Genomic DNA, 68,052 nt, shown 5'->3' on the forward strand with positions numbered 1-68,052 from the left:
TCCACGCTCCCCCAGCCCCATGTTAGAGATTCTTCCCATCGAAATTCCAGACCGTCCTGGGTTGGAAATCTGCCACACTCCATCTCACAGTGGATTCTGCCACTCTCGGATTGATTCAGGGTAATTGTAACAGGGCAGCAGAGTCAAGATAGTAGAGTGAAAAGAACGACTCACCTAAGCTCTTGGCAAAACTCCTTCGGATACCTCTGAAGGCAGAATCTGACCAAATTTTGGAGGTGTGCGATCCAGTGAGAGACAGACTGTGGCGGATTCAGAGCCCAGGACAGACTGGAAGGTCCATGGGAAGGATCGGTTCTGTGAGGGTCAACCCACAGCGCACAGTGCAGTGTATCCAGCACAGTGGAGTGGAGGGGCCCCGGGAAACCTCATAGCAGTAGGCAGAACGGGCTGAGCTGCAACCATGTTTGGGAGGCCATCAAAGCCAAGCCAGTGAGACCTACTCAGTGCCAGATATCAGCAAAGCAGCTCCTGAGACTTTCAGCCCTCAGATCAAACAAGGTGAACCTACTTGAACTCCTGGGAGCCAGGATGGCAGAGTGATCAGTAAGTGCTTTCTCCTCCTACCCTGATGACTGTGAAAGAACCATAAAATATTTCCCCATAAAAATCCTGAGTCAGCAGGAACAGCAAAGGGGGCAAATAGTCTCATGACACCTGAGGCTAGGAATATAGGTAAAGAGAATTTCTCCTACTGTGGCAGAGGCAAACCAGATGGTCAGAGGACCCAGGGCAGAGAAAAGTCGCACTGGGACCCAGCCGAGCCTCAGCACCGTGAGAGGGGCTCCAGAAGGGGTGGGAACTCAGACTAGCATCTAGGAGTGTCTTAGCACTTCAGGAGAAAACGGGAAGACAATAAGGCAGCTGTGATCACCATCCCCTGAGCTTACTTTTGCCTCAGTGCAACTGAGGAGATCTCCTGTGACTAGACCACTCCTCCCCACACTTAAGGAGCTAACCTCAGGGCTGATATGGGATACACAAAGCAAAAATTTGCTCTTAGCTTTTTCACAAGTCAGCTCAACACCACGTTGCGCAGCTTCTAACTGAAAGCATTAGAAGCCACAACACACAATCAATATCATGAACAAGAAAAAGCAGAAGGGCAAAAACCATAGAATCTTTCTATGGGAATAAGGACCAAAACAGAAATATCAAAGAGGTCAGTACTGGGGCTGTACTTCCTTCAGAAATTTCAGAATGGTCTGGAAACAGCTCGCATGCACAAACAACTCTCCTGGAACACCTGAAGAAAGAAATAGAAGAAAAACTTACCAATGATTTTAAAATGATAAAAAAAAGAATTCACTGATGAGAACATCTCCTTGAAAAGGAAAATCGAACAAATGGAAAAGGAATACAAAATTAACTGAAGAAAATAACTCTCTAAAAGGAAAACTTAGTCAAATGGAAAAGGAAGAACAAAACCAAACTGGGAAAATTGGGCAAATGGAAAAGGAAGTACAAAAATTAACTGGAAAAAAACACTTCTTCAAAGGAAAAATTGGGCAGATGGAAAAGGAGATGCCAAAGTAAACCGAAGAAAACAATTCCATAAACATTACAATTGGGCCACTATAAACCAATTAATCAAGGAGACAGCAAGAAGCAGTCAAACAAAATCTAAAGAATGAAAAGATAGAAGAAAATGTAAAATATCTACCCAGAAAAACAACTGACCTGGAAAATAGATCCAGGAGAGACAATTTAAGAATTCTTGGCCTGCCAGTGAGCCATGATGAAAAAAAGAGTCTGGACAGTATCTTCCAAGAAATCATCAAGGAAAACTGCCCAGAAGTGCTAGATCCAGAGGGCAAAATAGTCATCGAAAGAATCCACCGTTCCCCTCCCGAAAGGGATCCCAAACTCAAAACCCCAAGAAATATCGTGGCCATATTCCACAACTATCAAGCGAAGGAGAAAATACTACAGGCAGCCAGAAAGAAACAATTCAAATATGAAGGAGCTACAGTCGGGATCACACAGGACCCTGCAGCTTCTACATTAAAAGATCGAAGGAATTGAAACCCAATATTCCCTGAAGCAAAGAAGCAGGGATTACAACCAAGGATCAACTACCCAGCGCACTTCAGCATAACATTTTAGGCAAAGAGACCACCATTCAACGAAGTGAAGGATTTCCAGACCTTCCTGACAAAAACACCCGAAAGTAATAGACAATGTGATTTTCAAATGCAGGTCTCAAGAGAAGCATAAAAAGGTAAACGGGGGGGGGGGAGAGAAGACTTGTTACTCAATTTGGGCAAACTGCTTACCTCCATATGAGGAAAGATGATATCTGTTAATCTTGAGAATTGTGCATCTATTATGAAATATCAAAGGGATATATGCAGAGGGAACGGGCATAAAGTAAATGATGTCATGTTAAAAATATGATTGCAGTATGCCCAAAGGATTCTAAGAGGAGATGTGAAAAGGAGGAAGCAGAAAATGGTAAATTGCATCACAGGAAGAAGTACAAAAGTATAGTAGAGGGAAAGAGGGGAGGGTGATGAGCATTGTTTGAGAGGTACTCTCATCTGATTTGTTTCAAGCAGGGAACAATAACCTTAATTAGATAATCCTAACTAGTTCCAGAGGCAGTAGGAGGGGAAGGGGGAAGAAAAGGGAGGGAAGATAAAAGGGAGGAAAGAAGCAGTAAGGGTAAAGGAGAGTAAAAGGGAGTGGGGTCAAAAGAAGGAAGGGAAGGCTGCAGGAGGAGGTGGTGAAAAGTCAAGTTTATTCAGATTCTCCTTTTAGAGATATCTGAAGGAATTTCTGGTACAGCATAGGGGAGTACACGCTCTCCCTCTCCCATCTTGCAAAACAGCCCCCTCAGATTCTAATAAAAAGCAGCAATCATCCAAACCACTTGGTACTGGCTAAGACATAGTTGGTTGGGCATAGGTTAGGTACACAAGAGACATTAATCAATGCTTATAGGATCCTATTGTTTGAGAAACCCAAGGATTCCAGCTTCTGGGATACAAACTCACTGTCTGCCAAACCTGCTGGGAAAACTGGAAAATAGCATGGCAGAAACTGGTCATAGACCAATGCCTGACAGCATATGCTCGAAAAAGAAGTCCAAATGGTTCACAATCAAGCTATAAAGGCTGATAATATATAAAAATATCAGGGAGCAAGGAAGAGATTATTTCTCAGTTGAAGGAGAATGGAGACATTTATGACCAAATAAAAGATAGAGAATATTATGAAATGCAAAATGCATAATATTGATTACACTACATTTAGAAAAGTTTGCACAAACATAGCCAATGCACCCAAATTAGGAGGGAAGCAAAAAACTGGGATTTTTATGAATATTGGCTGGAGAAAGGCCTCATTTCTAAAATATATAGAAAACTCATTCAAGTTGAGAAGAATACAAGGCCTTCCCCAACTGATAAACAGTCAAACGATATGAACAGGTAATTTTTAGAGGAAGTAATTAACGTTACGTATGGTGACAGGAAAAATGTCCTAAATCATTCTTGGTTAGAGACATGAGAATCAACACAACACGAAGTTAACTCTCAGTTGATGCACTAAGATGTTAGCAATCAACAGCAGGAACTCATGTATGTTGGACCAGTGTTCTCCAGTACACAAAATGGAAGGAAAAATACATCTGAAAGTAAGCTTGTCTTCTTTTTTAATTAAAAAATGACAACTAGTTTAGCAATTGTATCTGAATAAGATGTAAACCTGTCTTCTCTATTATTTCTTAAATAGAAATTACATTATAACGTTCAATGATAGGTAATTAAAGTGTTCTAGCCAATTTAGTGGTCTCTAGAATTCCTGCAACAACTAACAATTTGAGGGACACTGTTAAATATATAGTGAAATAAACTTTTTTAATAAAGGATTGTACAAACATATTTTCATACATATACACATGGTGCATATTAAAACATGACACAACATATTTTCGAAGTCAAGATTTGTTCACTTTTGTATATTTAATGGAAAAGCAGTAAACATTGTTAAACATAGTTCATTTGATACATAAACATTATTTCTTCCTCTAAGCGTATTTCCGGATGCTGATTCATCTTTGGCATTCTCAAGGATTTTTTAGTCTGTTGTCTACTGGAGAAGTCCGTCAAGGTTTGTAATCAAAGTTTATCAGTAGCTGCTGGGAAAGCAAAGAAGGAAAATCAATTGACCTTATATATATGTACGTCTATATGTGTGTATGTATACACATACCACATATATGTATGTGTGCAATTCTTTACTTTTACTTGGGACAAAGGATTCATTATAGGAAGGAATTCTGTGTGTGAGAAGCATGAAAATTGTCACTGGTCCAACTGAGCCTAAGAGTGTCCTGAGCCCTTTGAAGTGAAGGAAGTTGGTCATGGTGTCATAGGCAGCACGTGTCTTATCATAGGGATGAGTTGAACTCAAGCTCTTGGGGAAGTCATCTACCATACAAGGTGTTTTAAAGTTCAAACACAAGGCTTTCAATGTTTCAAGTGCTATAATAAAGTTCATCTTTTTATTACACTTAAGATATGTGTTGATTTGATTTCAGCCAATTGTTGCTATGATCTTCCTTTTAAATTTTTGCTGTAGAAATCACTATATACATAACAATCAGGATGATGTTCATAAAAACCTCTTTACTTATGCTCATATTGAACTATGCTTCCTACTTAAGAATGCTGATGTTTGCTTTTGAGTTCACCACACAATCAATCATGCCAATAATTTGGTTTGCCTATTTCAAGAAAATAAGAACCACAATAGCAGTTAGCGGCAACTTCTTTGTATCTTTTGGTTAAACTGACAACCAGGGCGTCAATAAAAATTTTGGTTTGATTTTCAGTACTGTTGGTCATGGGAAAAAGAGTGTCAATTGAGGTACTAACAATCATATTGATATTTGTAAACGGTTTTTCAATCCTGGCATTCTTAGTACCGTTTGCCCCCTCTCTCTTCACCCTCATGAAATCATCGTAGAATCACAGGATTAAACAGAATAATAGAATCTCAGGACTGAATATGACTTCAATAGCTTTCTAATCCAGACAGTCCTTGATCCTCTATCATCCTGAGGGCATTCGCCCAATGTGACTCATTTCTCGTTTGAAGATCAGAAGGTGCTACCGAGAACTCAGCACTATTCTTTCTTCTGTTTCATGGGATATGGTGGCCAAAGATTCATTACTTACTGACCAGGCTTCGGCATCTGAGTCTCTCTGTAATTGACCAGGCTTCTCTTCTGGAAACAGACACAAGAGGGCTTGTGCCACCTTTCTAGCTTATTGGAAAGAAGCTGCTAAATCTTGCACTTCACCTGCAAAGAAGAATCCCTGGATGCTTCAACGTGATGAAGAAGAGGGATGTGGAAATGAAACAGCACCTCTGTGGAAGTTTTTCACCATATTTAAAAATCAGGTATAGTATCTAATTATAACATTTTATTTGTGACCAGTTAGGACATACCTTCATTGAATTCCCTAGTTACATTTTCTTCCAACTCCTGTCACATCTGAAGTCAAATGAAAAGACAAGTCAGAACAGTGAGGTAAATGAGGAAAGGGGAAGTCAAGATAATACACAGAACTCAAAAAATCTTATAAATAATGCAGACATCCAAAGAAATGACTAATAAAATTAAGACCTTAGTATATTTGATTTTAGACATTCAACAGAAAAGCTATTGATGTAATAAATTAATATTATTATGAACACAATCATGAATTTCTCACGATTAAATACAAAGAGACATGTGAACATTTTTAGCACAGTAGTCATGTCTCAGGTTGGGAATACAATTTTCGTCTGTGTTAAGCAAATTGTGCCCTCTTTATTTCCATTGGATCAATATAACATTTTTCGTTAAAAAGAAAATCAATTTCATATTCTATGCTTAAAATACTTAATTTCAAACATTAAAATTGTCTTCATTAAGTTTCAGTATAAACAGAAAATGACCCGTAAGTGGTCCTTAACAGAAAAGAAAATTCCTGGAAATGATGAAATACAATACACTATCGCCAAGGAAGGGCAGAGAGTACTAAATGAAAGCCGCTCCTGCATTGTCTGTTACATTCGAATTATTTCTTTATCCAGGCAGACACTGATTTCATTTGAATTTCAAAATACATGCTTTCTCCTTGTGCAGATTTTAGAAACCACGCTAAGATAAATTCTACTTCCATCTTTAACTTGTAAAGAAGGAAGGAAAGATTCTTTCCTCATTCATTACTTCAATTCTTAAAACCACTTCATAGATACAGAAAGAGAAGATGAAATGAGAAATCACTGTTGATAACGATTAAAATGGTATAGTTTCCCTTTCAGGAGACAAATGAAATAGTTTGAATAGTATAGATAGATATGAGGTCAATCTTACAACATACACATACACCATTATTTGGACATTTTGTTTGTATTGAGTGTGACCTGGTGTGGAGTATGCCGACTTCTCATGTACTATAATTTTGTGCCTCCACTCTTAAGGCCACTCTCGTAATTAGTTTTTGCGTTCTGTATTCTGCAAATGTGAAGTTCAAGACGGGTTTGTGGGAATTATTTCGTGTTTACCTAAGTAATGATAATGTTTGTTGCCTACGTAAGGGTCAAGGATGCCCTTCGCGCTGAACGTAAGGTGAATGTAAGGTTAATGGTACATGGGGGAAGAATTCAAGACCTCCCCATCCATTAATGGGCCTCAGACATGTTTTGCTAATTTCTAACGAGGCACAGAGTCACAATAGTCTTGCCCTTCAGCCCTGAAAAGAGTATCTATGCTTTGACGTGAGGGTTTATTTTGGGCCTTAGTATTTGGACTCTTAATAATCACTCTGAAGGCAGGAGTGTCCATACTCTGACTACTTCTTAAAGAGGCCTATTCAATGAATGAGCAAGGAGTCACCCTAAGGGAATACCTGTATAGCCATTGGCCTAAAAGTGCCAAGGTCTCCCATTGCATCTGTGGTCATCTCCAGGCTTCCTGAGGAATATCACTTCACTAGATTCAGATGGCTCTGGGGACGAAGTGATTCTATTGACGTTGCACAGCCCTCCCTCACTCAGAACAAATTCAAGTGTCATCAGTTCTTTGATGGGAAGGTGTTCTTCGGGGATGAAGAACAAACACATGTACGTGTCCATGGAGAAAAATATTTATAGCAGCTCTCTTTGTGGTGGCCCAAAACTGGAAATCAAGGCGATGACCATCAATTGGGGAACAGCTGAATAAACTGTGGTATTTAACTGTAATGGAATGTGAATATACTATAAGAAATGATAAAGAGGAAGACTTTGAGAGACCTGGAAAAACTTGTATGAAATGATGCTGAGTGAAAGGAGCAGAACCATCAGTCCTTTTCACACAGCACCAACCACAGTGTGTGAGAAATGTTTCTAGTAGACGTAGTCCTTCATTGCAATGCAAGGACTTAAAAAATTCAGAATGGTCTCTTAAGGTAAAACGCCTTTCACATGCAGACAAAGAACTACGGAACTGGATCACAGAATGAAGCAGAACATTTTCTTTTGTATTATGTTTTCTTTTGTTTGATGATTTCTCCCATTCGTTTTAATTCTTCTAAGGAACATGAATAAGGTGAAAATGAATTGAGTAGGAATGTATGTGTAGACCCCATATGAAATTGTATGTTTTCTCATGGAGGGCGGGTGCAGATAGGAGGAAGGGGGGGAAGGGACGAGAAAAAAATCTAAGATATATGGAAGTGATTGTAGAACACTGGAAACAAATAAAATAATAATTAAAAAAGAAAAAATGTTATTCCATCTTCTATCTCCAAGATGTTCCAAAGACTTTCTCCCATGCCAGCATATAATCCCGCCTTCCCTGGGTCTTCAGAATACCCAGTATCATTTGAAAGCTCAGTTCAAGTGCGTCCAAGTCCTATTTTCATTCCGAGTTCATTTGCCCACCGTGCAAAACAAATGACCTTGTAGGTAGTGTGTATATGCTTCGTACTTGCTTAGATAAAAGCATAAATGGCTTTTAGTCCTTCTCAAAGGCATCCCTCCTTCCACACAGTGGAGATGGGTTGACAATCATAGTTTAAGTCATTTTATGAATATTAACTCAACCGTTGGTAATTTCAGTGTACGATGACTGAGAAATTGCTCTGTTATTGCAAAAAATCCTTAACACACTTAATGAAGTCACCACAATAAGCGAGAAGACAAAACAAAATTCTAGTGAAACTGAAAGATAGCTTAGAAGGATCGATCATTGTTGGTTTCACTACGTGCTCCAAAGCAACAAGATCCATCTTTCCACATAATTGGCCATCACATACAGCAATGATTACGACAAGTCTTTATAAAAAGACCACCATGAAGATAATTGTTACCTCCATGCCAGTAATGTGTTGAATAGAGCAAAGAAGAGACCTTCTGTGAGAAATAAAGAGGTATTTATTCAAATCATAACTTCTTTTGATGTTTAGTGACTTCAGAACAAAGATGGAAAAAAAGGGGATTCTAGAAGGTATGCTGAAAAACATAACTCAAGTTTGAGAAATGAAAGAGAACAAAGGCTTTTAAGATGATTTAGAATATTTCTCTGTCTGCATGTCTCTTCTGATGATTTTTTTCCAGAAGAATTTGAAGGTAACTACCCAAAGCAAAAGAAAACCACACACAAAGAAGAAATGAAATTGGTTATTATGAGAGAAGAAAAGATTGATTCCTGGAAATGACATCAGAACCAGCTGACTACAATCTGAATATAGACTAGCTGTTGTTTTTTTAATGGCAAAAATAAACTTCTATTCATAAGGCAATTATATGGTGATATAGATGCCCCAGCATCTATGGTGGTCCAAGCCATGAACAGAGAGCAAGTAAGACCATTGAGTAATATTGAGTACACCCATTTTCATGGATATAGTTGCAGAGAACAGAAGGGTGAAACAAATTGTTGATTAAGGAGCTGCAGAAGTAAGAACACATGTATAGATCTTATACCACACGGTTCAATGAAATAAAATGAAGTGAAGGTGAGCTGATTGGCAAAGGGAAGGAGTGATTATAATTCCTATCTATGTACAAGTAAAACAAAGTGGTCAACTATGGCTTAATAAGGAGACTTTCTCATGCAATATTTTCCTAAAAATTGCAAAACTATCTGTTTTCAAAATGAACGTTTTAATTAAAACTTCACGATGAAGACATGTTTATTAACTTTTATTCATGTTTCATTATATCAAAATCACTCAGAAGATTACTAGACACTGACCCAAAATGCTTAATCATTTGATCTTCCCTGAGTGATTAACACATTCAGTACATATATTTTTAAGGCATTTTAGTAGTGTCTTTAAAAAAAATGAAACATTTGCTGTATTGAATGTTGACTGCATTACATTTATCATGTTGGATCTGGGAGGTCCTTAGAATTAGGCACGTTTTATAAAGGGAGAGAAAGATGCCATAGATATGCAATATCTTTTAAGTTTCTAAACTTAGTTGAAGAAAATACGCATACATATAGGATATTTACTAATATACTATTTTACTATTAGTACTTTACTAATACTAATAACTAAATTAGGACGTAATTCTGTATATTATATGTGATGACTTTGCAAAAGATTTCTCTACAGTATTGAATAAAAAAGATGTGTTGATATGGGTATGGTTTTTTTTTTTATATAGATGTTGAAGACGTTCTAAAAAAAGCAGAAGGATCACAGAAAGACTGTGTTTTAAGTGGTAAGATGCCAGTACCATGGGAAAATAATCAGAGGAGATAAAACCCATCTTTAAGAACTGGTTAAAGAGGAAATAGAATTCATTTTATTTATTTTTTTTTATTTTGTAATGTTTAACAATCACTGCCATACAATTGTGATTTTATCCCCCCCACCTACCACCCACTCCCCCCCTCCCTCCCCACGACTGCATACAATTCTGTATAGATTCTACATATACTTTCCTATTGAGTATATTTTCACTATAGTCATGCTATGTAGTCAGACTAAGATAAATGAAAGAAATCGTATAACAAATCAGAACATGATACACAAACACATACACATACACAAACATGATCTGCTACAATATGTGAGTGACTTCCATATTTCTCTCTCTGAGTGTGGCAGGCATTTTGCCTTGAGATCCTCCATTGGGATTTTTTTTTTTTTTTTGGTAAGAAGTTCTTGTGTTATTACACAAATCTAAGTCTACCAGAAAAAACTCTCACATACTGTGGTTGTTGCTGTGCATAAAGTTCTCCTGGTTCTGCTCCTTTCACTCAGCATCAGGTCATATAAGTCCTTCCAGGCCTCTCTGAAGTCTTCTTGTTCATCATTTCTTATGGCACAATAGTACTCCATTACATTCATATACCATAATTTATTCAGCCATTCCCCAATTGATGGACATCCCCTTGACTTCCAGTTTTTGGCAACTACATAGAGTGCAGCTATAAATATTTTTATACATGTGGGACCCTTTCCCATTTTTATGATCTCTTGGGGATATAGTCCTGGTAGCGATATTGCTGGGTCAAAGGGTATGCACATTTTTGTAGCCCTTTGGGCATAGTTCCAAATTGCTCTCCAGAATGGTTGGATGCGCTCGCAGCTCCACCAACAATGAATTAGTGTTCCAACTTTCCCACATCCTCTCCAGCATTTATCATTTTCTTGTTCTGTCATGTTTGCCAGTCTTATAGGTGTGATGTGGTACCTCAGAGTTGTTTTGATTTGCATCTCTCTAATCAATAGTGATTTAGAGCATTTTTTCATATGATTATAGATAGCTTTAATTTCTTCCTCTGAAAATTGCCTGTTCATATCCTTTGACCATTTATCAATTGGGGAATGACTTGTATGATTATACATTTGGATCAGTTCTCTATATATTCTAGAAATGAGGCCTTTATCCCCGAGCTTAGCTGTAAAAATTCTTTCCCAATTTACTACATCCCTCCGGATTTTGGTTGCATTGGGTTTGGTTGTGCAAAAACTTCTGAGTTTACTGTAATCAAAGTTATCCATTTTGCATTTCATAATGCATTCTATCTCTCCTTTAGTAAAGAATTCTTCCCTTCTCCATAGATCTGATAAATACACTATTCCTTGCTTCTCCAGTTTATTCATGGTATCAATCTTTATACCTAAATCATGTACCCATTTGGACTTTATTCTTGTGTACGGTGTCAGGTATGGGTCTATGCCTAATTTCCGCCACACTGTTATCCAGTTTTCCCAGCAATTTTTGTCAAACAATGAGTTCTTATCCCAGAAGCTGGGGTCCTTGGGTTTATCAAACAGAAGGTTGCTATATTCCTTGCCTACTGCATCTTGAGTGCCAAGTCTATTCCACTTGTCTACCTCTCTGTTTCTTAGCCAATACCAAGTGGTTTTGATAATTGCTGCTTTATAGTACAGTTTGAGGTCTGGTAGCGCTAGGCCACCTTCCCAAGCATTTCTTTTCATTAGTCCCTTTGATATTCTGGACCTTTTGTTTTTCCAAATGAATTTTGATATTATTTTGTCCAGCTCTAGGAAGTAATTGTCTGATAGTTTAATTGGTATGGCACTAAATAGGTATGTTAATTTGGGTAGAATTGTCATTTTTATTATATTAGCCCGGCCTACCCATGAGCAACTAATGTTTTTCCATTTACTTAAATCTGACTTTATTTGTGCCAAAAGTGTCTTGTAATTGTGTTCATATAATCCCTGGGTTTGTTTTGGCAGGTAGACTCCTAAGTATTTTATACTGTCTACCCTAACTTTAAATGGGATTTCTCTTTCTATCTCTTGCTGTTGGACTTTGTTGCTAATATATAGGAATGCAGAAGATTTGTGTGGGTTTATTTTGTACCCTGCAACTTTGCCAAAGTTGTTTATTAATTCTAGTAATTTTTTACTTGAATCTCTGGGATTCTCTAGGTAAATCATCATATCATCTGCAAAGAGTGATAACTTAGTTTCTTCTTTGGCTATTTTAATTCCTTGGATATCTTTATCTTGTCTAATTGCTACAGGTAACATTTCTAGTACCATATTAAATAATAGTGGTGATAATGGACAACCTTGTTTCACCCCTGATCTTATTGGGAATGCATCTAGCTTATCCCCATTGCATATAATGCTTGCTGAAGGTTTTAGATAGATACTGCTTATTATTTTATGGAAAGTTCCCTTTATTCCTACATTCTCCAATGTTTTTAGTAGGAATGGATGTTGTATTTTGTCAAAAGCTTTTTCTGCATCTATTGAGATAATCATGTGGTTTTTGTTAGCTTTGTTGTTGATGTGATCGATAATGCTAATAGTTTTCCTAATATTGAACCAGCCCTGTAGTCCTGGTATGAATCCTACCTGATCATAATGTATTAATCTCGTGATAAGATGCTGTATTCGTTTTGCTAGAATCTTATTTAAAATTTTTGCATCTATATTCATTAGGGAAATTGGTCTATAATTTTCTTTCTCTGTTTTGTCTCTTCCTGGTTTGGGTATCAAAACCATATTTGTATCATAGAAAGAATTTGGGAGGACTCCTTCTTCCCCAATTTTCAAGAATAGTGTATGTAGTATTGGAATTAACTGTTCTTTAAATGTTTGATAGAATTCACTGGTGAATCCATCTGGCCCTGGAGATTTTTTCCTAGGGAGTTCATTGATGGCTTGTTCAATTTCTTTTTCTGAGATGGGGTTGTTTAAGTATTCAACTTCCTCTTCTGTTAATCTGGGCAATTTGTATTTTTTAAAATATTCATCCATCTCATTTAGATTATCGAATTTGTGGGCATAAAGTTGGGCAAAGTAGTTTCTAATTATTGTTTTAATTTCCTCCTCATTGGAGGTGAGTTCACCCCTTTCATTTTTAATATTAGTAATTTGGTTTCTTCTTTCTTTTTTTTTAATCAGATTGACCAAAGGTTTATCAATTTTATTAGTTTTTTCATAAAACCAACTATTGGTTTTATTTATTAATTCAATAGTTTTCTTAATTTCAATTTTATTAATCTCTCCTTTGGTTTTCAGTATTTCTAATTTGGTATTTACTTGGGGATTTTCAATTTGTTCTTTTTCTAGCTTTTTCAACTGCAAGCCTAAGTCATTGATCTCCTCTTTCTCTATTTTATTTATGTAAGCATTCAGAGATATAAAACTTCCCCTAATAACTGCTTTTGCAGTATCCCATAAGTTTTGGTATGTTGTCTCACTATTGTCATTCTCTCGAATGAAATTGTTGATTGTTTCTATGATTTCTTCTTTAACCCAACCCTTCTTTAGAATTAGATTATTTAGTTTCCAACTGATTTTTGGTTTCTCTTTCCATGGCCTTTTATTACATGTAATTTTTAATGCATTATGATCCGAAAAGGATGCATTGATTATCTCTACCTTTCTGCACTGGATTGTGAGATTTTTATGTCCTAGTACATGGTCAGTTTTTGTAAATGTTCCATGTACCGCTGAGAAAAAAGTATATTCCTTTCTATTCCCATTTAATTTTCTCCAAAGATCTATCATATCTACCTTATCCAGAGTTTTATTTACCTCCTTAACCTCTTTCTTGTTTATTTTGAGGTTGGATTTATCGAGTTCAGAGAGGGGGAGGTTGAGGTCCCCCACTAGTATAGTTTTGCTATCAATTTCTTCCTTCAACTCCCCCAACCTCTCCTCTAAGAATCTGGATGCTATACCACTTGGAGCATACATGTTTAGTAATGATATTGCTTCATTGTCTATGGTGCCTTTTAGCAGGATATAGTTTCCGTCCTTATCCCTTTTGATTAGATCTATTTCTGCTTTTGCTTTGACTGAGATTAGGATTGCTACTCCTGCCTTTCTTACATGAGCTGAAGCACAATATATTCTGCTCCATCCTTTGACCTTTATCCTATGTGTATCCCCCCGTTTCAAATGTGTTTCTTGTAAGCAGTATATTGATGGATTATGGCTTTTAATCCATTCTGCTATCCGTCTCCGTTTTATGGGAGAGTTCATTCCATTCACATTCACAGTTATGATTACAATCTGTGTATTTCCCTCCAACCTCTTTCCCACCATTTGTGCTTTTAGCTCTCCTGTCTCCCTTCCCCTCCTCAATAGTATTCACTTTTCTCCCCCTCCTCCTGCAGCCTTCCCCTCCTTCTTTTGACCCCCCTCCCTTTTAGTTCCCTTTACTCTTATTGCTTCTTTCCTCCCTTTTAGCCACCCTCCCCTTTCTTCCCCCTTCCCCTCCTACTACCTATAGAGCTAGTTAGGCTTATCTACTTAAGATTATTGTTCCCTCCTTTGAACAAATCAGATGAGAGTACCTCTCAAACAATGCTCATCTCCCTCCCCTCCTTCCCTCTACTATAGTTTTGTACTTCTTCCTGTGATATAATTTGCCATTTTCTGCTTCCCCCTTTCCACACCTCCTATTACATTCCCTTCTCATACTTAAATCATATTTTTGACATGACATCATTTACTTTATGCCCGTTCCCTCTACATATATCCCTTTTATCATAATAGCTGCACAGTTCTCAAGATTAGCAGGTATCATCTTCCCTTATAGGGAGGTAAACAGTTTGCCCTAATTGAGTAGCAAGTTTTTGTTTTTGTTTTTTCCCCTCTGTTTACCTTTTTATGATTCTCTGGAGACCTGCATTTGAAGATCAAATTGTCTATTGAGTTCTGGTGTTTTGGTCAGGAAGCTCTGGAAATCCCTTATTTCGTTGAATGACTTTCTCCTTGCCTGAAATGTTATGCTGAACTTTGCTGGGTAGTTGATCCTTGGTTGAAGTCCCAACTCCTTTGCCTTACGGAATATTGGGTTCCAATTCTTTCGATCTTTTAATGTAGAAGCTGCACGGTCCTGTGTGATCCTGACTGTGTGTCCTTGATATTTGAATTGTTTCTTTCTGGCTGCTTGTAGTATTTTCTCCTTCACTTGATAGCTCTGGAATTTGGCAACTATATTTCTTGGGGTTTTGAGTTTGGGATCCCTTTCTGGAGGGGAACGGTGGATTCTTTCGATGACTATTTTGCCCTCTGAGTCTAGTACTTCTGGACAGTTTTCCTTGATGATTTCCTGGAAGATATTGTCCAGACTCTTTTCTTCATCATGGGTTTCTGGCAGGCCAATAATTCTTAGATTTTCTCTCCTGGATCTATTTTCCAGGTCAGTTGTTTTTCCAATTAAATATTTTACATTTTCTTCTATCTTTTCATTCTTTAGATTTTGTTTGACTGATTCTTGTTGCCTCATTGAGTCATTAGTTTCTACTTGCCCAATTCTAATCTTCATCGTAGTGTTTTCTTCAGTTAGCTTTTCCATCTCCTTTTCCATCTGACCAATTTTTCCCTTTAGGGAGCTATTTTCTCCATTTAATTTTTGTACTTCTTTTTCCAATCGACCAATTTTCCCAGTTAGGTTTTGGGTTTCCTTTTCCATCTGATCAATTTTCCCAATTAGGTTTTGGGTTTCCTTTTCCATTTGATTAGCTCTTCCTTTTAGGGAATTATTCTCTCCAGTTAATTTTTGAACTTCCTTTTCCATTTCTTCAATTTTCTTTTTCAGGGTGATGTTCTCATCAGTGAATTCTTTTTTTATAGTTTTAAAATCATTGGCCAGTTTTTCTTTTATATCCTTCTTCAGACGTTCCAGGTAATCTAGTTGTGCTTGCGAGAAATTCATAGTCCCATCTGAGGTTTCAGATGGAAGTACAGTCTCAGCTCTAACCTCTTTGGTGTTTGTGTTTTGGTCCTTATCCCCATAGAAAGATTCTATGGTTTTTTCACTTTTCGTCTGCTTTTTCCGATTCATCATGTTGGCTGAGTGTTGTAGCTTTTGGTTCTTTCAGTCAGAAGGTACAGATCTTTAAGTTGAGCTGATGTGTGTCTGGGCTAAAAGCAGGCTTTTGTTTTTTGTTTCCCCAATTAACCTTGGGGTTAGCTTGTTAGGTGTGTGGGAGGTGTGGTCTGGTCTCAGGATATCTCCTCAGCTGACTTGAGGCAAAGGCAAGGTCAGGGGATGGTAATCCCAGCTTCCCTATTGTCTTCCCTTTTCCCCTGGAGGGCTGGGGCACGCCTAGAAGCTAATGCGTGTTCCCGCCCCTCCTGGGGCTGGTCTCCCGGCTCTGAGGCTTGCCTGGGTCTCAGTGCGAATTTTCTCTGCCCTGGGTCATCTGTCCCTGAAGATCGCCTCCACCACAGTAGGAAGAATCCCCCTTTGCCACTTTTCCAGCCTCTGGTGTTATGAGACCACCTGCCCCATTCTGCTGTTCCCGCTGATCCAGGATTAATCTGGGGAAGAATTTTATGGTTCCCTCACGGTCATCAGGGGGGAGGAGAGAGCACTTACTGATCACTCTGCCATCCCAGTTCCTGGAAGTTCAAGTAGTGACCCACCGAAGTCCGTCTTCAGGCTGAAGATTTCAAGGGCTGCTGCGCTGATGTCTGGCACTCAGCGGCTCTCACCGGCTCGGCCTGGCTTATCTCCTGCTCCGCTGGTCTCGCCCGCCACTCTCGGGCTCCTCTGGTCCCCTCCGCCCTGCCGCGCCGACCACGCTGCGCTGTGCGCCGGGGTCTTACCCCCGCGGAACAGATCCCTCCCTTGGACCCTCCGGTACAGCCTGGGCTCCGAATCCGTCAAAGTCCGTCACCCACTGGATTTTACACCTCCAAAGTCTGGTCAGACTCTCCCCTCAGAGATATCCAGAGGAGTTTTTCCAGGAGCTTAGGTGAGTCGTTGCTTTCACTCCGCCATCTTGTCTCCCTGTGTGTCTAGAATTCATTTTAAGGAATATGAATGGCACTTCTCACGGGTACATGAAATGTGTTCATTTATATATGGCTACAACTGAGGAAGTAACAGATGGCATAGGAGAGTTGATCCATAAAAACATAAGTACATTTGCATGCATAAAATTTAAGTATCTGGCAATTGTTCTTCCAGTAGAGGTGTTACCTCCGCAAATTTGCATGGAGTGTTTCTCGTGTTAAGAAGAACACCACGGGATTAATCCCATCCACTGTAATCTCCAATTGTAGTGATCTCTCCCTTTTATAAATACGTATATGTATATCATTCCCTCAATAGTTGTTTATGTGTTACCTTATATTAAAAATGAAATTCCTCTATTTTGCATTGGCTTCCTATTGAGGCTGTAAATTCTTCACGGAGAGAGGGCATGTCTTACACAAAGTCTTTGCAACCTACTGAGGACCTACTATAGTGTAATTAGCATAATTAACATGCACTAGTTGATGATGTAAGTTTTGAACAAGGAAGAAACTGTAATCTGACTGAAAGCTGACATACTGAAAACTTGCATGCTCAGGGACATTAGACGAAAAAGGCTGCCAGTTTTCCCTGATCACAAATAAAATGAGGTAATTTGTACTGCCAAAGATGGACTCTAACTTATTGCTTCCTTGCTTTACCTTCGAGGGCTCGGTCCACACCTAGTTTTTTGACTGCAGCCTGAAGCCAAAAGCTTTGGAAGGTTAATATTTCCATCAATGTGCTCCTAAAAGAAGGAGGGAAATGAAGACAATGAGTGATAGGGGAGTTAAATGGAAAACAAAACTTATTTCTTTGCTATACTGATTTCTGAAACTTAGAAAAATTTCTCAAACATAAAAATGCAAAAGAAAAGAAGTTTCCATAAGAATGAGACTGGCCCTCACAATAATTTCTTAGTTAAGACAAGTAAACTGAAATGAACCAGGTTAAGAGAACACTTTTTTAAAATTAGGAAGTGCTTATGAAAATGTGGGAGGCCGTGATTAGTTTAACATAATCGACAATGGTCACTATGTTTTTGGAGCAGAGACAGTAGCATTTATCATGTGTCTAATATGTGCCTAAAATAAAGGCCACAAAGCTAAAAGATTTACAATTATTATCTCATTTGATTCTTACACCAATCCTGGGAAATAGCTGTTGTTATTATCCCCCAAATGAGAAAGATTAAAGGAGTTGTGTCACACAGATAGCATCTGAGGCCACATTTGATTTCAGATCTTTCTAACCCCAGGCTCAACTTTCTATCCATAATTCCTTCAAAGTACCTCTAAGTGGAAAAGAATCTCATCCTCAAAAATTCTGTTTTTGACCACATTGGCTTAAATTTCACTTACTTTATCACGTATGATGGGTACTAGGTTGAAAATATGTTTCGAAGAACATCGCTATTATCCACTTCCATACTTTTTGGTTGGCATAATGATGAATAGCACACATAACTACATACAAATATGAGAAAGCAACCAAGAATGGAGAAATCTATTTGATGGTAATAAAGTGAACACTTTAGGAAAATTTCACTACAATGTTATTCTACGCTTAACTTTGCCTTCATTGTAATAATTTCCAATAATAATAATAGTGACAATACAATAATTATGTCCTGAATATGTATTTTGTCATTGAGGGCTCTGGGAAATTGAAAATGTGTTTAAAAAAATCAGACTAGAAAAACTCAAAATGCTTTAGTCCAAATGTCACCTTGCAACAATTTTAATTTTAGCTTAACTTTCAACTCATGGCAAAGTCCACAAATAAATCTTTAGTTTTCTTCTTCTTCTTCTTCTTCTTCTTCTTCTTCTTCTTCTTCTTCTTCTTCTTCTTCTACTACTACTACTAGTACTACTGCTAATACTCGTACTCCTGCTACTAGAATTACTGCTACCACGACTCTTACAACTACTCCTACTACTTTTACTACTACAATAATAAAATTACTTCTACTGCTAACATGCTGAGAAAAGGAATCCTTTCAAAAATACCAAAGTATAAGTAATCCCTGTCTTCTAGGAACATTTTTCTAGTTGAGTTACAAAGACTTAGAAAAAAGAAATGATAGTTTGATAACAGATGTGAACACCATAATGAATATACAGTTAAATCCTAAATTATGTGATATCTGATAACATGTGGAATTCAGGAGATAAAGAAAGCAAGAGAGGTGAAAAGTCCAAAAAGGAGCATGGCAATACATTCGGTCAAAAGTCTCTTGAGGTTGAAGAGTAGAGTAGGAGTAGTTGTTGTAGTAGTAGTAGAGGTAGTAGTGGTAGTAGTAGTAGCAGCAGCAGCAGCAGCAGTAGTACTAGTAGTAGTGGTAGCATCAGTAGTAGCATTAGTATTAGTAGTAGTAGTTTTCAGAAAATTTATAATGTTGGTGAAAAAAGAGAAACATCATACTGAGCATACTTTTCATTAACCAGGGACAAATTACCGATTGCGTAATTTGATTTTAGTTTTCTTTATTTCCTTCTGTATTTTTTTCTGATTTTCATTATCCATTCGATAAAATTGCTGTGAAACTGCGGTCTGCAATTGATATTTGAGGGAAAGACGAAATTTTGTTGCAGGTATCTGACTTTAGACTGATAGAAATATGTCCAAATAATTTCTGTTAAAGATTTCATAAATCAATATTAGCTTCCAGAATCTGCAATTTTGGACACTGTGCAAGAATAAGTGCCAAAGCAATAAAAAAATGGAGATAAATGAAAAAATTCTAGGGAAGCACAATTAAAAAATAAGATTAATAACACAAAAAACTTAATGCTACATGCATAAACATAATCCTTTTGAACAGAATTTACTGTCCTCAATTTTCCAGAAAAGTGGTGGTTCATGTTAGGAATTTCACTAAAAATATGATACAATCTTTAGTGTTTCAAAAATTAGTTCAGAGCAGTCTGAGTTGCAACTACTCAGACCATTCAGCATGTTTACATTCTTGTAAAACATATAATGGTAATATGCTCTAGTATCTCAAAAGAGATGTCTGATTTGAATTGTGATATTATTCCTAGCATGACATTGTAGAATTTTTCTTAAGTTTTAGCATTTCAAATAATTTATTCCAGTGCAGTATTAAAATGGAACTTTAGGAATATTGTTAGAACAATAAATTTATCAGTATTTCTGCATTAATGATTTCCCCTATCAATATTTATTGTCAAAATTTCATGCAGTACATAATTTCTTTCAGCAAAGTGAGCCATCTAGCCTAAAAGATGATTTTAAAATTTTATTTGTATAATTTTATTTTCATTTTATTTTTATATTTAAGATTATTTTCATTTGTTTATTTAATTACCTGTATTTTATTACACTAATTTATTACATTCATATTAAATAAGAGACTATTGTGTCATTATTTTCTTATCATATGTCATATTATTGATTCTCATGCTCCTTTCTTACATAGCAGAATTTTTACAATAAAGTTAAAAATGTCTGCCTGCCGAAAATTTAAATTCCTTAATTAATTTGATCAAAATTAGTTTAACTTCCATTTCTGAAAGTTAAATGCTTCTCAAATACATTATTTAAAGACCTACCTCTGCTCAGCTTTCTCATTTTCATATTTACATATTTGCTCTTTAAATTGGTTACATTCACTGATTTAACCATTTTTTTCTCTCTTCTATCACAAGAACTTCCTTTTTAGTATCAGCATAAACTCTATTGAAGAGATCAAGAAACTGTACCTGGGCAAGACTCAATAGCTTTTCTTGAAGGATGACTGTCTTTTGGGTGTCTTCAAGCTGTAGCTGAAGTGACATAGTTTCACACTGAATTTGGGCACGTATTTCTTGGATAGAGTCGTTTTTGACAGTATGTATTTTTGCGTATTTTTCCCAAATTATTTACTTATTTTTAATCTTCAACATGCATTTCCACAAGATTGTGAGTTTTAAATTTTCTCCCTATCTCTCCCCTCTCCCACCCCAAAACAGCGTACATTCTCATGACCCCTTCCCCCAGTCTCCCCTCCCTCTGTCACACCCCTTCTTTCCCATATCTCTATATTCTCTCTTTTCCAGTAGGGCAAGATACATTTCTATACCCCATATAAATTTCTACACCCCATTACCTGTATTTCTTATTCCCAGTTATGTGAAAAAACAATTCACAAGAGTCATTTCTGAAACTCCTCAAAACTGATTGCTTGTAATTACTTCCTCCTCCCATTTACCCTCCCTTCTCTCATCTCCCAAACCCTACTTATCCCTTTCCCCCATACTTTCCTGTAGTGTAAGATAAATTTTCATGCCAAACTGAGTTTGCATGTTCTTCGCTCTTTAAATCATACATGATGAGAGCAAGCTTCATTTTTTCCCTCTCACCTCTGCCTTACCATAAGTTTGTTTACATATCATCTCTTCCTATTTAAGTCAATCTCTGCCCTCTCTCCCTCTCTCTCCCCCTCTCTCCATATATACGTATATACTTACATATATATATATATATATATATATATATATATATATATATACATATATATATATATATATATATATATACATATATGTGTGTGTGTGTGTGTGTGTGTGTGTATAACCCCTTCAACTACCAAATACTGAGAAAAGTTTCAAAAGTTACAAATATTATCATTCCATGTAGGAATGTAAATATTTCAGGTTAGTATATAGCTTATGATTTCTCTTCACTGTTTACCTTTTTATGCTTCTCTTGTTTCTTGTGCTTGAAAGTCTGATTTTCCATTCAGCTCTGGTCTTTTCGTCAAGAATGCTTGAAAGTCCTCGATTTCATTGAATGACCCTTTTTTTTCTCTTAAAGTATTATATTTAGTTTCGCATCCTAGGTGATCTTTCGGTTTAGTCCTATTTCCTTTGACATCTGCAATATCATATTGCAAGCACCTTGATCCCGTAATGTAGAAGCTTCCAGATCCCGTGTTGTCCTCATTGTGTTGCTGCAATACTCAAATTGATTCTTTCTGGATGCTTGAAATATTTTCTCTTTGACCTGGGATCTCTGGAATTTGCCTACAATATTCCTAGGTGGTTTTTTTTTCAAATCACTTTCAGGAAGTGATTGGTGGATTCGTTCAGTATTTATTTTGCCCACTGGTTCCACAATATCAGGGCAAGTTTCCTTGATAATTTCATGAAAGGTGATGTCTAGGCTCTATTTTTGATCATGGCTTTCAGGTAGTTCCTTAATTTTTAAGTTGTCTCTCCTGGACCTGTTTTCCAGGTCAGTTGATTTTCCAGTGAGATATTTCACATTATCTTCTTTACTTTTCATTGTTTTGGTGGTGTTTTGTAATTTTTTGGTTTCTCATAAAGTCATTAGCTTCCATCTGCTCCTTTCTGATTTTTCAAAGACTATTTTCTTCAGTGAGATTTGGAACCTCCTTTTCCATTTCACTAATTGTGCTCTTTAAAGCATTCTTCTCCTCATTGGCTTTTTGGGCTGCTTTAGCCATTTGAGGTAGTCTATTTTTAAAGGTGCTAAATTTTTCAGTATTTTTTTGGTTGTCTTTTTGCAAGCTGTTGACTCGTTTTTCATGATATTCTTGCATTACTCTCATAACACTTCCCAATTTTCGTCACCTATCTTAGCTGATTTTGAAAATCATTTTTGACCTCTTATATGGCCTGAGACCACTGCATATGTATTTTAGAGGTTTAGGATGTAGAAGACTTGACTTCCCTTGATGTTATGCATTATTCTTCCTCATCCAAAGAATGGAAGAAATACCCGTTCACAAAGAAAATAGTCTTTTATACTGATGTTTTTTCCCTTGTTTGAACTTTTCCCCAGCCAGTTTCTTGACTTTTGAATCCTTAATCAAGAGAAGGGTATACTCTAGGTACATGTAAGTTCTCAGTGCCTGCGAGGTGGCAAAAACAAGGGGGAGGGATTGATTCCTCTCCTGGCCTCTGATCAGGTCTTGAGCAGTATTCCCTCTACAGAGACTCCACCAACTCCACCACACCAGCTACCACTCCTTCTCACCCCAAGGTCCCCACTCAGGATTGAGATCCACATCAGTTTCTCAATTCACCCAGGGGTTTAGGCCAGGGCTCCAACAATGGAAGATGCAGCTGCCTGGGTCCTGCATTAGACTGTTGCATTCCCTTCTCACCCAAATGAAAGAGCTTTCTCACTGACCTTTGAAGCTGTCTTTGGCATTTGTGAGTTGAGGAATATGGGACATGCAGCTGCTGCTGGTGCTTTCTTGAGGCCTGCTCCAGTCTTGTCCCTGTCACTGTGCCACCTATTCTGTGGTTCACTCTGCACAGCATGACAGACCTTTTCTGTGTACTTGCAGGCTGCTCTGGGCTGGAAATCTCTTTCAATCTGACATTTTGTGGCTTGTGCTGCTCTAGAATTTGTTTAGATTTAATTTTTACACGTATCTAATGGGCTGTGGGAGGAGAGTGCTAGAGGTGCGTGCTTCTACTCCATCATCTTGACCATGCCCCTTTGACAACACATTTGATCGGTTCATTCTTTTCCTGTTCTATTGTGTTTTCAAATTCCTTTGCCTTCTGTTTTTCATGGTGCAATTCTCTCTGTATGATTTCTCAAATGGATGTCTTTTTTCTGAGGGAATCATGTACATGGTACACCACTTTTTCTAACCTACTGGTTCTGTTCACCTTTAGAGAGCTCTTAAGAAAGGAAACCACGGTTTTCTCTTAGGCTAGAAAAGTCATGACTTAGTTTGTGTTGTAAACGAAGCTATTCTTCACGTTGTCCCTGAAAGGAATTTTCAAGAGCTCTCTCTGATGTCCCATTTGGCTCATGAGCATGAACAGCAAAAATCAGAAGGGAACAGTATGATGCAATTTCTTTCTCTAGACTGCTGTCCTTCCCTTTGCATTGTTTAATTTAGAGTTCAGCACTGCATTCCCAGTTGTCAGAACTTTTATTTTTTCCACCCTAGTGGAATATGAATTTTATTAATGCTTCTTTAATCAGTTGTAATTCCTTTTGAAGTTCATCATTCTTTACTTTTAAAACTTCAGTGTCTTCTATATATTGATTTTATTTTTCCTGATCCTTAATCATTTCTGTGTCTACATCCACTTTGAACGTGGCAAATTCATCCTGTATGATTCCATTTTTATCCAAAAGATATTTTTCTTTTTCATTCCTAACAGGAACCTAAACATAATAAACAGAAAATATGTTACTCAAGATCAATTCATGTATTGTGAGTTTTGCTTAGAAATTCAAAATCAACCCCAGGAGGCCAAGAAGGATAGTGTTTTCAGTAAACTGAGGATGTTTCATCTATTTCACATTTCTGTCAGACTCAATTTTCCTAAAGAGCAGGTCTTAAAAGTGCTTCATCAGTCAGAAAATATGGACTGTAATTTTAAGCCCACAAAGCTGTCTGCTTTCGGTATATTTGATTTCTTTTGCTCTATCCATTCTATCCCACACGGATTAGTCACGGTGTTACAATAAAAGTAACAAAACCTAATTATTTATGTGGGCCTTCTAAGGTTTTTCAAAAGTACTTTCAAAACATCATGTCACCTACAACTTGGATGACCCTTATGAGACACATATTTGTAGTCATCCTCCCCATTTTGCTGATGAGAATTTATGAATGAAATATCCCACACCAGAGACAACGTTTTGTAGGCTTGCTTTCCATGAGGAACCTGATGATAGTCACAGTCACTATAAAGTGACATGCCTTTAGCAACCCTTTATTACTGTGATAAGCTGATGGAGATTTCACATTTTCAAACGTTTTATTAAGCTATCGTCCCTGTTTTCGTCAACTGTTAATATCTCTGGAACATTACCAGTCTATGAGAGTCTTGTACAAGTTCACATACTTGAAGGTGGGAAGGAAAGATTGGGATGGAAAGCAAGGCAAATGGACCTGGCAGTACAAATCACACGTTGCTGTTGCATGCAACAAATACTCCATAAAGAGAACAGTTCTGGTCTTTCAAGGAACAGGTGTGCCACCTACACAGAGAGATGGAAAAGGGACACTAACCTGAATGGGAATCGCTGCTATTAGAAGATGTCGAGTTGCTGCTGCTGCTACCCCAGGGTGAGGAGCTGCTGCCACCGCCGTCGCTGCTGCTGCTGTTCTGGCTCAACCTTGTGCCCGCCCCCCGCGTGGCCTTGGACACTTGTGTTTTCACAGTGTGACATTTCCTGGGTCTCTTTCTCAGACACACCATAACGTATTTTTCTACTTCTCTCAGGACTGATGCTTTTGGTGTTTCAAAATCAATTTCTATCTTGTCAGGATTAGAATTCAGTAAAGATGATTCTCCTGACACTATTATGTGGACGACTCACACAAGTTTATCTCTGCGGCGTTTGTTGATAGCCAAGCTTAACTGCCTTTTCTCATCATAGTTCCTAGGCTTAGCATTATCTTCCTCCCCAGATTTATTGCCAACATTTGTTCCTTGAATTGTTTGGCAGGCAATTTTTCAGCTCTTTCTGTAGTTATTTGCTTATTTTTTTCCCTCTGACTTTCATCTTTCTTGATACATTTCTTTGTTTCTTTCTGCTTCTGTCTTTTAGATCTTTCATTCTTTTTCTTCAACTTATGGTAAGGTACTTTAGACAGAACTTGCACGTGTTGATGAATACATTTAAGTTGCTCCTGAAGTTTTGCACTCGCTCATCAGGAGACTCTCCAAAAGAGTTGTCTTCAAAGGAAGCACCACTGCTACTTTCTCTACAGAATGCTTTGGTGACATCCGTTTCTATATAGCACATAGACATTCTTGCAATGGGTTCATCTGTGATCTTGGAAACTGAATCTCAAAAACATCTGAAGTGTTGTTGCCATCACTACCACCTCAAGATCTGGTAGGTTATACTTGGAGCAATTCATAAACATTAACTGAACATCTGCAGCAAATTCACGTGCATCCTTACATTTCTGGTTATACCTTTTTCTTTAGTTGTGCCAAGGTCCATTGGATTTTTGACAACATCATTGTACTTATGGAGTTCTAGAGCAACAGGCTTATGGAAAGGTCAAGTATATGCTACCTTGTCCTTTGAAAACATTTCTTCAAGAATTTCATTACGGTATTTTAATTACTCAGTTAATTTAACATGTTCCCAACTCTATATTTTTGCTGAGAATCTGGTATGATATTCTTCCCTACTTTTTCTATTACAAGTGGTATTTTAGCAGATTTGTGCTCAACCAGGCTTGATGAAGATTCGCTACTTGATGTATCTATCCACGTTATACAGGTTGTAGTATCTGCTTTCCTTTTCACACCCCTTTTAACTTATGTTACAGTTGTGTGTTATAGCGTGGTGGAGCGGCTTTAGCAATGTGCAATGCAGAAAGTAATGTCTCAGGACATACTGGAGATGGAATCACTTGCTGTTTAGCTACCTTTTCTGATGCCCTAGGGAATGGTTTTTCTTTCATAGTGGAAACTCCTAAAGATTGTTGAGTACCTTTTCATTTTCTTTTCCTTTCCACCTGCCACTAGTTGTTCTGAAGGCATTTGAGACAGTTTTTGCAGAAACAGTTTCTCTAAGACTTGTGTCATTAGAACAATGTCATCACCTGGCTTGCAAAACAATTGCAAAACAATATTTTCAAGTCTTCTATACATTCTGAGGCTTCCGCATATTATTTATGTTCCAAGAGCTTTAGGAGGCTGTAATAATCTGGGAGAGTGAGCTTGGCCGCATCCACAGTCTGCTGGAAGGGTAAAGAGAAACTGTGCTGCCATAGAGCCTTCAGGACAACCTTCTGCAATTACTGCAGTTGGTTTGTGAGGAGGCCAGTCTTTCTGGCATTTATGTACTCTGGTGGAAGGGGGTTGGCAATAGCCATCTGTTGGCTTGACAGAGACATTCTGAACAGCTTTTTCCTGATGGAGTGTTGTCTTCCATATATTTGTATCGCCACTCACCCATCGGCGTTACTGCTCACTTGAAATGGTGACCAGCCTGAGTCATTTTGGAAGTAGTAGCTTCTATTTCTTTGTTCATTCATGGAGGTTTATTCAGAATTCCATCTTGCAAAGAACTGACACTCAGACCCTGCCTTTGTCTTTGAGTGTCATTTTGCTCTTCTTCAACCTGGGGAGAACAATATTGTAAAGTTTTTCATCACTTTTTTCTTCAGAATTCTGCAGAGACATTTTAACTTTAACTGGAATATAGAATGTGAAAAAGGATGGAAAAGAGATAAAAATTCTAAGAAAAGGAGGCTACTGAAAACGAAAGGGAATAAGGATATCATTTCAAAATTGTAAGGGATCCTCAACAACTATTCAGTCCAATTCATATCCATTGCTAGGTGTGTAACAGAAGTGCAGTTTACTCTTTTAGAACTATAGATTGTGAAAGCAGAAAGGGATACTAGCGATGAGTCAGCACATCATGGAATAAATGAGGAATCAGAGGCCTGAAACAGGAAGCCATTTGTTGAAAATCATCTGGATGGCAATGGACTGAGCTAGGACTCAAAATCTGGTAAAAGTCACACTCAGACGCAGATTTTGAACAAATTTGTGTATGTACACATGCATATTTTTCTGTGTACATATATATACATATATATATATATATATATACAGGAACAGATATACATATATATATATACATATATATATATATATATATATATATATACAGGAACAGATATACATATATACACATATGCTTATATATATGCATGTGTGTATAGATATATACAGATATATACATATATACATATATAATGTAGGTACTTGGCAATTGTACTTCCAGCAGAGGTACTAACTTAGCAAATTTATACGGAATATTATTGGTGTTGGGAACCCAGTAATGGATCAACACCACCTGCGCGAATCTCCAACTATAGTGATCTCTCCTTTATATAAATACTTACAGGTATAGCATTTATTTAATACTTCTTTAAGTTCTACCTTGTATAATAAATGAAATTCCTCTATTTTGTATTGGCTTCCCAGTGAGATTGAAAATTCTTCAAGGCAACAGGCCATGTCTTACACCAAGTCTTTGTAACCTGTTCAGAACCTATCATAGTACTATTCACATAATTAACAGTCACTGGTTGATGAAATAAGTTTTGTTCAAGAAAGTAACTATCATTTCACTGAAGTCTTACATAGTGAACACTTTCATCATCAGGAAAATTAGACAAGAAATGGTGCCACTTTCCCCTGAATGTGAATTAAATGACCAATTTCATGTTGTCAGAGATGGACTCTAAATTGTTGCTTCCTTGCTATACCTTCGAGAGCTCAGTCCATGCCTACTTTCTCGACTGCAGCCTGAAACCAAAAGCATTTGAAGGTGAATATTTTCACCTATGTGTTCCAAAAGGAATGTGAGGGAAATGAAGACGACCTGTGATAGGGGAGTTAGTACAGAAACAAAAATATTTCATTCCAGTACTGATCTCTGAAACCAAGAAAAATTTCTCAAGCATACAAATGCAAAATAGAAGAATTTTTTTAAGAAGTAAATTGGATCTCACAATAATTTCTTAGTTAATACAGATATACTTATATCAACCAGGTTGAGAGAACTCTTCTGCAATATTAGGAGGTGCTTATCAAAATGTGGCAGGCAGTAATAATTTCTATATAATTCACAGCTGTTTTATCTTTCTTTAGCACAGAAACTAATATTTAATAACTGTCTAATATGTGCCAAGTATAAAGGCCATAAAGTTAGGAGATTTACAATTATTATCTCCTTTAATTCTCACAAACTTCCTGGGAGGTAGGTGCAATCATATTCCCCATTTTATGGTTGTGGAAACTGAAAAAGATTAAGTGACTTGCCTAGGATTGCACGGATAGCACCTGAGACCATATATGAGGGCAGATCTTTGTAAGTCTAGGTCCAAATTTCTATACAAAATTCCCCCAATGTATCTCTGCAAACTCTCACCATCCAAAGTTCTATTTTTGACTGCTTTGGCATAGATTTTGCTTAGTTTTCCACGTATGATGGGTACTAGGTTGAAACTGTGTTTTGAAGGTTATCAGAAATATCTATTTCTATACTTTTGGGCTGGTATCATGATAAATAGCCTACTACATAATGACACGTAACTGTGGGAAAGCAACTGATTATGGAGAAAGGTATTTGATAGTAATAAAGGGAGCAGGTTGTGAGAATTTGACTGCCATGCTATTCTATGATTAACTTCACATTCATCGTAACAATTTCTAATACTAAAAATGTTGAGAATGAAATAATTTTATACTGAATTTCTATTTTGCCACTGGGTCTCTGGGAAATTGAAAATGCATAAAAAATAAGACTAGAAAAACAAAAAATGCCAACTATTGCCTTAGAACAAATTTAATGTTACGTAAACTTTCAATTCATGGTAAAATCAACAAATAAACATTTACTTTCCTTGTTCTTCCTCTTCTACTACTCGTGCTACTACTGCTAGAACAACTACTACAACTTCTTGTACTACTACAGTAATAACACTTACTTATACTGCCAACACTTTGGGAAAAGGAAGCTCTATTGAGTAAATGAAGAATAAATAATTCTTGTCCTCAAGGAACCACAATCTAGTTGGAAAAGAAAGACTTAGAATCAGGACATGATAATTTGTTAACAGATGTGAACACCATAAGGCAATCAGTATAAAGTTAACCACTAAATTATGGTTTGTCCAAATCTAAGTGGAATTCAGGAGATTAGGAATTCAATAGGTATGAAAAGTTCAAAAAGCGTTATGGCAAAAGAATCATACTTTTGTAATTCAAAGTCACCTTGAAGTGAAGAGTAGATAGGTTTTGGATAGGTATACTAAATAGGGAAGTGTTACTGAGTGAGAAGAAGAGGGTGATGAAGGTATGGAGCTGGAAATCAGCATGGTGAGGTCAGTTTGATTAAGGTAGAAGATAATAATGAGATTCTCCACCTAATTACTTTCATTCTCAATGGCATTTTGCTTGTGTATTTTACGTATTTACAAATTTTGACGAAATGACATTTTGCTTTTATTCAAGGAGTAGTTCGAAGAGAAGGAGACAAATAATTTCGACTTCACAGTGCTGTTTGGGGGAATAAATCAGGAAATAAATGTAAAGGTCCTTCTAAATATGAAGTATGATAGAAATGATTTACTTATTATTGGCAGTTGGAAAAATACCTGATTCTTTGTGTAAGGCTAGATAAACAAAATTGTCAAATACATAAACAGTGAATGCTATGAAATGATTAAATATTGGGTGGGGCCAGGATGGAGGAGTAGGAAGATGCATATACTTTAGCACTTCCCCCACAGCCCACAAAATAACGGTAAAAAGGTCTCTCCACAAAGTGTAGAGCAACAGAAGCCCCAGAGCAACAGAGCGAAAGAGGTTTCCAGTCAAAGGCAACCTGCAGGCTTACAGGAAAGGTCTATCTTACAGGAAAGGTCTCTCTCATAGGACCCTGAGCAGAGCAGAGCTCAACCCTGGCCATGTGGCACTGGGAGGAAGAGGACCTGAACAGACCTCTGGGAAGAGCTCCTAACAGGGAGGATCCCACTTACTTCAACCCACAAGCAACACAGAAATCACCCAAAGTCAATGGGGGAGCGATTTCCCAGCTGGGGAGAGATAAAGGGATTTCTTCAGCAATAGCCCAAAGTGATGGCAGAGGCCAGGAGCAGACACGGGAAGCCACAGAGGGTGGGAAGTAACCTGGGTCCATTGTTCAAGAAGCTCAACTGAAAGCCTCTGGCAGTAGGGAGCAGCTGATCTAAACGTCATCCCTGAGTGATAGTAAATGGCTGTGAAAGTGCCCCAAAAAGGGAACAAATGTAAGACCATCAAAGGTTACATTCTTGGTGACCAGCTGTCTCCTCCCATCGTTTCAGACAAGAAAGAACAAGACTTACTGTCACAGGAAGTTAAGACCTCTGCCTCCAGGGCCTCCAAACTGAACTTAAAGTAGACTCAGGCAATGGAAAAACTCGAAAAGCAAGGTAGCACCTGGTTCAAAGACAATCACAAAAATGCTGAGGAAAATAAAACCTTTGTAAAGAGACTGACTCGATTGGAAAAAGAGGTCCAAAAAGCCAGGGAGGAGAAGGAGGCAATAAAAAGTTGAATTAGGCAAAAGAAGGAGAAGGTTCAAAAGCTCAGTGAGCAAAACAGTTCTCTGAAACAGAGAACTGAGTTCAGGGAAACGAATGAGTGTAAGATAAACCGAGCAGTTAGAAAACAAACAAAAAAGAGTTTGAAAAAATACAAGATAATTTGAAACACCTCAATGGAAACACAAATGACCTGGAAAATAGATCCTGGGAAGACGATATAAAAATTATGGGACAACTTGAAAGCCATGATCAAAAAAGGAGCCTAGACATTATCTTCCATGAAATTATTGAGGAAAACAGTGCTGATATTCTAGAACGAGAGGCCAAAATAAACATTGAAAGAATCCACTTACCACCTCCAGAAAAACACCCGAGAAGAGAAACTCCTAGGAATATCGTGGCCAAATTTCAGAGTTCCAAGGTCATGTAGGAAATTCAGCAATCAGCTAGAAAGAAAGAATTCGAGTGTTGTGGAAATACAATCAGGATAACACAGGATGTGTTAGCTTCATCATTAAGGGATGGAAGGGCTAGGGAAAGCATATTCAAGAAGTCAAAGGAAATGCGATTAAAACCAGGAATGAGCTACCCAGCAAAACTGAGTACAATACTTCAGGAGAACAAATGGTCATTCAGTGATATAGAGGACTTTGCAGCATTCATGTTGAAAAGACTTGACTTGTATAGAAAATTTGACTTTCAGACACAAAAATCAGGAGAAGCTTGAAAAGATAAACAGGAAAGAAAAGTCATAGAAAACTTTCTAAAGCTGAACTGTATATCTTCCTACTTTGAAAGAAAATATTTATAACTCTTGAGACTATTCTCAGTGTTTGGGTAGGTGGAAGGATTGTATACACATGCACACACACACACACACACACATTGACAAAGAGTACAGGCTGTGTTGAATCAGAAGAGAGGATATCTACAAAAAATATATATAAAAAACCTAAAGTGTGAGGGAGTAAAATACTGGGAGGAGAAAGGGAGAAATGCAATGGGACAGGCTATAACTCATCAAGAGATAAAGAAAAATCTTGTTCAATGGAGGAGAAAAGGGAGAAGAGGACAGGGGGTAAGTGATGCTACTCTCTCTACATTCATCTAAAGGAGGAAATTAAATGCTCACTCAATTTGGTATAAAAGTCTCTATTATACTAGAGGAATGTAGGGGAGGAGACAACAAGAGGGGTGAGGGGAATGATAGAAGTGAGGGCAAATGGAAGAAGGGAATAACTAGATATAAACACTTTTGGGAAGGAGGAAGGTTAAATGAAGGAATAAAACATAACGGGGAATAGAACAGGATACAGGGAAATATACTTAGTATCAGAAAACATGATCATTACAGAAGTCTTCTTCAAAACGACCTGTATTTAGTCTGTATTACATTATTTGCCTTCTCAAGGGGAGGAGTAGGGAGGAAGGGAGGGAGAGAAAGAGTGAGGGAGGGAAGGAAGGTTGAATTCAAAGCAGTAGAAAGGAATGCTGATAATTATTATTGCATATAACCCATAAACAAGTAACACAGGTAGTGAGGTACAGAAATTTATCTTGCCCTAAAAAATAAGACAGAAGATGGGGAAAAGGGAAGGGTGTGGTGTGATGGAAGGGAGAGCTCATCGAGTGAAGGGGTAATCAGAATGCAGGGAATTAGTTCGTGTGGGGACGGGAGAGATAGGGAGAATAATTGGACATGTTACAAAGTGATGTTAAAGCACTTAACATTAAAACAATTGACAGAATTAATTACTGAGACTACATCAGAGACATCGTTAGATTGGGGAAATGAATTTTGTTCTAAACCTCCTAGAGTCAGGTAACCTGGGGTAAAATTGGCATTGATGGAAAGGTTAAGGTTTGATTGGTAAATTTGTTTTTATGATTATTATTTAAGTGGAAACTAAAACAGGTATAGAACGGCATGGAAGTCACTTAAGACTTCTCTCAAAAGATGTGCCTTAGCCAATGTGAAATTATAGTCATAACTGAAACCGTGGTCATTGCAACTTGCTATTGGAAGATGCTATGAGACTACTAAGTGACTGTTCTTCTGAATCTAACTCCATATATGGATAGCAAAATAGTAATCTGAGCCTCCAATCCATGATGCCATTAAACCTGTATAGGAATTGAAAAAGGTGATCTCATGGGAAGGGTGGGAGAGCGGCTGTACAGCCTGGGCTGAGGTAGGATTCTCCTGACTCAATTTCCCCACTGATATCTATCAGACTCGAAGCCTCAGTGAATGCAAGTTGACAATCTATTCCTGCCTGAAACTGACAGGAATTTGGGGAGATTTGTTTTTCGCTGCAATGTCCTAACACTTAGTGGCAATTTCCTCTAGTCAAAAGGGTGGTAAGCCTAATACGAGATCAATTAAATTATAGCTTGTTGGTAGGGGAACATCCAAGGTCAAGTCTAAAATTAAGCTATTAGGCTTAGGACTTTAGAACAACAACAGTAAGCTAAGGTCGTCTACTTCTTAGTACGAATGTGGAGACAATTAGAACAAGGGCTTTCATAAGCATACATAGTTATCATTACTATCTCAGTTGAATACCGCTAAAAAAAATTACATTGTGGTCTACATTGTGAACACTTTAAAAGAGACATCACCCGACCAAAGGTGGGAATTGTTTTATGTGATATGAAATATGTTACAAATGAAAAATAAAAAAAAATATTAAATATCAATTTAATTTAATATATTAAAATTCAAGTGTACAGGTGATGGAGTTTTTATGTCTGGCTTTATGTGAGTGTAAATGACAGGCATAGTGTTCAGAAAATTTATAATATTGATGAAATAAAGGAAATAGCACCCTCAACACACTTTCCATTAACCAGTGAGAAATTACAGATTTTATGCATACATACATTACTTTTCCTTTGATCTAATTTCTTCTGTAGTTTTTTCTTATTTTCAAAATCAGTTCGATAAAATGATGCAACTTGTGAAACTACTGTCATGGACTGATATCACAAAGAATCAGCAAGTTCTTCTTGAAGCTTTCTTACTGTAACCTGAGTGAAATATTTCCAAATTATTTCTGTTCATGATTCCATGACATGATATTAGCTCATAAAAAAACGAATACACTTTTAAAATGAACAGAAATTAATATTTTCTCATTCAACTTAACTTCATTTATATATTCATAATTACCATAGATTTAGAGCTAGAGATATCTTAAGGACTATTTAATACAAGCACCTCATTTTGCCAACATGAAAACTGAAGGCCAAAAAAGTTAATTGAATTACTCACGGTCCTAAAGGCAGTCATTGAGAGAGAAAAGGATTGGAACTTGGCTCCTGAGACTACAAAGCTCAATTAACTATACAACTTCACCTCCACTCAGCATGGATCAAATGCTGTCTTCTTCTTGCTCAGTGTACTCCCCATTAAGCAATGCATTCAACCTGATTTCCCCATTACCTCTTTCAGAGAAAAATTAAAAGACCTCCAAAGTTACCTAGGGACTAAACCCTTTTATCTGAAATTGACATGGAAGGGGATGTAATGGAGTGGGTATAATCAATAGTTTTTATATTTGATAGAAACATTAGGGGTTTCCCCTTCCCTTTTTCAGAAACGTGAACTACTTTCTTTCTCTGCTCCTGCCTTTACAATGAAGAAGACATGCATAAGAAAGGGATGAATTTTCGTTCCTCTCGGAGTTTCACCTGGAGAATGAACATAGGCGCTGATATCCTTATCAGGCTTAGTAAAAGGACTTGACAAGTATGTTTTAGTTTGCTCGCAGCCAAAACCGCAACATATATCGTTGTTAACTACCTTTCACATGTTCAACTCTCTTTGCCAAGCCTTCAAAGCAATTCTCTTATCCATTAGAATAGGAATTACACGTCTGGCTGTAGCCAATGGGCAGAGAAAATGGAAACAATAAAAATAGGGTAGTTTTCCACTTATGTATACACAGTATATTGCAAGGTCAGTGTTTCTACATACATAAGTATATTCATTCATATGCACATATCCATATGTCCAAATATGCACAGAAATACACAGTCACAAATGCATAGAGAGATATGCTACAAAATATCATCTTCACTTCACCATACAGCAAAGTATATGAATGCACCAATGAGTAAGAGAAAATGAAACCAAAAAATAAAAGGAACCAAATCTTTTTTATCTCTTATTAGATAATATTAAGTGCCTTGTAACACTAAATTTAAATAACGTCTAGTAAATTTTTGAAGGAAGGAGAAAGCAGAAAGATGGCAATAAAAACTTGTGAAAATAAAACTGACCTAATTAACTGAATTCATACAAGTAAACTGAATTGTAGTATGGAAGGACTGGATTCAAATTCATGACCATATATACTAAAAATAAAATTTAAAAATTTTTTTATGACGTGTTTCCCCATTGAATTGATGATGAATCAGAGAGAATGAGAACTGCTTGTAGATTGTAAGGGGCAATGCATATTCAACAAATAAAAGGCAATGATTCCAGAAACTGCAATTTTGGACACTGAGCAAGGATAGTTATTAAAACAATAAAAAATACTGAGATAAAAAAAAAATTAGTAGGGACGCCCAAACAATTAAAAAGTAAGATTAGTGAGGACACCTCAGGGGCTGAATCTGCAGTTGCAACAGTGAGGCCTCAGACCCCTTGGCCCACAGGCACCAAAGGTCAGTGACGGGGTTCAATCAGCAGGCCAGGAAGGGAGACGGCTTTCCCATAGCTCTGACAGCAGGCAGTGGCCACAGATCTTGCACAGCAGCCCCTATGGAAGCTCCCTTGTTGGAGCGTAAAAACCCCTGGGGCCATTGAAGAGCTGAGTCTTGCCTCTGCCCTGGGTGGAGGCCCTGGGCTAGCTGCTCTTTGCCTCACACTGAATGATGGCCCTGCCATCCAGCCTATCTGAAAATCAGCCCCAAGTGCTGACTTGGGAACTCGAGGCCAAGTGCCAGTGGAGAGGTATCTGCTAAGATTCTTGGCATAGAAATCCCTCTCTGCATCCAGACCAGGACACGCTTGATTGTGCCACTTTGGAGGAAGTGAAATCTCACAGATTCCCGGAGAATACCCTACTCTTGACAAAGGACCCAAAAGTCAAGTAACTGGTTGGGAAAATGCCCAAAAAAGGGAAAAAAAATAAGACTGTAGCAGGTTACTTTCTTGGTGAGCAGATATCTCCTCTCATACATTTGGATGAGGAAAAGCAATGCTTACCGTCAGATAAAGACGTAAAAGTCAAGGCTTCTGTATCCCAAACAACCAAAATAAATATTCAATGGGCTCAGGACATGGAAAAGCTCAAAAAGGAATATGAAAATCAAGTTAAAGAGGTGGAGGAAAACCTGGGAAGAGAGATGAGAGAGATGCAAGAAAAGCATGAAAAGCAGGCCAACACCTTGCTAAAGGAGACCCAAAAAAATGCTGAACAAAATAACACCTTCAAAAATAGCCTAAGTTAATTGGCAAAAGAGTTTCAAAACGTCAATGAGGTGAAGAACGCTTTAAAAAGCAGAATTACCTAAATGGAAAAGGAGGTCCAAAAGCTCACTGAAGAAAATAGTTCTTTAAAAATTAGAATGGAACAGATGGAGGCTAATGACTTTATAAGAAAACAAGGAATCACAAAACAAAACCAAAAGAATGAAAATATGGAAGATAATGTGAAATATCTCATGGGAAAAACAACTGACTTGGAAAAGAGATCCAGGGGAGACAATTTAAAAATTTTGGGATTACCTGAAAGCCATGATCATAAAAAGAGCCTAGACATCATCTCTCATGAAATTTTCAAGGAAAACTGCCCTGAGATTCCAGAACCAGAGGGCAAAATAAATATTGAAAGAATCCACGGATCACCACCTGAAAGAGATCCAAAAAGAGAAACTCCTAGGAACATTGTGGCCAAATTTCAGAGTTCCCAGGTCAAGGAGAAAATATTTCAAGCAGCTGGAAAGAAACAATTCAAGTACTGGGGAAATACAATCAGGATTACAGAAGATCTAGCAGCTTCTACATTAAGGGATCGAAGGTCATGGAATGTGATTATCCAGAAGTCAAAGAATCCAGGACTAAAACCAAGAATCACCTACCCAGCAAAACTGAGTATATTAGTTCAGGGGAAAAAATGGTCTTTCAATGAAATCGAGGACTTTCAAGTACACTTGATGAAAAGACCAGAGCTGAAAAAAAAATTTGACTTTCAAACACAAGAACGAAGAGAAGCATGATAAGGTAAACAGCAAAGAGAAGTCATATGGGAGTTACTAAAGTTGAAATGTTTACATTCCTACATGGAAAGACAATATTTATAGCTCTGCAAACTTTTCAGTATCTGAGTAGTTGGTAAGATTACACACCCACAGACACACACACACACACACACAGCACAGAGTAAATTGAAGAGGATGGGATCATATCTTTAAAAAAAATGGAATTAAGCGGTGAGAGAGAAATACATTGGGAGGAGAAAGGGAGAAATGGAATGGGGAAAATTATCTCTCATACAAGAGGCAAGCAAAAGACTTTTCAGTGGAGGGAAAAAGAGGGGAGGTGAGAGAAAAACATGAAGCTTACTCTCATCAATCCGACTAAAGGAAGGAATAAAATGCACACTCATTTTGGTATGAAAACTGATCTTCAACACAGGAAAGAGGGGGACAAGGAGATAAGCAGGGTGGGGGGGATGATGGAAGGGAGAGCATTGGGAGGAGGGAGCAATTTGAAGTCAACACTCTTGGGGAGGGACAGCATCCAAAGAGAGAATAGAAGCAATGGCGGGCAGGATAGGATGGAGGGAAATATAGTTAGTGTTACACAACACGACCATTATGGAAGTCATTTGCAAACTTACACAGACATGGCCTATATTGAATTGCTTGTTTCCCAAAGGGAATGGGTGAGGAGGGAGGGATGAAGAGAAGTTGGAAGTCAAAGTTTAGGAACAACTCTCAAGTATTGTTCTTACTACTAGGAAATAAGAAATACTACTAATGGGGTATAGCAAGTTATTTGGCCCTACAGTTCAAAAGAGAAGATCGGGACAAGGGAAGGGAGGGATGTTAGAAGAGAGGGCAGATCGGTAATAGGGGCAATTAGAGTGCTTGGTGTTTTGGGGTGGGGCAGGGGAGAAATGAGGAGAAAATTTGGAACCCAAAATTTTGTGAAAATGAATGTTAAAAGCTAAATAAATAAATTTTTTTTAAAAATCCCCCCAAAAGTAAATATGTACTGGTTGACTTTGCAGCTGCAAAAAACAAAAAATAATAAGCTTAGTAACAGAAAATATTAATGCTTAGTGCATAATTATATTCGTTTTAATAGAAATACTGTCCTAAATTTTAAAGGAAAGTAGAGACTAGTCATTGGAATTCCACTAAAAATATGATTCGTTCTTCAAAGTTTCTAAAATTAGTTCAAAGGAGTATGAATAAAAACTCGTCAGACTGATGAACATTTTAAAATTCTTATGAAAAGGGTAATGCTAATACTCACCAGTATCTCAAGGGAGATATGTGATTTTAATTGCTACATTATTCCTAGCAAAATTTTGTAGGATTCTTCAGAAGTTTTAGCATTTCCAATAATTTATTCCATTTCGTTAGGAAAATGGAATATTTGGAAAGGAATTAGAATAATCAATTTATCAATATCTATGCACAAGAGATTACACTATCTATACTAATGAAAAGAAAATTTCATTGACTATACAATTTCTTTAAGCAAAGTGAGTCATCTTATCTAAAAGATGATATTGACACTTTATTTTTTAATATTATTTTTATGCTTACATATTTTTATTTTTTTTATTTCTACATAAATATTTTCTTTATGAAAATTTATTTTTATTTCATAAAAATTTTAATTTTATATATTAAGTATTTACTTTTATTAACTTTATTACCTGTATTTTACTGTATTACATTTCATTACTATTATTAAATTCACACTTACTTGTGCATTCTTATGGTATTATTTTATCATTCTATTGTTTCTCGTTCTTCTTTCTTACATTTCAAAATTTTGACAATAATAGTTAATAATATTGGGTGCCTGCTGAAAATTCAAATGCTTAAATTATCTTCATCAAAACAATTTTGACTTTGATTTCAAAAAGTTAAATGTTTACCCAAGCTGAATATTTAAAACCCTACCTCGCTTTCAGCTTTCGCATTTTCATATGTACACATTTGCTCTCTTAAGTACATACATTCACTGGTCAACACTTTATTTCTCTATTCTACCGTAAGAACTTGATTTTCAGCGTCAGCACAAACTTTATTCAAGAGATCAATGAACAGTACCTGGGAATCACTCAAGAAATTTTCTTTAGTCATGGTTTTCTTTTGGGTGTCTTCAAGCTGTTGCTGAAACAACATATTTTCACTCTGGATTTCTGCTAATCTTTCTTGGATAGATTCCCATTTGATAACGTATTTGTTCAGTTTCCCCTTTTTCAGTTGATTTGTGTGTTGAAGTGCCTTTTCTTCTGTTGGGCAAGGTTTAATTCTCTCTGTATGCTTTTCAAATGAGTATCTTTTCCCTGAGGCAATCGTGCACCAGACAGCTCATGCTGTAAACTACTGGTTTTTCTTTCAGCTTTAGACAGCTCATGAGGAAGGACACCATTGTTCTCTCTTAAGCTAGGCGTGTCATGATAGCTTGTATTGTAAACAAAGCCACTCATCTCATTCTCCCTGAAAGGAATGTTCGTGGGCTAGTTTGATGGCTGACTTTGCTCATGATCGAGAACAGCAGAAATCACATGGGAACTACATGATGCAATTACCCTCTCTAGTCTGTCTCTGCTTTGCATTGTCCAATTTAAAGTTCAGCACTGCATTTTCAGTCGTCAGATCATGTACTTTTCCACTGCACTGGAATGTAATTTTTCTTAAGACTTCTTCATTCAGTTGTAATTCTTTTGAAGCTCCACAATCTTTTATTTTCAAACTTTTATATCTTCCATACAATGACATTCTTTTTCTTCATCCTTAATTATTACTGTGTCTAGTTCGAGTTTGAGGTTGGCAACTTCGTCGTGTAGGATTAGATTTTTATGCAACAGACATTTTTTTCTTTCTCATTGCCATTAGGAATCTAAATATAACAAACAGAAAAAATTATTACTCAAAAAAAATTATGTATTCTGATTTTCTTTAGTAATTCAAAATAAATGCTAAGATATCAAGAAGCAGAGTTTCCTCAGAAAAAATTAAATTAAGGGAGTTTCACCTATTTCACATTTCTGTCAGACTCAGTTTTCATAAAGAACAGGTCTTAAAAGTGCTTCATCAATCAGAAGATATGAAGTGAACGTCTAGTCCCACGAAGCTGCCTTTCAGCATATTTTATTTCCTTTGCTGTATCCATTCTATTCCAAACTGCTTAGTCAAAGCGCTACAATAAAAATAAAAATATTTAATATTTACACATTGCCTTTTTTATATATTAAATTATTTTTTTGTTTTCTGTGTTCTACAGTCACTTCCATATAGGTTAGATGTTTTCCCTTTCCTCCTCCTCCATCACCTCTCTCTACACACTCTCTCCCTGATTCTGTGTACAATCTTATATAGGTTCTACACGTACATTCCTATTAAACACATTTTCCTGTTTGTCACGTTGCAGAGAACAATTAAAATGAATGGGAGAAACCATAAAACAAAACGTAATCCAAAGGAAAATGGTCTGCTTCATTCTGTGATCCAGTTCAGTATTTCTGTCTCAGGATGTGCAAGGCGTTTTGCCTCTAAAGGCCATTCAGAATTTTTTAGGTACTTGCATGGCAATGAATTACTAAGTGTACCAGAAAAATTCGTGGCACACTGTGGTTTTTTCTGTGTACAGAGTTTTCCTGGTTCTGCTCGTATCACTAATCATCACTTCGAATAAATCCTTTCAGGCCTGTGTGAAGTCTTCATGCCACATTGCCTTTTAAGGTATTTTAGAAAGTTCTTCCAATATATTATCACGGCTAAAATTTGCAACACACTTATGAAGGAAATATTTATATTATTCTCCCCATTTTACACATCAGGATTTACGGTAGGACACATTACTGAATAACCTGCCCATTGTCACACTCAGTACGTAGTAGTAGCAGTGTTTCAAACCACATCTCTTCAAACTCCAAATCAAAGATGCTGTTGGAATAGCTAATTCCTCTTAGGAGCTGAAGACAAGCATTTGTCCTACGTTTAGAATCATTGTCTTGTTACAATTATATTATCTCCAGAACAATGAAGTGATAAGTCATAAATTTCTTAGTAGAAGTCCTCAGAAAATTCTCTTTGCTGATAGCTGTAACGTTTTCACAGCAACACTGATTTAAAACTTTTAGAAGTTGTTAAGTCAAAACCTCTCATTTTCGGGATGGAAAAAGTGAGATCTACAGTGCGGTCTCCTCGTGATGGTAACCTACCCTTCACCATCATATTTTAAAAGAATGATGAAAGCATTACTGAGGCCAAAGTGTAAAAAGTGCATATTGCACTCCTATCATAGTAAAACTGGTCCAGGATCATTGTTCCCCATTCAGGACTGGTGGAAAGAGTTATATCAAAAAGCTTATTAGCTCCATTCTGTGACATCCTTTCTGGGAGTCTAGCAGGAGGGTATGAGGAGGTTTCAGCTGAGTTAAAACCAGCACTCCAAGGCACCGTTAACCAAGGATTACTGGGGGCCACCAACACAAATGATTTCCTTCAAACAACTTTTGAAGAAAATATGAAAATGCAAAATTGTAAATTTAGAATTTGATGAATATGTATTACTATCATGGTGAGCAATATTGAATTAGAACGAATGTAGGAATTCAGGTCACAGATAAAGCCAGAGGTCAGGAATCTAAGAAAAGTTTTTCTGCGGCAAATATTTTTTTACTTCTCTTTCATGGAACATGAATGAGACAACAAAGTGAAATACAGCAAATTAATAATATGTGTGTGTGTGTATATACATATATATGTATATATATATGTATATATATTATATTATTATATTACATATTATATATTATTATATATTATTGCTCTATTTATATGTATTTGGTCTCTCTCTCTCTACATATATAAATAGTAACCCTTAATCTCTCTCGTGAAAAGTACAAAGAGATGAATCACTTAATCAAGGAATAAAAATGGTTTGTTTTGGAGGTGTCACTTTCTACCTCTTTGCATTCCTTTCTCCCACTAATTTAGGGGTTAATGACACTGATGATCTCCTCCTTTTCTCTGACCAGAAAAGGCAAAGGCATTACTGAAATCCAGGAATTTTTTGAGTTGAAGTAGAGTTGGGTCTCAGGAATGGCCATTGAATGAAAAAGGAAAAAGGAACAACCAAACTTAACAAACAGCGTGTGCGGATTTTGATAACCAGCCATGTCCCGACTTGTGTGCTGTAGACAGATGGACGGGACTGAGGATGACAAATATGTCCCAAAATGAAGAAGCACGATCCTGATTTTTAAAATACGGACTTAGGTTGGAAAGTGATCAAAGTGAATACCTCAGAAATCTCAGTGATTTGGGAAGAAGCTACTTCTTTTTCTTTCTGCTTCCAAGAGGATTATTCACAATTCCACCTTGTTCAACTCTGGCTTTCAGCTCCAGAAAAAAGTCTCTTTGAGATGAGCTCTTCTTCGTCCTGGGGACAACAATTTCAGAAAATTTTTAATCATCCTTTTTCCTTCCAAAGTCAGCAACAACATTTGACCTTCCACTGGAATATAGAATGTGAAAAAGCAAGGAAAATAGCTTTATAGATTCAAAGAAATGCAGGCTACCGAAAATGAAAAGCCAAAATATTATAGCACTTCAAAGATGGAAAGCAACCTCAGTCAGTAACCAAGGCAAGCCTTATCAATTCTTAGGGACCTAACTCTTACAAGCCTCAACCTGAAGTCTTCACAGGTGGGGTGGCCACCACGTCTCAAGTGAGCGCATTCTGTTTCAAGATGTTTCTGTTGGTTAACAATTTTTTCCTGACATTCACCCTAAAAATGTACATTTTGGAAACTCTGATCCATTGCTCCGAGCTCTGATCCTCAGTCTGAAGCACAGAATGCTTCATCTTTCTTCAAAATGACTGTCCTTCAAAATCCTGAAGACATAAGAATCAATATCTTTAGTTCCTTTAACAGATCTTCACAAGTCATGGACCCCCAGGGTCTTCCTGTTAGGCATCGTTCTTACTATTTATCATAATTCTGTGAGAGTCACAAATGAATTAATCAGGATAAGTAAATCTATTCACTTCAGAGTACACAGGGATTTTCACCTTGTCTGTTTTGAAAGCTATGCTTCTCTGAATAGGATGCAAAATTACACTAGCTTTTGGGTTCTCAGATAACAGTACTAACTCAGCTTCAGTTTAGAACTGACTAAGATTAACATCTTCTCAGACAAAATGCTGTCCAATTCTATTTCTTCCAATTTATGCATATGAAACTATTTTGTATTTAATTATATAATTTTGTATTCATTCTTACTGAATTTCATGTGATTAACAGGTTCCATCCAGTGCTCTGACTTATGAAGACTTTGCCTTTCCCCCATGTAGAAAGACTTGAATAATTTTACGTAAATCAATAAGAAAATAAGTAAAAGATAAAGATCCTAGAGAACAACGAACTATTCTGAAATAGTGAGGGATGTATACTAAAGTGTAATGTAAGAAAGAGCAAAACGGAATGATCTTGAAATTTCATTCGCCAAGAATTTTCAGGTAAGGAAATACTCTCTGCAAAAAGAGAGGATTTCTCTGGAACTTACATTCTTATGGAAGGTGAGGAGAGATCAGTGGTGTCAAATAGATTCCCCCAGGACTGAGTTTTGTGGAGAAATTCGGGCCAATTTCAGACCTCTGGCTCAGAGTCAGGTAAGATGAACTCTGTGTCAACATTTGAAACCAGATCTTTCTGGACTTGAGGCTTATTGTATTCATTACATCATGCTGATTCTGTATTGGGAGAAATACTTCACAAAGTATCAATTCCATTGTACTTTTCCATGGCCTTTTAGACTGTAATTTTACATTCAAACGCTACTATACAGGAATTTTTTTTTGTTTTATATTTATGTGTGCATATTTACAAATGATTGAACATAACTCATTTATTTAAGACATTGTTTATTTTATGTCTTGTTTAGGATGAGGTAGCTTGGTAAACTGCGTTGCCTGTTGTATTTCCCATTTACACGGAAAAACAATTTTATAACATTTGTTTTCAAAACTTTGTGTTCCAAGTTCTCTCCCTTCCTCCCTCCCCACCCACCTTTATTGAGAATTCAAGCAATTCAATATATGTTAGACATTTGAAGTCATACTAAATAGTTCCAAAATAATCATATTGTGAAAGAGTAGCTATATTTCCCTCCATCCAATCACACTTGCCATTTATTCTCGTCTCTCATTTCACCCTGTCCCTCCTTCAAAGTGTTTGCTTTGGATTACCCCCTCCCCCAAACTTCTCCCCTTTTGTCAATCCCCCCCTCTTATGCCCTTCCCCTTACTTTCCTGTACGGTAAGATAGATGTCCATACCCAAGAGAGTGTGGATGTTATTCCTTCCTTAAGCTAATTCTGATGATGGTAAGGTTGACTCTCTCACTCTCACCTCCCTCCTCTTCCCTTCCATCGTAAAAGCGTTCTCTTACCACTTTTGTGTGAGATAAATTACTCCATTCCACCTGTCCCTTTCTCCTCCTCCCGGTACATTCCTCTCTCAACTTTTATATTACATTTCAATACCATCCTTTGATATTCAGCTCACCCAGTGCCCGCCAGCTATCATAATGAGACAAGTCTCATGAGTTACAAATATTTTTCCATGTAGGAATGTTAACAGTTTCATTTTAATAAGTTATTTATGATATCTCTTTCCTACTTTCCTTTCCATGCTTTTCTTAAGTCTTGTATTTGCAAGATTCTTATTCTGTGGAGCTCTGTTTTACTCAAATATGTATTAAATTCCTCTGCATCATTGAATATAATTTTCCCCCACTCAATTTTGATAGGTAAGTAAGTCTCAGTTTTAATCCTTGCTACTTTGACCTCTAGAATATATTCCAACTTCTCTGACTTTTGTTAATACCCAGGCGCCCAATTCTTATGTTATCGGGATTGTTGTTCCACAATATTTGGATGATTTCTTTCTGGCTGCTTCCAATATTTTATCCTTGACCTGGGAACTCTGGAAGTTGGCTATGACATTCTGGGAGTTTTCCTTTTCATATCTCTTCCAGGAGATGATAGGTGCCTGCTTTCAATTTCTATTTTATCCTCTGTTTCTAGAATATCTAGAATATCAGTTCTCCTTTAGAACTTCTAGAAATATGGATGTAGAGACTCATTTTATATTATGTCTTTAAAGTAGTGGAAGAATTTTTCAATTATCCCTCCTGCATCTATTTTTCCAGGTCAGATGCCTTTTCAGTTAGATATTTCAGATTATATTCTGTTTTATATTCTTTTGGTTTTGCTTAGTAATTTCTTGATTTCTGATACACTCGTTAGCTTCGATTTGCTCCATTCTAATTTTAAGGAATCACTTATTCAACGAACTCTTGAATTTCCTTTCAAATTTGGATGATTCTGCTTTTTAAGGCATTCTTCTCCTCATTGATTTTTTCCACCTCTTTTGACATTTCGTCTAGTCCATTTCTTTTTAACACGTTATTTCCTTCAAGATGCTTTTGGTCTCGTTTAAGAAATTTTTGACTCCTATTTTGCGTATGATTCTTTTTGCCTTACTTTCCTTTCTCTTCCCAGTTTCCCTCTATTTCTCTTATGTGATTTTCAAAATCCTTTCTGAGCTCTTCTATGACCTGAGACCAATTTATACTTGTGTGATATAAAAATCGTATCCCTTTCTTATGATTAAAGAGACTATAATACTCACCTCCCTATTTCCAGGAAACCCATAAGTATTCTTAACAAAAAGAGATGGAAATAGTGACTTTTAAATTCCATTTTCCCTGATTCAAATGATTTGCTACTGTTCTCAGTTCAAGGTCCAGAATTCTGAGAAAGCATTGAAGTTTCTGTTGAGTTCCACTTTTTTACATCATCATTCTTTTTTCCTTAACTGATGTCTAATATTTTCAAATAGCATTTCTGCAGTCACTTGCTTCATTTCCTCTTGTTTCAGAATAAACCTAGGTAAAAATTGCCTTTTTTCAATGACAGTTCAGTGGAAGGAAGTAATAAATGCCATTTGAATATACTCATCTGGATGTCTAAAGGAAAAAGAACGTTCATTTCAGGGGAACTAAATCCATGTAGGGAACTCATTGTCAAGAAACTCCCTCTATTGATGCAGAGTGGTCCGTGCTCTGCCCTTTGAAGTTTACCTTTTTGAATTACCTGTGGCACTGAGAATTTATTGGTCTGCACAGGCCCACAAAGTCAGGACATGTCAGAAATTGATGGGGTGCTTGACTGGATGTGATTGGACTCCAATTCCAAAATCACATTTCTCTTCAAAGATAACATTTGTTCTTAGCCTCAAAACACTATTTCAGGCAGTTCCTCCCCAGTCCAAGGACACGGCCTGCCCCAGCAACAACTATTTTCTCATTTACTGATACCATAGCAAGCTCCAACTATAGAATTCATGAGTTTAAACAGCTGTATGCTGGCTGACCTGGTTGTGTACTTCATCATGACATTTACTACTCACTGACCAATCATATGTGTCTTAGACTTGCATATAAGTACACTACCTTTCATTTATCTTCTCCAGCAAGATATTCATGAGAGCAGGACGGTATTCCTTAGTCAGTCCTGCGGTCAGTGGTCAGTCCTGACCACTAGCTGACTTAGTGATGTTTCAGGCCTAAAATCATACCTCCATGGAGTGGCCCTTATTCGTTTCCAGACGAATGCTGGGTAAAATACCTCCACAGTAGCAAAACTACATGTTCCTTTAAGAGCCTATTTGGCCCATGTTTTACTATAGAAAATGCTCTAGAAACATTACCTGTACACAGATGAGGTTGCAGGTGCCCTAAGGACCCTTGCCTGCTGAAAAATGTAAATCTTTACTTTGAGTTCAAAAATGCTTGAGTCCTTGCATTCATTCGAAGGGAACTGCCGCTTGTACTATGATCTTGGGAACGGTCTCACTGCCCCCCCTTCTAGCCTTCATCAAAATCAGTGAGGAACACATTTTTTATCCAGGCTACTCGAGGCCATTATACTTCTATCAAAAATGGGTCATATTCTTATTTGTGTACAACTTCTTTTTTGTATTCAATGAAAAGAAATTCCATACATTCTATTTAGCTAGAACAACAGATTTTTTTCATTATTCCTGAGTTTTGGCACATTGGCATGACTGGAGAAAAGTGTAGAGGGGGACGTATATAAAATTCTACCCATTTTCCCATTATTATTGATTATTCAGAGTTGATTTTTTTTACTTCATTTTGAAAAATAAAACACAAATAATTCTGCTACAATTTTCAAATTTTACTAAAAATGCATCTCTTCCTGATATCCCTAGAGTACAAATGAAAAAGTAAGGCTCAAAAATAATACTGCTTTAATGACGTAGTCCTTTTGCCCTTCTAACCTGAAATCCTCTGTCACCTTTCTTCAACAGTAAGAAAAATGCTTCCAAGGCTTTATTTAAAATCTCGAGTCTCATACCTGAGGCAACGGAGTTCTCTGTTCCATTCTGCTTTTTGGTGCTTGAACCCAGATATCCTTTGCCCTGTTTCTGGTAATTCCATGAATCTTGGTTTATAAACTCTTAACTTTTCTGGTGAGTAGTGGGCAATTCCTTTTTCACGTTGTATTGATCAGTCCTATCCAAGAACAGCATCCTCAAGTTTCACAAGTTTAATAAGATGTATACAGACAAAAACACAAAATGAAAGTACGAGTATTTTAAAATCTGCAAGACAGTAGCAGTATTCCCAGAACTGAAATACTCTTGCAATGGCAAAATAATATTCACGCATAAATCCGGAGAATATATCAAAATATTACTTTGTCAAAAAAATCACATTGCATATCAGAATAACCTATTTGTCTATGAGCATTGAAGAAAATGAAAAAAGATCCCTGAGGGATAAATTACTTAACAGAAAAAAACATGAAAGCTCAGAATTCTTCACAGTATGAGAAAAATATGTGTGGAAAGAAAATATTCTGATGTGTACTCTGGATGGGACAAATAAGATTAATATAATAGATGATATACCTAATATCTATATATTTCAAATATACTGAATGATTTTATAAGTATCATAAATGCGTTTTATTTTACAAAGTTGTGTGGAAACACAGCTTCTCCTTTAGAGATGTATAATACCAAAAACCATGCAAGATTCATATGGTAATATCAATCTTCATTTATTCATTGGCCAGACTTCTAGTACCTTGAAACAAATATAGCTGAAACAGCAAAGCGAAAAATTCTTCAGAGTATTAAGCAAAAGAGCTGCCCCTTTGCTCTTCAGAGAGGCATGGAGCCAAATTGTTACCTAACCCAGAGGTAGTAACGTGTGTTATGTCAAGTTACAGACTCAACAGATTTGAATATTTGGTTTCCCTTGGTAACTTTCAATTCTTCATGTATTTCAGTGTTTAGCAAAACTGAGGCAACAAGAAAAACTCGGTTGCTAGATGGAGCCACACTGATTGTAGCAGGAAGTGAAGCTGACGGTAAGAGAAATGATAAGCTGAAACATTCAAAACAAAAGAAGAAGCTGTGCACAGAGAAGTCAAAGGACATGTTAATACTGACACAATTGGTATGTGTATAAGGCAGAATCTGAAGCTAGCTGTTCCTGGTATGGTGTCCAGGACACTGTACTATATGTCATGTTGACAGAAGAATTACAAAAATTAGGCAGAACACTGACAAGATTGTTGACATTTTGGGCCATTTTATGGAAGATTTCAGTAATTTAACCATTGTTTTCATGAAAGAGATCACTGCCTGACATCTTGATACTTGAAGTCAAGTCAATCTCTTCAATGGTTCTCCTTTCACCAACCAAGCAAATAAAATTAATGCACCTTACCCTACCAAGAAATATTAATAACACACATTATATAATACAACAGTTAGAGGCTTACAAGATACATCCTCCAAAAAAAAAATGCTGTGAAGTATGATATTTTCTTGATTAAGAAATTGAAGCTTCAAGGTTAAATGACTTGGCAACAGACAAAATCTAGGCCCTCGGGTAATTTATAATCCCCTAAGTTTCCATATTTAATTCTCACTGCTAAATAATGTCCAGAAAAACTCGATTTTTCCCTGTCACTTTTCTGCCTTTTTACTCAGTTTCCATAGTTCAAAGGTTCATTTCACCTCCGTATACTCCCAGGATCTATAGCTACTGAATTCATACCTATCCTTTAAAACTCAACTCACATGCTACCTTCACACAGAGGTTATTTTTTCTTGAAAGTTAGTGTTCTTTCCCCCACTGAAACTCGCAGAGCATTATGACTGTGCTTCTCATGCATATGTGTATATACACAAATATACATTTGTATGAATATATATATATAAATACATATATAGGACATGTGTACACATATATCTACTTATGTACACATGCACTTATATTTATATGAATATACATATCGGTATTCGAGTTACTTAGGTAGGGTATAGCCCCTATTAGATTGCATATTCAGTGAGATAACTTATACAAACTTTGTCTATTTAGCACAAAATAGGTACTTAATACTTCTTTTTGAACTGACACAAGTAGAAGATGGCTGAAAAATTTATGACCCTGCAATCAACACAATCCCTTTTGCCTTGGCCAAGGCCTTTCAGTGATTGGCTTGCCTCTATTTTGCTGTGAATGAATGGGATAGGATTGCAGTAGTATCTTCTTGTATACACGCACATCCTTGATTTCTGTTTAGTAGTTATTATGTTTCGAAATTTTAAACTGTACTTACCTTTGCAATCGACACTAAGCTGTTCAATCAATAACAAAATATTCTTACACTTTAAGGGAGATAAATCTTCATCCTTTATCTTTGTCTCAGAGGACTAAGTGAGGTCATCCCAGTCATTTGCACAGCACTTTGTCCTGTAAAATAGGTAACAGTAGGGGAAAATTCAAAAAAAATCAGAAAACTTTAAAAAGATAACAGTGGCTAACATTTCTCTCACACATGAAGGTTTTCATAACACTTTATATACATTATCTTGTGGCATCCTCACAGCCATTTTGTGAGACAAGCATTACTCAAACTCATTTCTCAGTTGTTAGGTGGCTTGTCCAGCACCACAGAGTTAGCTAGGATTCCAAGGACGGATTTTAATGTGAGTAGAAGATAAGGTAGTTCAAAGTTTAATCTAAATTCTTGATGATGAACCTTTTAACTTTCAATGTGCATTACAAATCTAAAATGCAAATAACAGTTTATAGAGTTTATGTATTCTCATTTCAGATATTATAACATGACCTTTATACTAGGCTCGAAAAGTGAAAATAAAGGACAATGACGTATGAAGGTGATATAAACACCAAACTATCCAATATATGTTTAATTTCTGGGTTTTTAAAATTTCTCCTATCTTCATTGAATTTGGCATCCTTTCAGGTTATTTTTATGTAGTGTCTCCCCTCATTTTCCCCGTCTAAATATTAGAGTTATTTACAGTCACACCTCAAATCCATTTATCTGACTGTGACCCTAAAACTCTACTCAAACTGCTTACCCCAAGGTTGCCAATGGTATCTTCACTGCTAAATCCGATTGCACTTTTTGAAGTCTTTCTCTTTCATCATCTGACCTAGCACCACAGCCTTGGTAATGAGGTTGACACAGGCACTGACTGACCTAACTCAGTGTTTGGGAGGGTCCGAAGAATATTATGGGAGAGAAACGGTATTATACTCTTGTACGCCTCTGAAACCTGGACACTATAGCAGGTCCATGCGGGGAAAGGAATCTCTTCTATTTGAATGGTATTAGGATGATTCTGAAGATTATCTAGAAGGCCAAAGAACCAGACTGAGGTCTTTTCTAGATATTGAACTTTCAGGCCTTCAAACTCTCCAACTCTGATGGGCTGGTTATATGGTTGGAATGAAAAACTTACGCTTGCAAAAAAGACTCTTTTATGAAGAACTCACCAAGGGCAAGCATTCACACGGTGGTTAGAAGAAGCAATGCAAGGACATTCTCATGGTCTCTCTTAAGAACTCTGGAATTCATTATGTGACATCGGAGACACTGGCACAGGACTGCTCATCATGGGGTGCCCACATCACAAAAGTTGTTGTGCTCTGTGAACAAATCTGAATTGAGATAGCTCAAAGGAAACACAGGATACCCAAATTTGTTCACAAATACTCACAAGGACCATTTATGCCTAAAGTGAGGTAGACCATTGCCTATCGGAACCGGTATCATCAGCCACAGTCAGACACACTGAATCTGGACTCAAGCACAAGGACATACATACTGGAAGCATTTTCAGGTTGAGGAAGGATACACTGGAATTGTTATTGGCAACTGGAAGATGGGTTTAATTTCCAGGAGAGAGGGATAGCTTATGCTACTGGATGTGATCAAAGTTGGTCCGTATGTGTACATTCTTGTGGGGATCAATCAAATCCTGGCAATAAGGTGATGATTGTTTTTGTTGAGAAACGAATAAAAAAGTCTCTAGGTAGCTCAGACCAGATGGGGAAAGACACTCGGGTTCAATCTGTATCAGTTTTAGGGAACCTGGGCTAGAGTCTAGACCAATGAATTCAGGGATCCCTGGGATAATTGAACATTTACATATAATCATTTTCATTTCTATTTAACATTTGTTCAGTATTTCCCTTTCTGAAAATTTCAGGGAAAAAAAATGGCTGTTAGGTCAAAGTTTGGTAAACCTTGGGATGGATTACATTATCATATATGTAGTAGTAGGTACTCTGTAACATGAATTGATAGGGTTTTTATTTAGTATGCCTTTAAAAGAAACCAATAAATCAATTTATTGGGAAATGATTATCAGGGAGATGAGCAAAATCCAGGAAAGCTTCCCGGACTTTACACCTGTGGAAGTTTCTGAAGGAAGACAGAGATTTCAACGGATGGCCTGAATGGATACAGAGCAGGACAAAATACAGAGTAACTGAGAGAGCAGTTTGGCTTAAAAATGAGAGTGAAGACGAGCAGGATGAATTAAGACTGGTCAGAGTCCTACTGTCAAGGGTCCTAGAAGGCAGAGCTCCTTCATCTCCTGAACATTTGCTGGAAGGTGTGTTTTTCTGCTGGGCATTGGAAATATTTTTTTAACTTTGTGCATTATCCTATGCACACCACTTTTGAATATCCTTAGACTACATATCAAGATAGCAACATGCCAAGAAAAGGAGGCAAAAGGTGCAAAGAAGGGTGAGAGCAAAAAGCATGATCTATTCTTGAATAAATGAATTTAGGGAGGGAAAACATATGTCTGGGTAAAAGTCAGTAATAAGAACTCCCAGAACAGACTGAGGCCTTCATACCCTCCCTCATACTTTATGAAAGTAAGGGAATTCTTTGTTTCTTTTTCTTCCTGATTCCAATGAACTCATTTCCTACTATCTATATTTCTGACTTCCTATTGCCTACATTTTTCTTCAGTCACTGTTTGCTGTCATCAGCCTATGGAATCTCTTGTCCAAAGTTACAAGAGTGTGAACATTAACAGCCTTTCGAAAGCAGATACATAAGATTGTTTTTTAAAGATGAAGGTTATTACTCATTTTCTTCAGTTTGTGTTTTATCTGATGGACACAGTGAATAAAGAACCAGAGGTTTCGGGATCAGGGGATGAGAGAGACCAGGGAGTAAGCATCAGAGTGAAGACTTGAATTCAGGTCCTCTGCTTCTACAGCCAAGGAAACGTTTCTCCAATGGACCACACTTCATTCCTGTCTACTTAGTTAACATTGAAAAAAAAATTGGTTTACTCATTTGTATTAACGAATATAATCTCTACACTTGACACCGAGTTCCCAATGGTGTCATGGGTTTGTGAGTTAAGGATTTGTTCAGAATCAACATCGAAAAGTTCAAGAGCAATCTGATAAGCTCAAGTATTATTTCCTTAGTGTCTCTGCCTCAGCTTACCTGTATAATTTGTTTGACAATAATTGTCTCATTTTTAAATCTTCAGAAGAAAGCTGGGTATGTTTCTCTCTCTCTCTCCCTCAGTACCGTCTTGATATGAGTTTGTCATTCCTGAGAGTTTGGATTCCAGATCTCTTATTGGTTGCTCCATGTGGTTCCTGAGATAAGCATTCTTATTTTCTAGTTTATAATTATAAATATTTATAATTTATTTTCTCTTCATTGTTCTAACTTGTCTGTCTCTGTTGAGTCTAAAGCAAACGGAAAACAAAGAATGAAATTAAGGAGAAACTGCCCAGTTGTATCGTGGAAATTAACAGATGTCTACTTCTTAGCTTTCATTTTAATTTCAGTCAGGGATTCAGAGACCGATTCTGAATTTCTAAAAATAGATTCGAACTTTGAAAGTACTGATCATAAAGTTCATCTGAATTGAATTTTAGCTAAAAGCAACAACAGCCCTATTTCTACAGGAAGTTAGTCATTAGTTTGCACTTTGGTACTTACTCTGGTGCTAGTATTAGGATCATTACAAAAAACATGTATAATTCCAAAAGTTGTCTTCAACTCCAGAATCTCTCAGAATGTTTAATGTGGGCGTAGAACCGGGAAAAATATCCTAAAATTTCATTTACATTGAAATATTTCACAATCAGAGTGGTGGTAAATGAAGTTACCTGTAGGAATGTATGGAGTTTCTTTGGTTTTTCATCAATTTCCAGCCATGCTCGTTCATCAAGATCATGTTTCTATTCTGTGCCATTTAGCTGCATTTTAGCATAGGAATTTCCACATGATGTCTAATAGTAACGACGTCTTCTTCCAGGTGTTTGCTGTCTGCTTCCAACTGGTCACATTTCTTTTGCAAGATTGTCATGAAAAAAACCTCGTCTTGAAGATTTTGATTTATTGATCCCAAGTGTTTTTAAAATGAAAATGCTGCTTCCAATTGTTGTGTAAGGTATTTAATCTGTATAAAATAACATTATCAAATTACACCAGTTCAATTTAGGTCTTTCAAACTAAAGACTAATTTTAAACTGATAACATTAAATTATTTGGAATTCAGTTGTAATTAAATGCATCATTCTCTACGTATTATAGCTACAAATTGTATTTCTTGAAATGATTATTGAGGTAAAGTGACAAATCAAAAACAAAATTAAGACTGAAATGACAAACCAAGAATTTCTTTGATTCATTCTGATACTCTGTGCAATCCACATTTTGCACTTGATCCCATATTGTCTTCTGTGATCTCTCATTTTCTCATGCATCTTTTTTTCAGCCCTTAATACAGTGAGCAGATATCAAAGAAATTCATATTCGAAGGAGATTAATAAATTCTTCCTCAAGTATGCCAGGTCTAAGGCAGCAAGACATCTCAAAAGGAATTTGGAAAGACATGAAATTTCCTTTCTCATTCTAATGAGAACACTGATTCTATGTTCAGAAACTTCAGTGAGAAAGTAATTACATTTATAGCCATTTGAAGGCCACATGGTAGGATTTTGGGTTACAGAGCCAGGGAAAACCAGAGAGGTCTTTCTCAACACTCAGGTGACAGTACCCAGGGACAGCACATCGTTTCTCAGAGCTTCTGTTGTCAAATGGCCCTCTTCCTGCTCCCCATGTGCTTTAAGAGAATAAACCAACAAGCTAAACAGGACTCGATCATTATTCCTTCAGACCCAGGGGTTAGAGGACAGACTGAAATAAGTGATCAATAAAAAAATATGCCACCACTGCCTTCCAGAGGACCAATCCTCAATAAATGTTAAGAAGTTAATTCTTTATGGTAAATATTGATGAGAACTGCAAGACAGAAGATATCATCTATCAACATTGATGAGAGTTAAGATATGTTTCCAAGGAGTCACTTGACATAGAAAAAAAGAGTATTACTATTAGTTAGCATTTAAATACCACTTTAAGCATTATCAGTGGGAACACATTTGAACACTTGTTTTTCAAAACCTCTCTAGGAGTTTCCCCCAACTCCTGCTGGGAGTTGGGAAAATGTCTCAATATTACCAAACACTAGAATCCTTACAAATTAAGAAATCGTTCAAGATGATTTAGTCAACTTATTGTTCCTCAAGTTCGGGAAAATCTTTGCTTCCCTAAAACAGAAGACTTGAGGCTTATTGTATTCATTACATCATGCTGATTCTGTATTGGGAGAAATACTTCACAAAGTACCAATTCCATTGTACTTTTCCATGGCCTTTTAGACTGTAATTTTACATTCAAATGATACTAGACGGGAATTTTTTTGTTTGTTTTATATTTATGTGTACTTATTTACAAATGATTGAACATAACTTATTTATTTAAGACATTATTTATTTTATGTCTTGTTTAGGATGAAATAGCTTGGTAAACTGCATTGCCTGTTGTATTTCCCATTTCCATGTAAAAACAATTTTATAACATTTGTTTTCAAAACTTTGAGTTCCAAGTTCTCTCCCTTCCTCCCTCCCCACCCACCTTTATTGAGAATTCAAGCAATTCAATATATGTTATACATTTGAAGTCATACAAAATACTTCCAAAATAATCATATTGTGAAAGAATAACTATATTTGCCTCCATCCAATCACACTTCCCATTTATTCTCGTCTCTCATTTCACCCTGTTCCTCCTTCAAAGTGTTTGCTTTGGATTACCCCCTCCCCCAAACTTCTTCCCTTCTGTCAATCCCCCCCTCTTATGCCCTTCCCCTTACTTTCCTGTACGGTAAGATAGATGTCCATACCCAAGAGAGTGTGGATGTTATTCCTTCCTTAAGCTAATTCTGATGATGGTAAGGTTGACTCTCTCACTCTCACCTCCCTCCTCTTCCCGTCCACTGTAAAAGCGTTCTCTTACCACTTTTGTGTGAGATAAATTGCTCCCTTCCACCTGTCCCTTGTTCCTTTCTCCTCCTCCCGGTACATTCCTCTTTCAACTTTTATATTACTTTTCAATACCATCCTTTGATATTCAACTCACCCAGTGCCCGCCAACTATCATAATGAGAAAAGTCTCATGAGTTACAAATTTTTTTCCATATAGTAATGTTAACAGTTTCATTTTAATAAGTTATTTATGATATCTCTTTCCTACTTTCCTTTCCATGCTTTTCTTAAGTCTTGTATTTGTAAGATTCTTTTTCTGTTGAGCTCTGTTTTACTCAAATATGTATTAAATTCCTCTGCATCATTGAATATAATTTTCCCCCACTCAGTTTTGATAGGTAAGTAAGTCTCAGTTTTAATCCTTGCTACTTTGACCTCTAGAATATATTCCAAGTTCTCTGACTTTTATATTGCCCAAGCGCCCAATTCTTGTGGTATTGGGATTGTTGTTCCACAATATTTGCATGATTTCTTTTTGGCTGCTTTTTATCCTTGACCTGGGACCTCTGGAACTTGGCTATGGCATTCTGGGAGGTTTCCTTTTCGTATCTCTTCCGGGAGATGATAGGTGCCTGCTTTCAATTTCTATTTTATCCTCTGTTTCTAGAATATCTAGAATATCAGTTCTCCTTTAGAACTTTTAGAAATATGATGTAGAGACTCTTGTTATATCATGTCTTTGAAGTAGTCGAAGATTTTTTCAATTATTCCTCCTGCATCTATTTTCCAGGTCAGATGTTTTTCGGTTAGATATTTCAGATTATTTTGTGTTTTATATTCTTTTGGTTTTGCTTCGTCATTTCTTCATTTCTGATACACTCTTTATCTTCTGTTTGCTCCATTCTAATTTTAAGGACTCACTTACTCAACGAACTTTCGAGTTTCCTTTAAAATTTGGATGATTCTGCTTTTTAAGGCATTCTTCTCCTCATTGATTTTTTCCACCTCTTTTGCCCTTTGGTCTAGTCCACTTTTTTAACACGTTATTTCCTTCAAGATATTTTTGGTCTCGTTTATGAACTTGTTGACTCCTATTTTGCCTATGATTTTTTTTGCCTTACTCTCTTTTCTCTTCCAAATTTCCCTCTATTTCTCTTATGTGATTTTCAAAATCCTTTCTGAGCTCTTCTATGACCTGGGACCAATTTAGATTTATGTGATATAAAAATCATAGCCCTTTCTTAAGATTAAAAAGACTATAATACTCACCTCCCTATTCCAGGCAACCCATACATATTCTTAACAAAAAGAGATGGAAATCGTGTCTTTTAAATTTCATTTTCCCTGATTCAAATGATTTGCTACTGTTCTCAGTTCAAGGTCCAGAATTCTGAGAAAGCATTGAAGTTTCTGTTGAGCTCCACTTTTTTACATCATCATTCTTTTTTCCTTAACTGATGTCTAATATTTTCAAATAGCATTTCTGCAGTCACTTGCTTCATTTCCTCTTGTTTCAGAGTAAACCTAGGTGAAAATTGCCTTTTTTCAATGACAGTTCAGTGGAAGGAAGTAATAAATGCCATTTGAATATACTCATCTGGATGTCTAAAAGAAAAAGAATGTTCATTTCAGCTGAACTAAATCCATGTAGGGAACTCATTGTCAAGAAACTCCCTCTATTGATGCAGAGTGGTCCGTGCTCTACCCCTTGAAGCTTACCTTTTCGTATTACCTGTGGCACTGAGAATTTGTTGGCCTGCACAGGCCCACAAAGTCAGGACATGTTAGAAATTGATGGGGTGCTTGGGTGCATGTGATTGGACTCCTATTCTAAAATCACATTTCTCTTCAAAGATAACATTTGTTCTTAGCCTCAAAACCCTATCTCAGGCAGTTTCCCCCCAGGCCAAGAACACAGCCTGCCCCAGCAACCACTATTTTCTCATTTACTGATACAGTAGCAAGTTCCAACTAGAGAATTCATGAGTTTAAACAGCTGTATGCTGGCTGACCTGTTTGTGTACTTGATCATAATGACATTCACTACTCACTGACCAATCATATGTATCTTAGACTTCGATATAAGTACACTCCCTTTCATTTATCTCCTCCAACAAGATATTCATGAGATCAGGACGGTATTCTTTAGCCAGTCCTGTGGCCAGTGGTCAGTCCTGACCACTAGTTGACTTAGTGAGGTTTCAGGCCTAAAATCATACCTCCATGGAGTGGCACTTATTCGTTTCCAGACGCATGCTGGGTAAAATACCTCCCCAGTAGCAAAACTACATGTTCCTTTAAGAACTAACCATTCCCTAATCCCACCTTGAATCATCTAGTTAGCCTATTTGACACATGTTTTACTATAGAAAATGCTCTAGAAACATTACCTGTACACAGATAAGGTTGCAGGTGCCCTAAGGACCCTTGTCCGCTGAAAAAGGTAAATCTTTACTTTGAGTTCAGAAATGCTTGAGTCTTTGCATTCATTCGAAGTGAACTGCCCCTTGTACTATGATCTTGGCAAGGGTCTCACTGCCCCCCTTCTAGCCTTCATCAAAATCAGTGAGGAACCCATTTTTTATCCAGGCTACTTTAGGGCATTATAGTTCTATGAAAAATGGGTCATATTCTTATTTGTGTACAACTTCTTTTTTGTATTCAATGAAAAGGAATTCCATAAATTCTATATAGCTAGAACAACAGACTTTTTTCATTATTCCTGAGTTTTGATGCATTGGGATGACTCTGGAGAAATGTGTAGAAGGGCATGTACATAAAATTCTATCCATTTTCCCATCACTATTGATTATTCAGAGTTGACTTTTTTACTTCATTTTGAAAAATAAAACACAAATAATTGTGCTACCATTTTCAAATTTCACTGAAAATACATCTCTTCCTTACATCCCTAGAGTGCAAATGAATAAGTAAGGCTCAACAATAATACTGTTTTAATGACGTAGTCCTTTTGCCTTTCTAATCTCAAATCCCCTGTCACATTTCTTCAACAGTAAGAAAAATGCTTCCAAGGCTTTCTTTAAAATCGCGAGTTTCATACCTAAGGCCATGGAGTTCTCTGTTCCATTCTGCTTTTTGGTGTACGAACTCACATATCCTTTGTCCTGTTTCTGGCCATTCTTCCTGTAGTCCACGAATCTTGCTTTGTAAACTCTTAACTTTTCTGGTGAGTAGTGGGCAATGCCTTTTTTCACGTTGTAGTGATCAGTCCTATCCAGGAACAGCATCCTCAGGTTTCACAAGTTTAATAAGATGTATACAGACAAAAACACAAAATAAAAATATGAGTATTTTAAAATCTGCAAGACAGTAGCAGTATTCCCAGAACTGAAATGCTCTTGCAATGGCAAAATAATATGAAAGCATAAATCCGGAGAATATAACAAAATATTACTTGGTCAAAAACTTCACATTGTGTATCAGAATAACCTATTTTTCTGTGAGCATTGAAGAAAATGATAAAAGATCACTAAGGGATAAATTACTTAATAGAAAAAAATATATGAAAACTCAGAATTCTTCACATTATGAGAAAAATATATGTGGAAAGTAAATATTCTGATGTGGACTCTGGATGGGACAAATAAGATTAATATAATGGATGCTATACCTAATATCTATATATTTCAAATATACTGAATGATTTTATAAGTATCATAAATGCGTTTTATTTTACAAAGTTCTGTGGAAACACGGCTTCTCCTTTAGAGATTTATAATAGCAAAAACCGTTCAAGATTCACATGGTAATATCAATCTTCTTTTATTCATTGGCCAGACTTCTAGTAACTTGAAACAAATATAGCTGAAACAGCAGAGGAAAGTGAAAAATTCTTTATAGTATTAAGCAAAATAGCTGCCCCTTTACTCTTCAGAGAGGTATGGAGCCAAATTGTTACCTAACCCAGAGGTAGTAACGTGTGTTATGTCAAGTTACAGATTCAACAGATTTGAATATTGGGTTTCCCTTGGTAACTTTCAATTCTTCGTATATTTCAGTGTTTAGCAAAACTGAGGCAACAAGACAAAACTCGCTTGCTAGATGGAGCCACACTGATTGTAGCAGGAAGTGAAGCTGACGGTAAGAGAAATGATAAGCTGAAAGATTCAAAACAAAGGAAGAAGCTGTGGCACAGAGAAGTCAAAAGGCATGTTAATACTCACACAATTGGTATGTGTATAAGGCAGAATCTGAACCTAGCCATTTCTGGTATGGTGTCCAGTACACTGTACTATATGTCATGTTGACAGAAGAATTACAAAAATTAGGCAGAACACTGACAAGATTGTTGACATTTTGTGCCGTTTTATGGAAGATTTTAGTAATTTAACCATTCTTTTCATGAAAGAGATCACTGCCTGATCTCTTGATACTTGAAGTCAAGTCAATCTCTTCAATGGTTCTCCTTTCACCAACCAAGCAAATAAAATTAATGCACCTTATCCTACCATGAAGTATTAATAACACACATTATATAATATAGCACTTAGAGGCTTACAAGATACATTCCACCCCCCAAAAAATCCTGTGAACTATGGTATTTTCTTGATTAAGAAACTGAAGCTCCAAGTTTAAGTGACTTGGCAACAGAAAAAATCTCGGCCCTCGGCAAATTTGTAATCCCCTAAGTTTCCATATTTAATTCTCACTGCTAAATACTGTCCAGAAAAACTCGATTTTTCGCTGTCACTTTTCTGCCTTTTTACTCAGTTTCCATCGTTTAAAGGTTCATTTCACCTCCCTATACTCCCATGATCTATAGCTATCCTTTAAAACTCAACTCACATGCTACCTTCACACACAGGTTATTTTTTCTTGAAAGTTAGTGTTCTTTCCCCCACTGAAGCTCACAGAGCATTATGACGGTGCATTTCATACATATGCGTATATATACAAATATGCATTTGTATGACTATTTATATATATAAATACATGTATATGTATTTATATACGTGTATATACATGTGTACACATATATCTACTTAGGTACACATGCACTTATATTTATATGAATATACATATCAGTATTCGAGTTACCTAGGTAGGGTATATCCCCTATTAGATTGCACACTCAGTGAGATAACTTATACAAACTTTGTGTATTCAGCACAAAATAGGTACTTAGTAATTGTTTTTGAACTGACACAAGTAGAAGATGGCTGAAAAATTTATGACCCTGCAATCAACACAATCCCTTTCCCCTTGGCCAAGGTCTGTCAGTGATTGGCTTTCCTCTATTTTGTTGTGAATGAATGGCATAAGGTTGCAATGGTCTCTTCTTGTATACACGCACGTCCTCGATTTCTGTTTAACAGTTATTATGTTTGGAAATTTTAAACTGTACTTACCTTTGCAATCACTACTGAGCTGTTCAACCAATAACAAAATATTCTTACAGTTTAAGGGAGATAAATCGTCATCCTCTTTATTTGTCTCAGAGGACTAAGTGACGTCCTCCCAATCATTTGCACACCACTTTGTCCTGTAAAATAAGTAACAGTAGGGGAAAATTCAAAAAAAAAATCAGAAATCTTTAAAATAATAACGGTGGCTAACATTTCTCTCACACATGAGGGTTTTCACAACACTTTATATACATCATCTTGTGGCATCCTCACAACCATTTTGTGAGACAAACATTACTTAAACTCATTTCACAGATGTTAGGTGGCTTGTCCAGCACCACAGAGTTAGCTAGGATTCCAAGGACGGATTTTAATGTGAGTAGAATATAAGGTAGTTCAAAGTTTACTCTAAATTCTTCATGATTAACCTTTTAACTTTCGATATGCATTAAAAATCTAAAATGCAAATAACAATTTATAGAGTTTATGTATTCTCATTTCAGATATTATAACATGACCTTTATACTAGGCTCAAAAAGTGCAAATTAAGGACAATGATGTATGAAAGGTGATATAAACACCACACTATCCAATAAATGTTTAATTTCTGGGTTTTTAAAATTTCTCCTATCTTCATTGAATTTGGCATCCCTTCAGGATATTTTTATGTAGTGTCTCCCCTCCTTTTCCCTGTCTAAATATTAGAGTTATTTACAGTCACTCCTCAAACCCATTTATCTGACTGTGACCCTAAAACTCTACTCAAACTGCTTACTCCAAGGTTGCCAATGGTATCTTCACTGCTAAATCTGATCACACTTTTTGAAGTCTTTTTCTTTCATCACCTTACCTAGCATCACAGCCTTGGTAATGAGGCTGACACAGGCACTGACTGACCTAACTCAGTGTTTGGGAGGGTCCAAAGAATATTATGGAAGAGAAACTGTATTATACTGTTGTATGCCTGTGAAACCTGGACACTATAGCAGGTCCATGGCGGGAAACGGAATCTCTTCCATTTGAATGGTATTAGGAAGATTCTGAAGATTATCTAGAAGGACAAGGTACCAGACTGAGGTCTTTTCTAGATATTGAATGTTCAGGCCTTCAAACTCTCCAACTCTGATGGGCTGGTCACATGGTTTGAATGAAAAACTTACGCTTGCAAAAAAGACTCTTTTTTGAAGGACTCACAAAGGACAAGCATTCACACGGTGGTTAGAAGAAGCAATGCAAGGACACTCTCATGGTCTCTCTTAAGAACTTTGAAATTCATTATGTGACATCGGAGACACTGGCACAGGACTGCTCATCATGGGGTGACCACATCATAAAAGGTGTTGTGCTCTGTGAACAAATCTGAATTGAGATAGCTCAAAGGAAACACAGGATACCCAAATTTGTTCACAAATACTCACAAGGACCATTTCTGCCTAAAGTGAGGTAGACCATTGCTAGTCGGAACTGGTATCATCAGCCACAGTCAGACACACTGAATCTGGACTCAAGCACAATGATGTCATTTTGGTCTGCTTTGAGAACAGAGGACATACATACTGGAAGCATTTTCAGGTTGAGGAAGGATACAGTGGAATTGTTATTGGCAACTGGAAGACGGGTTTAATTTCCAGGAGAGAGGGATAGCTTATGCTACTGGATGTGATCAAAGTTGGTCCCTATATGTACATTCTTGTGGGGATCAATCAAATCCTGGCAATAAGGTGCTGATTGTTTTTGCTGAGAAGTGAATAAAAAAGTCTCTAGGTAACTCAGACCAGATGGAGAAAGGTTCTCGGGTTCAATCTGTATCAGTTTTAGGGAATCTGGGCTAGAGTCTAGACCAATGAATTCAGGGATCCCTGGGATAATTGAACACTTACATATAATCATTGTCATTTCTATTTAATATTGGTCCACTCTTTCCCTTTATGAATAGTTCAGAAAAAAAATGGCTGTTACGTCAAAGTTTGGCAAACTTTGGGATGGATTACATTATCATGCATGTAGTAGTAGGTACTCTGTTACATTAATTGATAGAGTTTTTATTTAGTATGCCTTTAAAAGAAACAAATAAATCAATTTATTGGGAAATGATTATCAGGGAGATGAGCAAAATCCAGGAAAGCTTCCTGGAATTTACACCTGTGAAAGTGTCTGAAGGAAGAGAGAGATTTCAACAGATAGCCCGAATGGATACAGAGCAGGACAAAATACAGAGTAAGTGGTAGAGCAGTTTGGCTGAAAAATGAGAGTGAAGACGAGCAGGATGAATTAAGACTGGTCAGAGTCCTACTGTCAAGGGTCCTAGAAGGCAGCGCTCCTTCATCTCCTGAACATTTCCTGGAAGGTGTGTTTTTCTGCTGGGTATTGGAAATATTTTTTTTGACTTTGTACATTACCCTATGCCCACCACATTTGAATATCCTTAGACTACATATCAAGATAGCAACACGCCAAGAAAAGGAGGCAAAAGGTGCAAAGAAGGGTGAGAGCAAAAAGCATAACCTATTCTTGAATAAATGAATTTAGGGAGGGAAAACATATGTCTGGGTAAAACTCAGTAATAAGAACTCCCAGTATAGACTGAGGCCTTCATACCCTCCCTCAAACTTTATGAAAGTAAGAGAGTTCTTTGTTTCTTTTTCTTCCTGATTCCAATGAACTCATTTCCTACTATCTATATTTCTGACTTCCTATTGCCTACATTTTTCTTCAGTCACTGTTTGCTGTCAAGAGTCTGAACATTAACAGCCTTTCGAAAGCAGATACATAAGATTGTTTTTTAAAGATGAAGGTTATTACTCATTTTCTTCAGTTTGTGTTTTATCTGATAGACACAGCGAATAAATAACCAGAGGTTTCAGGATCAGGGAATGAGAGAGACCAGGGACTAAGCATCACAGGCAAAATTTGAATTCAGGTCCTCTGCTTCTACAGCCAAGCCAACGTTTCTCCAATGGACCACACTTCATTCCTGTCTACCTAGTTAACTTTGAAAAAAAATGGTTTACTCATTTCTATTAATGAATATAATGTCTACTCTTGATACCGAGTTCCCAATGGAGTCATGGATTTGTGACTTAAGGATTTGTTAAAAATCATCATCGAAAAGCTCAAGAGCAATCTGATAAGTTCAAGTATTATTTCTCTGCCTCGGCTTACCTGTATAATTTGTTTGACAATAATTGTCTCATTTTTAAATCTTCAAAAGAAAGCTGGGCATATTTCTGTCTCTCTCTCCCTCAGTACCGTCTTGAAATGAGTTTGTCATTCTTGAGAGTTGGGATTCCAGTTCTCTTATTGGTTGCTCCATTTGGTTCCTTAGATCAGCATTCTTATTTTCTAATTTGTAATTATAAATATTTCTAATTTATTTTCTCTTCATTGTTCTAACTTGTCTGTCTCTGCTGAGTCTAAACCAAACGGAAAACAAAGAATGAAATTAATGAGAAACTGCCCAGTTTTATCGTGGAAATTAACAGATGTCTACTTCTTAGCTTTCACTTTAATTTCAGTCAGAGATCCAGAGACCGATTCTGAATTTCTAAAAATACATTCGAACTTTGAAAGTATTGATCATAAAGTTCATCTGAATTAAATTTTAACTAAAAGCAACAACAGCCCTATTTCTACAGGAAGTTAGTCATTAGTTTGCACTCTGGTACTTACTCTGGTGCTAGTATTAGGATCATTACAAAAAACATGTATAATTCCAAAAGTTGTCTTCAACTCCAGAATCTCCGGGAATGCTTACTTTGGGTGTAGAACCGGGAAAAATATCCTAAAATTTCATTTACATTGAAATATTTTACAATCATAGTCGTGGTAAATGAAGTTACCTGGAGGAATGTATGGAGTTCCTTTGGTTTTTCATCAGTTTCCAGCCATGCTCGTTCATCAAGATCATGTTTTTATTCTGTGCCATTTAGCTGCATTTTAGCTTAAGAATTTCCAGATGATGTCTAATAGCAACAACTTCTTCTTCCAGGTGTTTGCTGTCTGCTTCCAACTGGTCACATTTCTTCTGCAAGGTTTTCGTGAAAAAAAACCTCTTCTTGAAGATTTTGATTAATTGATGCCAAGTGTTTATAAAATGAAAATGCTGCTTCCAATTGCTGTGTAAGGTATTTAATCTGTATAAAAGAACATTATCAAGTTACACCAATTCAATTTAGGTCTTTCAAACTAAAGACTAATTTTAAACTGATAACATTAAATTATTTTGAATTCAGTTGTAATTAAATGCATCATTCTCTACATATTACAGCTACAAATTATATTTCCTGAAATGATTATTCAGGTAAAGTGACAAATCAAAAACAAAATTAAGACTGAAATGATAAACCAAGAATTTCTTTGATTAGCTCTGATACTCTGTGTAATCCACATTTCATATTTCATCCCATATTTTCTTCTGTGATCTCTAATTTTCTCATGCATCTTTTTTCCAGCTCTTAATACAGTGCGCAGATATCAATAAAATTCATACTCGAAGGAGATCAATAAATTCTTCACTTATGCCAGGCCTAAGGCATCAAGACATCTCAAAAGGAATTTGGAAAGACATGCAATTTCCTTTCTCATTCTAATGAGAACACTGATTCTATGTTCAGAAACTTCACTGAGAAAGCAAATACATTTATAGCCATTTGAAGGCGACATGGTAGGATTTTGGGTTACAGAGCCAGAGAAAAGCAGAGAGGTCTTTCTCAAAACTCAGGTGACAGTACCCAGGGACATCACATTGTTTCTCAGAGCGTCTGTTGTGAAATGGCCGTCTTCCTGCTCCCCAAGTGCTTTAAGGGAATAAACCAACACGCTAAACAGGACTCGGTCGTTATTCCTTCAGACCCAGGGGTTAGAGGACAGAATGAAATAAGTGATCAATAAAACATATGCTACCACTGCCTTCCAGAGGACCAATCCTCAATAAATGTTAAGAAGTTAATTCTTTATGATAAATATTGATGAGAACTGCAAGACAAGAGATATCATCTACGAACATTAATGAGAGTTAAGATAAAATGTTTCTAAGGAGTCACTTGACATAGAAAAAAAGAGTATTACTATTAGTTAGCATTTAAATAGCACTTTAAGCATTATCAGTGGGATCACATTTGAACACTTGTTTTTCAAAACCTTGCTAGGAATTTCCCCCAACTCCTGCTGGGAGTTGGGGAAATGGCTCAATATTACCAAATACTAGAATCCTTACAAATTAAGAAATAGTTCAAGATGAATTACTCAACTTATTATTCCTCAAGTTCGAGAAAATCTTTGCTTCCCTAAAACAGAAGAGCAATGTATAGGCCATACTGCAAGGAAGTCGGTTTCACCCACGTCCTGGTGGAATGATATGAAAATCTTCTAAGTATTCCACTCCTTTCTCCTCTTAAAACAACTCAAGTCCTGTTTTCACTTTTAAATCTTTTAACTCAATTACCTTGTATTATGAAGGTTCTTAATCAGCGGTAATCACCTTGCAATCAAATTGCTTTCGTTGTTGTTTTTTTTGTGGGGGGAGGGTGTTTTTGCCATTTTAAAAGCTCTTAAAGAGCGAGTGCTTTTCAAATTGTTTCTGCTTAGTAGTCATCTTTTTGGGGGAGATATGATTTGGATCTTTAGAAATCCAGAAGAAGTGTCAGAAGAAGTTCAGAAGTTCTAAGAGATCCTGCAATCAGTGCCCCTAAAAGACTTTCTATCATGTGTTTCTTCAAATAGCTTATCTCCCTCTGGTAGCACTCTGATTGCTGGAAAGTTTTTCTTGAGGTCCAATCTAAATTTCTGTCTTTGCACACTTCCATTGATGAGTAGAACAAGTCTAATATTTCTCTCACCTGAGAAAGCTTTTTAATCCTTGAGAAGTACCATTAACACAATATATTTAAATACATTCTATTTGATATAAGTTCCAAGACGGCAGAAGAGGAAAACCTTCTAGCATATAAATCTAGAAAGAAAGTTAGTAGAGCCCAGAATTTTCAGGGAGATTATCAAGTCCCAAGCTTGTTTACTGAGTTGCTAAGAACAGCAAGAGGAAACTAGGCCTGAAATAGTAATTGTTGTCTTCCTAGCATGGGGAAGATGTAAATCTCAAGGACATTGGTGTCCAATGGCCTGGTGCATATTGTAACTATTTCAAAAGGTATATCAAGGGAAGTCATTTGACACAATTCAATATTCAGAATTACCTGATTTTTTAAAGCATTAATTTCTCTATCCATTTCAGAATGAGTTCACTTCACTCCCACCCTGGTCAACAACATCTCCATTTTCATATTCTTTTAATGCCGTCATGGCTGTTTGCAACGCGTTGAAACATCTGTGACAATGAACAGAATAATTAAGTCAATGTCTTCATAGCTTACATATTATACATTTCAAAAGGGTAATTTTTGAACCACTACCTTAAATTATCCTCAATCATAGAGAAGAAAATAAATATAAAAAGAGTTGTTGTCATTACTCAACACATCTGACGATATTTTGGGAAATAAAACCAGAGAAACAGTAGCCTCACCAATGATTTCATCTCTCTTTCAAAAGATATATATTCGTCATCAGCTCTACATTAATGTCACTTCATTTTAGAACACTGCCCACATGATTTCTCGTTATGCTGTCATATTTGTAGAACGAAGGATGCCTTCCAAATAATATAATACAACAATTAAAGGATAAGGAAATTCATTTTGAATAAAAAAAGTTTTACAGTGCTGTGTTGTTTCTTCGTTATTTTCATTGTCGATCCATGTAAATTGGCTGGGCAAGTGTTTAAAGGTCCTAGGCTACAAAACACAAATGATCTCATTTAATGCTATTGGAATACCAAGTTGCATTTAAAATGTTGCTTTAGTGGATGGAATTACAGGTAGTCTCTAACTTGAAAAATCAGATGGATCTCAAACGCTCCTTTGCA

The 68,052-nt window shown here is 36.7% G+C and overlaps 1 long non-coding RNA gene and 1 pseudogene across 6 annotated transcripts; both read right to left on the bottom strand.

The window, feature by feature from the left end:
- Positions 1–3,964: 3,964 nt before the first annotated feature.
- LOC140524352 (bromodomain testis-specific protein-like) lies at positions 3,965–31,216 on the bottom strand (annotated as a pseudogene).
- Positions 31,217–33,671: 2,455 nt separating this feature from the next.
- Positions 33,672–59,485, bottom strand: LOC140524353 (uncharacterized). Of its 6 annotated transcripts, XR_011973678.1 has the most exons (10): positions 57,037–57,303; positions 53,605–53,897; positions 52,928–53,178; positions 50,947–51,099; positions 49,760–49,893; positions 47,480–47,637; positions 42,336–42,473; positions 40,062–40,226; positions 39,131–39,926; positions 33,672–33,856 (listed from the first exon to the last, which is right to left on the bottom strand). It is a non-coding gene; the product is annotated as an uncharacterized lncRNA (long non-coding RNA). The 6 variants fall into 6 exon arrangements; XR_011973677.1 differs by lacking the exons at positions 33,672–33,856; positions 57,037–57,303 and adding an exon at positions 58,829–59,485 and having other exon boundaries at positions 38,736–39,926; XR_011973682.1 differs by lacking the exon at positions 33,672–33,856 and having other exon boundaries at positions 38,736–39,926; positions 49,808–49,893; positions 57,037–57,304.
- Between the last annotated feature and the right edge of the window lie 8,567 nt (positions 59,486–68,052).

Source organism: Notamacropus eugenii, chromosome 2 (genome assembly GCF_028372415.1).
Source record: "Notamacropus eugenii isolate mMacEug1 chromosome 2, mMacEug1.pri_v2, whole genome shotgun sequence".
Taxonomy (NCBI): domain Eukaryota; kingdom Metazoa; phylum Chordata; class Mammalia; order Diprotodontia; family Macropodidae; genus Notamacropus; species Notamacropus eugenii.